General features: G+C 43.2%; 1 protein-coding gene and 1 non-coding gene across 2 annotated transcripts; both read right to left on the bottom strand.

Moving 5' to 3' along the window:
* Positions 1–11,397: 11,397 nt before the first annotated feature.
* On the bottom strand, positions 11,398–16,343 carry LOC105089357 (cytochrome b-c1 complex subunit Rieske, mitochondrial). Its single transcript, XM_031458527.2, has 2 exons — positions 16,082–16,343; positions 11,398–12,288 (listed from the first exon to the last, which is right to left on the bottom strand). The coding sequence occupies exons 1-2, from the start codon at positions 16,293–16,295 to the stop codon at positions 11,678–11,680; spliced, it is 825 nt and encodes a 274-aa protein (XP_031314387.1). The 5' UTR covers positions 16,296–16,343; the 3' UTR covers positions 11,398–11,677.
* Positions 16,344–32,710: 16,367 nt separating this feature from the next.
* On the bottom strand, positions 32,711–32,783 carry TRNAT-AGU (transfer RNA threonine (anticodon AGU)). Its single transcript has one exon. It is a non-coding gene; the product is annotated as a tRNA-Thr (tRNA).
* Between the last annotated feature and the right edge of the window lie 39,306 nt (positions 32,784–72,089).

Below are 72,089 nucleotides of genomic sequence, written 5' to 3' on the forward strand. Positions count from 1 at the left end.
CACAGCAGGTGCTTCCACACCCTCCTCTTTGCTCATGTAAACATGCCAAAGCAACAATACACATATAGAGGGTGTTTTTTGTTTGTTTTTACCAAAGAAAACCACGTTATACACTTTACTTTGCAACGTTCTTTTTCACTTAGCAAAACGTCATAGACATCTCTATGTGTCTATAGATAAGGATATAACTCACTTTTCCCCAATCTCTTTCTGCACATATATGGACAGATTTATGCATATACACTTACATATTCATATATATGTATGAATGTACATACATGTATATAATTTTACAAAATAGGCTAAAGTTTGTGCTGGGCAGGGGCAGACAGCAGGCAGTTAGTGGCATTTTCTTGCTTCTTCCTTGTTAGCTTGTTTCTACACAACCCCTGCCCCCAGCCTGCCCTTCCCACATCCACTTTGCCAACTAGGAATGTCGCTGGCCAGCTGGTTCTACCAGAATCAAGTCATTAGCCACTGCTAATGGGCAAAGTTCAGGGTGAGGCACTCTGTGCTCTAGGAAAACTGGCAGAACAGGCCCTCAGAGAGTTAGATGTTTTCAGGAGAAATGTTTTATGAACCTGAAGTCTTGCATCTATCCTCCCATACTTAGGAAAGCACTAAAATCATTAACGGAGATATCTGTTCCTTGTGACTAGCAGTAACGTTCCACCAAAATGTGAACTTGCTTGCATGTACCCCTTGGCCAAAATCACATGTGTACTGACCTCCCCGCCCCACCTCTTCAGAGCAGCGCCTCGGGGCTGTCTGAGCGCTGTCTCCCATACTAGAGACCCCAGTAAGTCCTCAAATAAAACTGAAACTCAGCTCCCACGTCATGCATTTTTTCTAGTCAACCAGCTCAATCCCAGATAATCCATGTTAACAACACCTGCTATTCTTCCACACTTTTCCCACACTCATAAAGATCACACACAGGAACTTTTCTACATTATTTTACTGGTTTTGTCATTGTCACTTTGTTTCTAGTTTGGGCCCCCTATAGAGTCACTAAAACAAATATTCTTATATCTTCATTTTTCCATTTGTGGTTTTATTTATACGGTGAGTGTCTCAAAAGAGTAACTGCTACACAAGTGGGTATGTGCATTTTCATTTTCGGAAAGCAGTCTGGAGAAATATATTAAAAGATCTATTTCTACCAGCAGTGTGTAAGAGTACCTTTTTCTCACCCTTATTCAGCAGCAAAAGATATTCTTTTTCTTTAAAGCTTGGCCCATTGATGGCTGTAAAACGCATTACCACTGTGCTTAATCTGACAACTACAAGATTTCATACCTTCTCATCTATTAGTCGCTCTGATTTACTTTTTCTCTATTTGCTTATATATTTTTTCCCCCTTTCTTGGGTTTGTCCTCTTCTTGTCAGTTTATAAAGTCTCTCTATATTATAGCCATTAACTAATTCTTTGATTTTCATTAGCATTTTCAAAAAAGCTGTTATTTGTCATTTGATTTGGCTCATATCTTTTGTTAGTCAAGATTTTGGTTTTGTATACAAACAGGTCTATCTCTTCTGCTATAGGTTTTAAGTGTCCTGTCATGATTAGGAAGGCCTTTCCATCCTCAAGTTATATACAGTTTCTGAGATTTTTTTTTTAATTATATTATAGTCAATTTACAATGTTGTGTTAGTTTCTGGTGTACAGCATAGTGATTCATTTCCACATATATATGTATATATTCATTTCTTTTCATATTCTTTTTCATTATAGGCCATTACAAGCCATTGAATATAGTTCCCTGTGCTAGGCAGTAGGACCTTGTTGTTTATCTATTTTATATATGGTAGCTACTTTCTGCAAATCACAATCTCCCAATCTATCCCTCCTCATCCCCTTCCTACCCCCACCCCCTGCCAGGAACCATAAGTTCAGTTCCTGGGATTTTCTTAAATTTTCTTGTTTTACATACATTTTGATCTCTCTAAAATATATTTTTATACATAATAAGAGCTAAGCTCCAACTCTGTTTTCTTCAAGATGGATAGTAGGTTTTGCCAGCACCACTTATTAAACAAGCTATTCTTTCGCCCCGAATTGAATCCTGTTTTTTTTTATATTAAATTCTCATATACCCTGAGATCTAGTTCTTAATGGTCTATTTTGTCCCACTGATCTGTCTGTTCCCATGTCAATGTCATATTAATTTAACCAAGATGATTTTATAGTAGGTTCTCTTATCTGAAGTGAATCTTCATTCTTCTTTTTTATACTTTTCTTGGCTATTCCTGGGTATTTCTTCTTCTATAAAAATTGTATGACCATTTTATCCTAAATAAAACAAAGTAAACAGACAGAAAAAGGGGAAAAAAGAAAAAATGCTCTAGCGATCCTAATTGGAAGTTCATTAAATCTACACGTTAATTTGGAGAGAACTTACCTTTTAATGAAACTTTATCCCATTCAAGAGCCTGCTATCTTCCCACTTACTTAGATCTTGATTTAGAATGTTTTCTGTAGTCTTGTACCTTGCTTATGAAATAAATTCATGTTTTATGTTTTTTTAGTCACAGTTACACATTTAACAAGTATTTCTTTAACATCTACTATATAGCAAGCACTGTTCTAGGTACTGAGAATACTGACTTAAACAAAAAGACTTTTCTCACCCAAGAGTAGCTTACATATTAAAAAGGTAGTGCTTTTCGCCATTTTCATTTTTAGGAGCTTATTTCTGATGTAGTGATAAGCTTGTCTCACATCTCAGTGCTTTACCAAATTCTTCATTCTGGTGTTTTAATTAGGGTCTCTAGGTTTTCCAGAAATGTTGTATTATCAAGAAAAAATATAGTTTTATCTCTTCTTTTCCAGAAAGTGTACTGGTTATTTCCTTTTCTTGTCCTATTACATTTTCTAGAACCTCCAAAACAGTGTTAAACAATGCTAGTGATGTGGGGATCATTAGCAAGTCATAATCTTCAGTCATCTTAATGTTTCACAATTTAGAATATTTGCTATTAGTTCTTTTTTAAAAATTTTTTATTTTATTTTGTTTTTTAGTTTTAAATCTCATTTTAACATTTTTTATTGATTTATAATCATTTTACAATGTTGTGTCAAATTCCAGTGTAGAGCACAATTTTTCAGTTATACATGTTCATTGTCACAATTTTTTCTCTGTGAGCTACCATAAGATCTTGTGTATATTTCCCTGTGCTATACACTATAATCTTGTTTATCTATTTTGAAATCCCAGTCTATCTCTTCCCCCCACTCCCCCCACCCCCTTGGCAACCACAAGTTTGTATTCTATGTCTGTGAGTCTATTTCTGTTTTGTATTTATGCTTTGTTTGTTCGTTTGTTTTTAGATTCCACATATGAGCGATCTCATATGGTATTTTTTTCTCTTTCTGGCTTACTTCACTTAGAATGACATTCTCCAGGAGCATCCATGTTGCTGCAAATGGCGTTATGTTGTCGTTTTTTACGGCTGAGTAGTTAGAATATTTGCTATTAGTTCTGTTAAATAACCTTCCTCATATTTCAAGAGTCTCCTTCCCTATTTTATCTAAGATTGATATTAGAAATGCCTTTTCCAAATCTATTGATAGCTTTATATGTTTTTTTCTTCTTTGTTGTTTTAATAAACAGTGTTGATACCAAACCACCTTACACTTCTAGCATAAACGTTAACATGGACAAAGCTTACGGTTCTTTTGTCACATTGTTTGATTTGAGGGCAGGGGGTGCTGGGCACAGTGTATTTCATTGATCATACGTGACAAGGGAGGGCTCTTTAAGCCCCTTCTCCTTTTCAGAGGGTTTAGAATGGAAACTGTGTTGAGCACGGGAGATTCTCAGTGTGTCGGGGGATTGAGTTGGGGCAAGCACCCCTCAACTGAGCGCCTCTCTCTTCCTCTTATGCTCTCACTGTGGCTGGTAGTCCAGGGCTCTTACTCCTTGGAGGCCATGTGGAGCATTAAGGGCCACCACCCTATTGCTGTAGTCAAAACATTGTCATATCAGGAAATGAGCTTGATAAAGTCATCACTGAAGGCATTTGCCAGCCCCAGTGTTCATGGTGGAAAAGCGGGTTTCAGTGTTAAAGTTGTAGGAGACAACCTGCTCATGGGTGTAGCTCAAGATGCCTTTTAAGGGGCCTTCCGATGTCCACTTCACCACCTTCTTGGGACACCATGTTTAACAGCTTTTTCTAGATGGCACGATCAACACATTGGGGGAGGAAGCACGGAGGGCCATGCTAGTGAGCTTCCCATTCAGCTCTGGGATGACCTTGCCTACAGCCTTGGAGAAGGGCCTTCCATTGATGACTAGCTTCCCATTCTCAGCCTTTGGCTGTACTATTGAACTTGTATGGGCAAAATTACACTGAAACATGTAGACCATGTAGTTGATGTCAGTGAAGGGGTCACTGACAGCAACTATATCCACTCTGACAGAGTTAAAAGCACCCCTGGTGACCAGGTGTCCAACACAACCAAATCTATTCACTCCAACCTTCACCCTCATGTCTCAGGGATGATGTGACGTCTGTCCAAGGGGAGGAGCAGAGAGCCTAGATTTCTGTTTCTGGTATTTTCTTTAGAAATTTTCACGTATTCAGTAAATGAGACAGATACATTCTTTTGTTTTTGTATATTTCATATCAGGTTTTAATATTAAATTTATGCTGAATTCATAAAATGAATTGTAGGGCCTTCATCTCCCACCTCACCCCACACCACCATAGTATAGAACTTTGCTAACCCCCAGTATGCTTCGTGGACTAACAGCACGGACATCACCCGGTTTTCAAGCTCGTTTCCTGGAACTTGTTAGAAATGAAGAATCTTGGGCCCTAACCCAGACCTACAGAATCAGAATATGCATAATGGACAAGATCCTCAGGTGAACTGTGTGCACAGTAAGACTGGAGAAGCTCTGGTCTAGAATAGTGAAACAGCATTAGAATTATCTTTTAAGTATCATATAGAACTCATATGAAGCTAACCAGTCATGGTAACTTTTTATACTTACTTTGATCTTTGCTAGTTGATATATTCAAGGTTTCTACTTTTGGGTAAATTTTGACATTTTATATTTTGTTAGTAAATCTTCTGTATCCCCAAAGCTTTAAAACTTTTATTACTAATCTCTTCCATCAAGTGATGATGGCCAGCTCTTTCCTCATCTTACATTTTTGCTGTCTCATTTTTTTCCTTTATCAAACTTAACAAAAGCTTTATCTAGTTTCTTGGTCTTTTCAAATAACCAGCTTTTGGATTTAATTAGTAATAATCCTTCAATGTTAAATGAAAGAAAACCCCTACAATGTGAACCATTACTGTGGATAAGTTCACTTTGCTCTCTGTTAGTATCAAAACCATGTACACATGCAAATCTGAACTTCCAGGTTAATACCATTCTTCAACTGATGAAACACAATCTGAATAGGGGCATACTTCCAGCTAAATTATCTTTCTACATACCTAATCATATTCTAAATGTCACCTATGGCCTCACTGGTATACCTCACTGAATAATGCTTTGAGTATTTGTATATGCTTTACATTTATATGCCTTTCACACCTTTTATCTCATTTGAGACTTATATTTAAAAGGGTCTAATAGATAATCCTTGACTAAGGGGAATATGGACCCTTACCGGATTTTCATCTACTGAGATCAGCTGGGGTCTTCAGAATGCACTGTCCCTCCTAAAGGCCAAACAGGGGCCATGAGGGACTATGACTTGTGGGGAGAACCAAGAAGGTAAGTATTCCCTCAGATACAGGAAGAGGCATGAGTTGAAATTTTAGCCACGCACAGAAAAAGAAAATAGCAGATTTCAGACACATCCTAGACTGGACAATTACGTGAAATGCATTAACTTCCCCCTCACCATCCTTCATTAAGGAGTCAAGGTTTTGTTTGCCCTGTTAAAAATGTATGAAAAACCTATCACTTAAAAACTTTCACTTCTTACCTTCGCAAATATTCTATTCAGATAAGGATTTCAAAAGTCAGATGACTGTGAGCTTTTGCACTGCAATTGGCCCAAGTTTAGGACAATAGGTGCAAAAATATCAAGTGTAGTTTATTGAATTTGGGATTCTCAGTTCACTGATACACCAGTCTTGTGTTGATCATTATGGTGGAATTATTACAGAAATGTTGAAGCCCTTCACAAAATTAATTTTAATTCTGTACTCCAACCAGAGACTTCCAATCTATAATAAATTTTTTATAAGCATTCACATAAGCAAGTACTTGAATAGTCTTTCTTTTCTGCTGTACTTAAGTCTCCTCTAAGTATGCATTCCCGGTAGTACTATGCTTAGGACATTTTTAACCCCAATAAGTAGCTTTGACTATTAAAAAAGAGAAAATAATCCGCAATCCTTCCTGCTTTGAAGAATCGATCAATTCACCTGCTTAATATTTTTCCCCTGTAGGCAAAATGTTCCCTTCCTAAATCCCAGGATGGAAAGTATATAAGAGATGAAATGGTAAAAGTAATGAAGTGATGCCAATTGTACTTAAAAGTGCTGAAAATAAAATACTAAAGGACAGTCTTTTTGACACTGAAATCTTACATGGCCAGAAGAATGTTCATTATGAAGTAAATGGAAATAAAGTAAAATAATACCAGGTTTTCTCTAAGATCTTAGATTCATTATTTATTCTTTTCAATTTTTCTTCTGGGAATAAAGTCTAAATTTAAATCCAAAATATCCTGTACTACAATAATAGTTCATTCCTCCTCTGACCTAAAGTCCTAGAAAGATAAAATACAGACATTACATGATTGTTCTATTTTTTAAAACGTTAGAGCTGATATTTACAAAGTACCCCCTGGAAATTTTTCCTTTCAAATAATGTCACTCAGAAATTCGTATTTTTTTCTCCTATTCAGAATTCAACTCCATAGCTAAGTACTTGCCATGGCCCCAGCCCCCTCAGTCTAGTGATGGGGACACAGACTAAGAGAATGAACTGTATAATAGAGGAAAATATAAATATCTAAATGGATATGCCCTGGTTATTTTGGGCAAACTTGCTGAAAAAGTCAAAGTGATTTAGGTGCAGGGTAGCACACTAGATCTCAAAGAGGACAGCCTAGTTAATAAAAGGGGGAAAAGGGGAATGAAGCCAAGGGGGACAGTGTAGGAAGAGATTAAGAGAAAGGAGAATATAGGTAACAAGCAAGTTGTGTCACTAGAGCAAAGGGTTTACTGATGGGATGCAGGTTAAGTAGGACCTTGTAGAAGTTCCATGCTAAGGAGTTTTAAAGGCATCTCTTGACCTACAGAATGTATTCATTCCTAAAGAAACCCCATGGGGGAATTATTTTTCAGATGAGGAGAAGCACAGAAAGTGTAAATAATCTAAATCAGATCACATGTCTAGGAAATAGCAGAGCCGAGATTGGAACCCAGGAACCAAGCCCATACTCTTAGGGCAACTATATGGAGGATTGGTTTTAAGGGACAGGATTGGCAGAAAGAAGAAAGACCAGTATGGTATCTTCCTGCACTAAACCAGGCAATTGACAAGGCACTGGTATAGTGCTTTAATTGAGGCTTTTTAAAATTTTATATATATATATACACACACACACACATATATATAGTTATCAGGAATACAGGTTCTGAACTCAAGACTCCCTGGTTTAAAATAGTTTTGGCTCCACCAAGCTACCAGCTATCTCAATTTTTCTACAAACTAGGAATAGTAACATTATCTAACAGGATTTTTTGAGTTTTAAATGAGATCACATATATATACTTAGCCTAGTGGTTAGGAGCCAGTGCTCAGAAAGTTTGCCATTATCAGACAGCTACAGGTCGCAGAGACAGTAATGACCCGTTTTATTAAGGAGACACAATTAGCAGGTTTGGGGATTGATATGGGCCCAGGGAGAGGGGGTAATGGGAAAGGGGGCAGAAGACTAAAGAGTTTTAGCTTGCCAACTGCAATGAAGATGGCTTTGGGGAAAGAGAGGACTTCCTTTCCTTGTGGGCATTTTGAGTTTAAGGTGTTAATGCAATATCTATACACAGAGGCTAAGTGCACAGATGCTAAGTACACAGTTGAGCGAGAGTATGAAGTTTAGGGAAGTGATCCGGGGGAGTTATAGCAAAGTGATGAAAGCGGGTTAGAACAGTGGGCCAAGGATATCATTCTGAAAAATATGGACATTTATTTTGGGTTAATGTACAAAATGCAGTGATATTTAAATGACATGAAAACAGAAAATGACAGTTTCAGCACTGTGGAAACGAAGAATTACTTCTGACATTCAGGTAACAGTATGTTTCCATTGTTTAGAAAAATTTGGGTACATTCTGATCCCAAGCCATAGGACAAATGCTCTCAACACACTCCAACTAAGTCAGAGACAGATTTTCCAAAGGTATGCTCAGAAAGACCATGATAAATTTGGTGTTATCTCTAACAAAGAAAATTTCTTTAAAAGGCTATTTTCTAAAACCACTCTTATAAAGCATAATGAGGCATGGATCCTTAAGACTGTCTCAATCTTCATTCCCAGTAAAAAGCAGCACATTTAATGATCTGATGTCAGGGTGCCAACTGGTCAGGTTTCTATTATTTGTCTGAATTCATTTCTCCATAATACTTAGGATTTTGTTTCAGCAAAATAATGAAAACGCTAACACCGGTCTGCTCTACCCATCCATCTAGCAAAGCAGTATCAAGTAATTTTGCTTATCCAGTCACTTTGTGGAACAAAGCCTTCTTTTAAAAACTAAATGGGATACTGGGATTTGAGTTAAACATCATCAGTCAAAATACCATGAAAGACATAGGCAGTCCACCAAACACAGCAATTCCAGCACAGAGCGCCTGCGACACATCTGGGGACCAGCAAGCTTCCTATTTTTATCCTCCACTACCACGTAGCCTCTAATGCAGTAGTGAGTGCTTTGACATTTCAAATACGAAATCATAAAACTATTTTGAGGTATCACTTCAAGGTGGGAGGAAAACGGTATTTCTCTACAGGGAAGTGGTGCTGTTGACATTTTCGGCAGCACAATTTTTAGTGTGTAGACCTGTCTCCCTCAACTGAACATATTGCATCCTGCTCCCTCACCCTGCCACCAGTCCCCAGTACCAGTAGCACCCTCCAATCATTGTGACAAACAGCCACAAACACCCCACAGACTCGCAGTGCTGCCCCCGGTTGAGCACTACTATGAAAGGTTGGCTCCGTAGATCAGAACAATGCTACCTGAGTTTGGATCTCTTTATTGTAAAACCAAGTACCGCAAACACAACAAATACTAATCTAAGAAAACCAGTTCCTATTATTAATGGAGTGGGACTGAGAGGCTCAATCCCCTCAGTAAAATCTTAGTAGGAAGGACTCTTAGAAATCTAGCCCAACCACCCTAGTTTTACAGATGGTAAAACAACTGTCTTGAGATTAAGTGCCAGGCCCAGGGTTCCACGGTTAGGCAATGGCAGAGCCAGAAAACCCTAAATTCTAATCTAGTACTTTCATTACACACCTCCACATGCAACCCACAGCTGCCAAACTCAAGCAGCTAGCAACTGTGCATATATTGGAAGCTCAGCAGCTTCAATTATGTACAAAAGAACAAAACTACTTTTTGATGTAGGATGACAAGAGACCCAAACTTGCTGGGTTCTCAGAATTCATGCAATAACGCTTCAAAGTCTCCACTCCAGGTTTAATTCACCTTCAAAAAGTTGCATTTTTATCACACCACTAGGTAATAATTTTACAAATGTAAAATATATACCAGCAAAGTTCCTTATATTAGTGTATCCTGAAGAAGTTATGAATAGCTCCTGGTGCCATTTTTAAAAGAAAGTAGCCACTTAGAATTCAACCTCAAAATGTCAGCTACTTAATAGCTATTCAAGTTGTGGGCAACTGGCACCATTAACAAGTAGCATGAGTAGAGATAAAAGTGTTAAGATGATTTTAAAGTGTAAGATGATTTTCATGAGTACTAGAAAAACAGAATCTTCACCACAATGATAAACAAGCAAAATGTCCAACTTCTCTTGGCTTCACAATATAATCACGGGGGGAAAACTTCACGTAAGATGCTCCAAATATTAATACCAAATACTACATACATATATTGCTCATACACAATGAAACAATTTCCCTACTTTTAAATTAAACAACACTAACTTTTCCTTGGTAATCTATATATGCTCAAAAGATCAGAAAGTCCTCCATTTAAAGTGGAGCACAGATCAAAAAGTAGTAAATTAGCCATGTTTGGCATGTTTGGTCTCAGATTTCTACCTAAATATTTGAACCTAAATGTCATTTTATGGAGACAGAACAAAATACTATTGTTAGGTGTCCCATTTATCATACCTGCTAACTTTCTTCCTAGAATAGTAAAAACGAACCAAAGACTAGTATCAAAAGCCTAGAAACTTTGGTATTTTCTTTTTTGATATACTTAGCTACTGATTTCAAGAATGGAAGACTGGAAGGTCAGTTCTCTTTGGCAGACCTAATCATTTAGTCTTTGTTTACTATTTTACAAATGCATGTGTGATCTCACAAGGAGGACACAGTGGAGTACATTATTAACTCACCCCTAAAACAGCATTTAGGGCAAGACAAACCAATTAAGGTAGCTTTGATTCTCAACAAAGCACAGAGCCCACTCCTAGGTCCCAGGAAGAATATCACCTTATTTCACCTGTGTAACTAGAAGCAAGAGGCAGAAAGGTGTTAATTCTGGTATGTCTCTCTAAACCCAATCTCACTTCACAGTGAGAAGTGGTGACTACAAGTCTAAGTGGAAGAAACACCTCAAATGTAATCATCAAAGAAACAAAACCAGCAGGATCATTTTCACAGGAAAACAGTATTAAGTCTCAGGTGCACTATCCTCTGCCTCTTGACAGAGTGGATGCAGGAGCTTTGGGGGGGGCACGAATACCCACACCAGATGAAGGAAATAACAAGAGAGGCACTTCCATCTTGGAAAGCCTCCCTCGGGAAATATCCCACACCAAATGCCTCTTAAAACTAAAGAATTCTAATTATTAGCTTATTCCCATTGACTAGTAAAATTTCCTGGCTTGCCATACAGGCAGGAAATCAGCTACAGCTGAGAACGAACTCTCAGAGCAGCTAACACCTCATTCAGGACTCTTTCCCATAGATCATTCCAACACCATCATACAGTTGGCGTGGGGTGTGGGGTGTGGGGGTGTCCCCCCACACAGCCAGGTATGCAAAAGAACAGAAAGGAAACTTGGATACTACTGTTTCTACCAATGCCAAAAATGTCTCCCAGGTCCTGAAGATGACTAGCTAATTCTACCTCATCTTAAACATGAGCTCTGTAGAATCTGCGTTCCTGACATAAAGGGAAATAAATGAGAAAGTCAATTACAGATTTCACAAATATCTTGTACACCAGTCTGTAATTTTAATCAGAATTAACTATCAAAGACATTGCACCTTTAAAGTCTCTGACTGAGCATAACAATGTTCAACAGTGGCTTTATTAGGTGAATGCTTGAAAGTATTGAACATTAAACTCAATTTACTTCACATGTTTGCAAATACATTATTGGCAATTCTTAAATATTTCAAATCAACTACAAGTACAGAAGGCTTGTTCTCAAATAACTCTTCTGAGGTGACATGAAGACTGAAAAGAAGCCAATGACTCGAGTCCAGGTCTCTAACCAACAATCACCATATCATCACTGGTGAACTCATATGTGGGAACTTCAAGGTTGAGAGGTGCAGGCCCCTTCCTGATCCTGCCAGATGCATCATAGTGTGACCCATGGCAAGGGCAGTAATAACCACCAAAATCTCCTGCATTTGCAATGGGTACACAACCAAGATGAGTGCAAACACCTATCAAGATAACCCATTCAGGTTTCTTCACTCGTTCTAAATCATGCTGTGGGTCCCTCAACTGGGACACTTCAACTGCGGCTTCCTGGTCAATTTCCTTCTTGGTTCTATGGCGCACAAACAGGGGTTTGCCTCTCCATTTGAAAGCCATGTTCTTGCCCTCTGGAATATCGGATAACTTGATTTCGATTTTCGACATGGCCAATACATCAGCAGAAGCACTCATGCTGGAAACGAACTGGGAGACGACATTCTTGGCAGCGTATGCAACACCCACAGTAGTAGTTGCAGTTATCAAATAGGAGAAACCTTTTCTAGCCTCACTGCTCTCTTTAGAAGACTTCGTACTATCTAACACTTCAGCACGACGGTAGTCAGAGAAGTCAGGCACTCTGATGTCCGTATGGGAAAAACGAACAGAAGCAGGGACTGCAAGATAAACAGAAGGTTAAAACACACAATTAGATGAGTACCCTGAAAGGGGCATACATCCAGAAATAGGACTTGATGAATTCACAAGCAGAAATCAAATTATAAAAACGTGAAATATGGAACTCACTGGTCTCAGAAATGGTCAAGTTGGCAGTGCCAGCAAAATCAAGTCAACCACTACCTATCATAATGGTATGAAATCATAAGATAATATGTACAAACTGAATTCCTCCTGATTGAACACTGCTGATTCAGGACTCATCACAGTTCAGTGCATCAAGTTTAAAAAGTTAAATAGCACTGTAAACAGCAATATTTTAAGTCCCCCCAAACTCAACCTAAGACAACCTGTGCAATTATGCCAAGTATCTCCCATATTCTGTGGATTAGAAGAGACCCTAAACCTCATCTAGTCCACCTGTTCAACTGATGTGTGACCATCTAACTAAACCAAATATCTAACTTTATTTCCATCTACCTGCTCTCTGAAAGAACTACTAAAAATTCATAAAACACAAATTACAAAACATTCTGTAAACAGGATAACATAGTTGTAGAAAACTTAAGAGATTTGGACTTTGGGGTATAAATTCAAGTAAAACCACTAATGGGCAGAAAAGGACACCTTTACCAGAATACATAGCTATCAAAATCAAGTAAATCTCCACAAAACCCAATTATTTCAATACAGTATGGGGAAAAAGCAAATTGTTCAGTGAAGGGCAACAGCATCTCTAAGAGTTGAGGCATTATCTTTTTTTACTGCCATGGATCTCTCAACTGGACGGTACTACAGCAGGCCATAAATACGCCAGATTCATTTATGTCAAATGAATATTTAATAAGCAAATAACTACTGTTTATACAGTATTCTGGATATAAGCAGTTATTTTAAACAAAAGGTATGTTCTTCTATCTCATAACCATTTTTAAATGCCTGACAAAAAATTATGCTATTGGTATCACATTTATGTATGTTTCAGGAAACAAATCTCTGTACACTGTATATTCATTTTAGGAAATCTGCCAAAGGTTTCCTTTTAAGAAAAGTGGACATTAAAAATACCCCACATTCAGAAAATGTAGTTTTCAAAAGAAAAATGTACTTATAAAATATATTTTCATATAAGTTGTAATTCTACTTGACCTATTGGCTGTCTCATCCTAACATACAGTCAAACATTACAGGAAGGAATACATTTCACATGGTTCTCAAGGTTAGTAACTTGATGGAAGCCATAAGTATTCATAAACAACGGTAAAACTATCAAAATTGCTCTACAGTTTTCTGACTAACCAACATTTTTTGGAGGGGACCAGGACACAGATAGTGACCATCTGAGATTCACAACTATGGCAAAGTGACATTATTATCACACACTACTCTACTTCTACTCAATGCTAATCTATCAGGGTAGATGGGGATTTGGGATCAAATATGAATTACTTTCCCTTAGCACTGTCTGGGATTATACAGGAAAGATGTATCATACCTACAAGATGAAGGAACTTCTACATTAAAAACCGTTATCTACAACCCTTAACCATATTACAGTACACAGGAAATGTACAGGAACACTAAACAGAATGTATTTGACATTATCACCAGAGATGCGCTGGCAAAAGAAATCCAGTTGTCTACTCCCATTCTATCTAGCAGGTTACACTTTATATTGAGCTACACCATCAAGAACACTGGGAAATTAAAGTGCCATATTGCAAAAATCATTCTTTAAATAATTTACATGAACTGTATCAGGTGTGACTTTCAGTAGCAAAGATTTAGGTCCAAAGCAAAATCAGGTACTTATAGAAATATCATTTAGAAACAGAAACTTTAACACATTATAACAAAACAGGATTCTTCATTTCGTTTTGTTTTGTTTAAGGTGAGCTCTAATGTGTCACAATTCAGGGATCTTTTCCTGATCCAACTGCCCCTTCCCACACCCACTACTAACCATCTTTCCAAAAACCATCGATACAGGAGATTTTAATGAATTTAAGCAACAAGCTGAAGGCATGGTGACAGAAAAGAGGTTTCCTTTATGTTTCTAAATTATTTACCAGTTCTTGGAAAAGTTCAAGTAAGCCTCTGACTTTTAGAAGAAACTTGTTAAGAGTCTGACAAATTCCAAGATACTTTTCACCTCTGTTATCTAAATGTTCTCCTCCCTTTTGTTTTTCACCTCCAGGTCCAAAGAATTGGCTTGAGCAGTTTCTCCAAAACCCACAGGTGCCCCATTAAAAAACTGCCACTTTACTCATTCACAATTATTTTGCACCAACTATACGCAAAATCTGAGGTTGTGCGAGATAGAAAAGTAAAGGAGATATTTTCTACACCTTGGAACTCAAGGTCAGAGGAATCACCAGTAAATGCAATAGAGTGTTAAGTGTTATGTGCTATAAAACATAAAGGAATCAGCAAATACAAAATTTTATTGACCTGATCGTGAATTGAGATTGAAAGGATAGGTTAAGACTTGTAAATGTGGAAAACTGAGTGGGAGGATCATTTAAAAAGTAGAGAATAGGGGGAATGAAGGCAAAATAAAAAGGGTAGGCTAGGGGCAACGTGGTCAGCAGGGAAGGCAAAGGTTACCAATTCAACTGTCAGTAAGGCCAAGCAGGAGGCAACAATGAATCAAGTAGGCCTGATGAAGACTGTGATGAACTGGAAAAGCACCTGCTCCAACTAAGTGGGGCAGCCAATGCACAGCACACTAGACTTCTCTCAGGTGGATACTAAAGCCCAGTGTTGCCAACTATAAACATTCCAAGAGACACCAGAAACCCCTCGTTTTTTAAAACTATGCAAGTTAGGCAGACTACAGGCACTTGGCCCACAGGTTGCCAATTCAGGATCTCCAAACAGAGCATAAAAAGAAAGGAAACAAAGCATCAAAGATATACTAGGATCTGCTGACAGAGGGTGTAAAATACACTCGAGAGAGAGTTTATGGCTGTCAGTCTTCAAATCCATGCACTATCACATACACAATGCATAACCTTGTGCAAGTCACTTCACCTCTTGTTATGTTTTCTCATCTGTAAAATGGAAGTATCATCATTCTCTAGGGCCTATTGCTCGTTTAGAGGCTGAAATTCATTACCATGTGAAAGCCCTTTGGCCCAATGCCTGAAAACACTGCTGTTACTCTACACTATAAATGACCTTGGGGCCTGTAGTTTCTTTTTTTCTTTTTTGGATTCAGGGTGATGAAAGTGAAGGACATTAAAGGATCGGCAGTAGTGACGGGGACAACTTTACAAATATTAAAAGCAGTTCCATTTTTTTTTTTTTAGAATTTATAAAGTGCCCCCAAAACGTGTTAATGGCTTAACGTAGAATTTGTCCATCTGAACCTTACGATATAACCTACGAATTTGGTATCATCATTAATTCATTTCATCTATGAGGGAAAACGTTTAGAAATTTGCCCAAAGGCAAACGACCTGTAAGCAGCAAAATCTCTAAGACTTTGCTAGAAATCGGACCCCAAAGTTCTTGAACTTAGCCGTTGAAGTACAAAATCTGCTCTGGCGGCCACTTGAGATCACATAATGCGGCGGCGCCCGAGCACAGGTGAGGACACCGAGGCCCGGGCAGGTACAAAAGCCTGCCCAAGGTCGACCCAGCCCGGCAGGCAACCCAATCCCTAAACAGGGCTCCGCTCCATTCCCGCAGACCCCCGCCCTCCTGGGCTGCTTCCTGGGCCCAGGGCCGGAAGGAGCAAGAAAAGAGGGACCCCCTCAGCCCCAGGTCGCGCCCCTCAGCCCCGCTCACCATTGAGGCCCACAGAGGCGACCAATGGGCGGCCCGCGGCCTGGCCACTCAGCGACTCCCGGCACAGGAAGGGCCGCTTCGCGTCCAGCACTGGAGACTCCGGGGTGGCGGGCACCGCGGCCTGCACCAGGGGCCGCAGGGCGCCCGCCACCCCGCGGGACGTAGCCGACAGGACGGGCGCAAACGGGCCCGAGCGAGCGGCGACCGACAACATGGCGACAGCAGCTCCAAAACCCAAGCCGGTCACAGGGACGACCTTCCGCCCGCGGCGCAGGCGCGAAGAGGCGCCGGAGGCGCGGGGCGCGTGACGTCAGCGCGCCGGCCGAAGAGGCGCCTCCCCTCCTCCGCTGCGTCAGAGGCGGGGCGAGGCCGGGCCGGCGGGAGAAGGTGAGGCTCCGCGCGTTAGCTCCGGATGTGCAGTGGCCTGTGCAGCGGGATCTGCCCCGAGAAGAGGGGCAAAGGCGGGCCTCTGGGAATGTACGTGGGCCGATTTTGCATCCGTTGGGGCAAAAACCTCATCTGTGGGGACCTAGGGATGAGAATAAATTATCATAATAGTTTAGGGATAATAATAGTTCCTAACATGTGCAAATATGTTTATGTTTATATAATTTGGTCGGGTGTGATATAAAACGCAGAGCAGAACCTAACATAGTAATTGCTATGTGTTTACTATAAAGATTACTATCATTATCTAACTAAAAACTTGAAAACAATTTTAAATGTCCAGAGACTTATGTGCAAATAATGGTAATGAAGACGGCTTATGTTTATTCAGCATTCACTTTACTATGTATTAGATTTTGTGCTTTACCTTCATTCTTTCATTTATAGTCAAGGTCCTTAGAGCTACTGTTTTAGCAATGAGGAAACAGAGGTTTAGAGGGATTATGTGCCCGGGACAGGATAGCCAGCAAGCTGTGACGTGGGGGAGTCTGTCTTCTGAGTGTGTGCTCTTAACCATTGCCACAGTTTCCACAAGTGAGATTTTAGGGGATGAGGAATAGGTCCCTAAATCAGTTTCTATCACATGCTGAGCAAAGTTTTACTTCTCTTTAAATCCTTCTGATTACACCAAAGAGAAAGTCCCAGATTAGTCTTAGTATATCTTTGATTCGTCTCAAGACTTGCTCATCTCCCCTTCAACAGAATAGGCCTTGAATTCAAAGCCCTTAGCAGGGCAGGTAGTTGAATCTAGAGAGGAGGTAAGAATAGTTTATTTTCATATTTATTTTCTAACCATACTGATTTTCCAGTGACGGTTGATAAAGTTTATTTTACACTTATTTAGGTAAAAACTGAGTTAATTTAAATATTAAGTAAATATTAATACAAGCAGCACACAGAGTTGGCAGAATTGGGATGGTGGTGCGTGTATGAACCAATGAGGTTTCTCTACTCTGTGCTGTGATGGGCTTTGTGACCTAGGCAAGTTTCCTAACCCTTCTGTGCCACAGTTTCCTCACTTGTAAAACAGGGGTGGTAATGATGCCATCTGGGAGGAGTAAATGCACTAGTAAGTGAGAAGTGCCCGCGAGAGGCCTGGTGCATACTAAGCACCAGGTGAGAGTTTGCTGGTATTGTTTTAATCTGACATGTCACCTGCCTCCTCTGAGAAGCCTTCCTTTGATTTCTGCTGACTCATTTATGTTCCTCTCCAGGTCCACAGCATACTGACTACTTCCTCCTGGGCCCTCCTCTGGGACTAGGTCTCGGCCTTTCTTATTGCCCCAAGGACTGGGCTGTACTTTCAAGGTTAGAACTGGCCTCCTCAGGGACCACCCTGACTCAGTTAGCCTCGGGGCAGGCATTGGGTTCACCACAGCACCAACCCTAGTGATAAAAGCAGACCTTTCCAGAGCAGCTACCACACACCATGCCTAGTTGGAGTGCTTTACAGAAAATAGCACCCTTAACATCACAGCAGTCCTCTGAGATGAGGGTAAGAGTAAGTGAAGGATAAATAAGGAAGGAAGGAGCCTTCACAAGATGAGCAGAGTGGGAATTGTTATCTCTAGACAATCACAGTTCAATCCCAGTTCTGCCATTCACAAGCTAAGATGATTTATATATAACCTCTGTGTGTGCCTCAGTTCTTCTGTAAAATGAGAAGAATAATAGTATCTGCCTCCAAAGGGTTATTTTAAGGATTAAGTGGATTAAAACATATAAAGTGAATAGAACTGTGCCTGGCAAGTGTGCGAATGTTTATAATAACGATAAAAATAACTCTTTAAATTTTCTAGATGCAGAAAGTAAATTTTGAGATTCACATAAGACAAATGACGTACCCAAAGACACATTGGGGTTTTTTTTCAGTTTTAATGAGGTATAATTGACACATAAGGAGTGTAAGTTTAAGGAGTAAAACCTGTTGATTTGATACACTTATATATTGCAACATGATTACCACCATAGCTAGCTAATATCTAAATCACCTCGTATAATTATTACCATATCTTTTTTGTGGTGAGAACACTTAAGATCTACTCTCTTAGCAACTTTCAAGTATATAATACACTATTACTAATTATAATCGTCATGCTGTACAAGAGATCCCCAGAACTAGAAGTCTCTACCCTTGACCAACATCTCCCCGTTCCCTCCAGTCTCCAGCCCCTGGTAGCCACCACTCTACTCTTGGTTTCTGTGAGTTCTGCTTTTTCAGATTCCACATAAAGTGAGATCATACAGTGTTTGTCTTTCTCTATCTGAATGAGCACCATGCCTTCAAGTTTCATCCATGCTGTCCCAGACGGTGGGATTTCCTTCTTTCTCAGGGCTGAATAATATTCCATTGGATGTATGTACCACATCTTCCTTATCAGTTCACCCTTTGATGGACACTTAGGTTGTTTCTATGTCTTGGCTAGTATGAATAATGCTGTAATGGACATGGGAGTGCCCATGTGCCTTTGAGATATTGTTTTCATTTCTGTTTGATATATACCCAGACATGGGATTGCTGGGTCATATGATAGTTCTATTTGTTATTTTTTGAGGAATCTCCATACATACTGTTTTCCATAGTGACTGTACTAATTTACATTCCCATCAACAGTGCACAGATTTCCCTTTTCTCCACATCCTCGCCAACACTTACCTCTTGTCTTTTTAACGATAGCCATTCTAACAAGTGTGAGGTGACACTTGTAGTTTTGATTTGCATTTCCCTGATTAATGATGTTGAGCATGTTTTCATATTGACCATTTGTGTGTCTTCTTTGAAAAAATGTCTATTCAGAAACTCTGCTCATTTTTAATTGGATTGTTTATTTTAGTGCTATTGAGTTATATGAGTTTTTTGTATATTTTGAATATTAATTCCTTATCAGATATATGATTTCCAAATATCTTCTCTCATTCCGATGGTTGCCTTTTCATTTTGTTGATGGTTTCTTTGCTGTGCAAAACTTTTTAGTTTGACATAGTTATTAATTTTGCTTTTGTTGCTTGTGCTTTCAGTGTTGTATCCAAAAAATTGTTGCCAAGAGCAGTAACAAGGAGCTTCTCCCCTATTTTTTTTGTGTTTTTTTTTTTCCACAGGTTTTGTTTCTATGTTTAAGTTTTTAACTCATTTTGAGTTAACTTTTGTGAGTGGTCTAAGATAGGAGTCCAATTTCGTTTTACTGGTTATCCAGTTATCCAGTGGTTATCCAGTTTTCCCAACAGCATATACTGAAGACACTACCCTTTCCTCCATTTAGTATTCTCAGCTCCCTTGTCAAGTATTAGTTGACTGCATGTGCAAAGGTTTATTTCTGGGTTCTCAATTCATTTCAGTCTTCTTAAATTTGCCAAGATTTGTTTTATGATCTTTTATATAATGTAAGCTGAAGAATGGTCCACGTGTGCTGCTGCTGTTGGATGGAACGTTCTATATATGTCTGTTAGGTTCATTTGGTCTAAAGTTTGGTTCAAGTCGAACATCTCCGTGTTGTCTTCCTCTCTGGATCATCTGTATATTGTTGAAAGTGAGGTATTGAATTCCTCTACTATTATTGTATTTATTGTCTTCTCTCCTTTCAGAGCTGTTAGTTTTGCTTCCTATATTTCATTGCACTGATGTTGAGAGTGCATATATATTTATAATTGTCAGATATTCTTGATGAATTGACCCCTTTATTATTATATAATAACCTTTTTTGTCTCATTACTATTTTTGGCTTAAAGTCTATTTTGTTGGTATTGAGTTTAGCTACCCCTTCTTTCTTTGGGTTCCCATTTGCATGGAATATCTTTTTCCATCCCTTCACTTGGGCCTGTGTGTGCCTTTTAGCTGAAGTGAGCTTCTGGTAGGCAGCATGTATTTGGACCATGTTTTTGTTGTTTTTAATCTATCTAGCCACTCTATGTCTTTTGATTGAGGAATTCAATCCATTTACATTTTGTGTAATTATTAATAAGTAAAAACTTACTAATGTCGTTTTATTGTTTTTTAGCTATTTTGTCATTCCCTTGTTCCTTTCTTCTCTCTTGCTGCTTTCCTTTTTGAACTGATGATTTTCCATAGTGTTATGTTTTTACTTTTTTAAAAAATTGAAATGTAATCAATTTACAATGTTCTGTTCATTTCTGGTGTACAGCATGGTGATTCAATCTCATATATATATATATATCTTGTCTTCCTAAAACACTATGCTCATTGTACCTTAAAGAAATATTGCCTTACATACATTCCTTTTTCTCCTTCTTTCCTAAATAGTTGCCTTTCAGTGCTGTAACCATTAAATCCTACAGCATAACCAATAACTTGCATATGAAGTAAAAAGGAATGCTATGAAAGGAGAGTGCTCTTGTCTTGTACAGTCGATTCTGTTATTAAAGATCTATGCATCTTTACAATCCTCTACTTAAACTGGTATTTTCAAACAATACGAAGCTATTTTTTTTTTTAACATTTTAGTATCTGGTCTTTACGTGGAAGACTAAATTCATGCTTATAGCTAAATGCAGTCTTTGCAAACTAAATTTAAGATGCCACATTTTAGAAATTTACATATCAATGTTTCTACAGTATTGTTTGCTAATTTTCAAATAAAGTTCTGATCAGTTGGTGGGGGAAGTGCAAAGAAATGCAACAGATTTCTGTATGTTAATCTTGTATCCTGCTACCTTGCTGAATTTGTTTATCAGCTCTATTAGTTTTTGTGTGAAGCCTTTAGGATTTTCTATATATAATATCATGTCATCTGCATATAGTGATAATTTTACCTCTTTTCTTCCAGTTTGGATCCCTTTTATTTCTTTTTATTATCTGATTGCTATGGCTAGTGTAGTGTTATGTTTTGATTCCCTTCTTTTTATCTTTTGTGAACCTGCTGTGGTTTTTGCTTTGTAGTTACTATGAGGCATATATTATATTATATTATATTATATTATATTATATACTTATTTGTTTATAAAATAGTTTTATGCTTGTAACAATTTAACTTTAATCACATACAAAAACTCTACCTTTTTACTTTTCCCTTTTATGATTTTGATGCCACAATTTATATCTTTTTAAATGTGTGTCCATTAACAGATTATTGGAGCTATAACTGCTTTTAATACTTTTGTCTTTTAACTTCTGTAGTAAAGTAGTTAACACACTACCATATTACAGTTGAGAGTATTCTGAATCTGACTATAATCTGACTATAATCTGACTATATACTTAACCTTTACCAGTGTGTTAGACATTTTCATATTACAAGTTAGCATCCTTTCATTTCAGCTTGAAGGACTCCTTCCAGCATTTCTTGTAAGGCATGTCTGGTAGGGATGAATTCCCTTATGTTTTGTTTATCAGGGATAGTCATCATCTCATCTTCATTTCTGAAGGACAGTTTTGCTGGATATGGTATTCTTGGTTGGCAGAGAGTTTCAGCACGTTGAATATATCATCACATTCTCTCCTGGCAGAAAGGTCTGTGCTGAGAAATCCGCTGATAGCCTAATGGGGGTTCCCATGTATAAGGTTTTGTTTTTGTTTTTGTTTTTGTTTTTGTTTTTGTTTTTGTTTCTCTTGCTGCTTTTGAAATTCTCTTTGTCTTTGATCTGAGACAGTTTTATTATTAAGTGTCTTGGAGAAGATTGTTTTGGATGGTTTGAGGGGTAGTCTATTAGCTTCATGAACTGGATGTCTGAATCTCTCCCCAGATTTGGGAAGTTCTCAGCCATTATTTCCTTAAGTAAACTTTCTACCCCTTTCTCCCTCTCATCTCCTTCTGGGATTCCAATGATGCATACATTGTTTCTTTTTATGGCATTCAGTAGTTCTGTGGGCTTCCTTCATTCTTTTTAATTTGTGCTCCTTTGATTGGATAATTTCAGTTGATCTGTCTTGCAGCTCATTGATAACAGCATGTCTGCTGTTGAAACTCTATTCAGCTCTTCAGTTCAGTCATTTTATACTTTAGCTGCAAAATTTTTGTTGGGTTCCTTTTTATGTTTTCTCTGTGTTTGTTGAACTTCTCATTTTATTCTTGTTTTCCTGGTATTATTAAATAGCTTATTTATCTTCTCTTGTAGTTCTCTGGGCATCTGTAGAAAAATCATTTTGAGTATTTTGTTGGGCAGTTCCTGGGTCTCCATTTCTTTGGGGCCAGTTACTGAAGGTTCCTTTGTGGAGTTATGTTTCCCTGATTCTTGGTGATCCCTGTTGGCCTTTTATAGGTGTCTATGCGTTTGTAGAAGCAGCCTCCTCTTCCAGACTTTACAGATTTGATTTCAATAAAGGAGGACTGTTTTATCTGAGTGGGGTATGCTGGATCATGCTGTGCCCTGGGTCTGATGCTGTAGGGCACCAGGTGTGGGGCATGTGACAGCACTGGGTCTGGAGGTGCGTGTTGTCTCTTTGGCTCAGGAGTCCAGAAGCATCAACAACTGTGTGGTCCTTGGTGAGCACTGTGAGGGTCACGGTGGCTGCAAGTGCTGATGAAGTTCTCATCAGTGGCTCCTCCAGGTATAGCAGGTAGGCACCATGGCAGGCAGCAGTGGTGCCCAAAGCCCAGAATCCAGTGTGCACACACTGGTCTGCAGTGGCCAGCTGTAGGTGCCTAAGTAGTGGCCGGGGCCACTTGCAGAAACACACATAGTGATGGGGCCCAAGGCAGGCAGCAAGGGCCAGGGCCAACTGTGGGCTCATTGGCAGGTGCCAGGGCCCTGGCTGTTGGCACCCTCTCCTGTGGCTGCACTGTCTCCCCCTAGGCATGCACACTGCTGAGAGGCCAGTGATGGCATCAGACCACTAGTGTGCAGTGCACACCTGGAGGGGCTGTCGCCTAGCACATGCATGGTGGTGGATGTCAGCCACAGGGCTGGCATCTTGCCCTTGCACAGCCTCAGAGGCCTGAGCTGGCTGCCAATCCAGTTCCTGGGCTCCAAAGGGGGTGAGGCGGGTGAGGGTGGGAGGGACTCAGGCAGCTGGCATCATCAAAGGCAAATCCCTGTGAGGCAAAAGCTGATGAAATCCTCAGGGGGCCCACGGCAGCTGTGCTGGCCATTCACTTCTTCAGTGGTGAAATCCACCGGGGTTGTCTGTGGAGCAGGTCACTGTGGGCCAGGACCACTCCTGCTGCATGGCTGATGTTGGTAGCCCCAACTTTTCTCTGTGTGTCTCCACTTGGCCAGTCAGTGTGGGGAAACTGAAGCGGGACATTTTTGCAGTGCCCCGAGAGCCTGGGGGAGCCAGTGCTTCCCTGTGCTCTTCCTTTCCTAGCAAGGAGAACTCTTGTCTAGCTGGGACGTTCCCTCGTGGCACTGAGCAGTGCTGGCTTGAGACGAAGCTTGCTTTCTTCTCGGGTTTTTGGTTCCACTGTCTTGCTAAAGTTTCTTAAGTGGACTCCAGCGCTCCCCCAGAACCGTGTTTGTTCGCAGATCACTGTCTAATTGCTGATCTTTGTGGGGCGGACAGAGACTGGCTTCCCCTGTGTTGCCATTTTGATGACACCACTTCTCCGAAGACACATCACTGATAAGTAAAAGCCATTTGTCCTGGATTCCAGGCCAGTGTTGCAGCAGGGAGAAGGGTAACTGAGGCTGGCTGTTTGTCCTCTCTTGGAGGATGGAGCCTAGAATCCAGGAGTGGCAGGCATATTGGAAGTCGACTCTATGGAGACCAGTCTGAGAACTACTTGGTAGCTGGTTTTTTTTTTTTTTTTTTTTTTAAACTAAAGAGGCTATGATCTTTCACGTGCTGCATGTTGAGAGGCACTTGGTTTGCATACCAGTTCTGCCCGCTTATTTCTGTGTGACGTTGGGCAACCCTGAGCTTCAAATTCCTCATCTATAAAACAGGGATAAAAATAAGATCGCTGTGAGGATGAAAAGAAACAATGCACATAAAGTACTTAATGTTTGGTACACAACAAGCACATAATAATTTTTTTTTCTTTGGAAATTGGGAGAGGTGGAGGAATAGCTGTGGGCTTGGGAACATAAATGTTTGGTGAGCTTCTCAATTCCCAGGAACTCTGAAAAGCAAAGTGTATATAAGAATAAGGCAGGAGGAGGCATGACACAAAGCCTTCCTTTTAACAAATGGATAGTTTGTTTAAATCAGAGGTCAGAGTTCAGAGGTCGTAGACTGGAGACTCACTCTCTCCCCGACTCAGTTCTGCCCAGAGACCTATTGGTATGGCATTCTCAGTAATAGAAAAGTGAGAATTATTTGCTAGCATTTACAAATTGTGAGTATTTCCACATGCATGCTGTTGTAGACAGACTGGCGGCCCCCTAAAGATGCCCATGGAACTGCGAATATGTTACCTTACATGGCAGAGGGACTTGGCAGGTGTCACTAATGATCTTGAGGTGGGAAAATTATCCTGGATTCCCTGGGTAGGCCCAGTGTAGTCACAGGGTTCTTACCAGAGAAAAGCAGGAGGTCAGAGAGGGCAGAAGATGTTATGCTGCTGACTTTGAGGATGCAGGAATGGGACCTGGAGCCAAGGAATGCAGGCAACCTCTAGAAGCTGGAAAAGACAAGGAAACAGGTTCTTCCCTAAAGTCTCCTTCTGGTAACACAGGCCTGCTGACCCACTTTAGACTTTTGACCTCCAGAATTGTAAAATAATGAATTTGGGTTGTTTTAAGCCACTAAATTTGTGGTAATGGAAAACCAGTACACACACACATACACAAATGTTTGTCTCCTAACAACTGGAAGATCTAACCACATGAGGCCTGGATCCTCACGTGGAAAAAGACTGGGAAAGTCCTCGCTTGCTGATCTGGGTTCTTTCCCATCCTGCCCGCTTAATTCAGTTACATTGCACAGCTATCTGCTGAGGCCTCGGGGTGTGGGACGCCAGGTTCACACAGTTCCATGAACAAACCTGAGCCTTTGCCAATAGCAGTGGGATGCCAGCAAGCAGAGGGATCTCCCAGTCCCAAGTCTGCGAGTCTTATACTGAGATACTTCCTGTCCCCTGCAGTTTTGATGCTTCCATGTGGGCAAGGGGTGTGTGATTGGAGCCAGAGAGGGGAGTGTGTTCTAAGGTGACTGTACTAGGATTCTCCAAAGATGGTCCTCCAACGTATTTATAACACGGCAGTTCTGCATATGATCCTGGATAATGTGCAAAGCTAGTGAGAAGCCTTTGGCCCTGCCTCCGGGGACATGCCTCCTCAGCCCCTTTCATCTCACCTTCTGCCCAACCGTAAGGCAATCAGCCTCCCTGCTTAAGGGCCCCACGTCTGTCTCCTGTTTCCACACCATTACCCTGGGAAATGCCTGGCTTCCCGTGTCCAGCTCCAGTTGCTGTGAATTTCAGCCTCTCCTCTCAGCCCACATGCCTCGCTTGAGCAGTGAGACATGAAGACTGACAGCCACCTGAGAACTGCACAGCCTGTCCCGGAGTTAAGCCATTTAAAATGCATTTCTGTTCCATAAAATCCGTTTCCGTAATTCTGTGCCCCTACTTCTTTGAAAGATGGTAACCCTAGGGAGGAGAAGAAATTAGCCAGGGAGGAGAAGTTCAGACGTGGTAATGTTAATCGCTCGTTCCTTTAACACATTAGTCACATTCATTAAGTATGATTAATTTTCAGACTTGGTTGAAAACCATATCAGTTTCCCTATCAGCCACACATCCATCTCTTGCCAAACAAGCTACTACAGTGGCACCAAATAGTACCCCCCTTTTTTACACCCTGATTGTATTACATGTGCCCTGAAAAATTGTCAGGTTAACTGAACTCATTTGTGTAGAATATTTGCCAAGAGCCTGGGCTCCAGAATCAGGCTGCCAAGGTTTGGTCCCAATTCTTCTACTTGCTGCCTGAGTCACTTGGGCAAGTTTCTGAACCTCTCTGAGCCTCAGTTTCCTCATCTGAGAATGTAAGTAAGAATATCTATCCCAGAGGTTTGTTGTCAAGATGAAATAAGGCTTGGGGATTGCTCAGTGTGTTGATATTGTTATTAAGGACCTTTGGAGTATTATTCACTCATCGATACAAAAGATTTTATCCAGTGATTTCATATGCCAGACAGTGTTGTGTGCCCACTGCTGGCAGTGCAGCAGTGAACAAAATAAATAAATGTGTCTGGCCTTTGGGACCTCACATTCTAGTAGGGGGAGATAGATGACAAATACACACACATGACATGCCAGATGGTGATGTGTTCTATGGGGAACAGAAAGCGGGACAAGGGGAAGGGAGTACCGAGACGGTGGGAGAAGGTCAAAGGGATCTCAGAGATCACCTAGTTCAACATATTGAGGGAGATATGTACCTTGGGAAAAATATGCTTAAGGTATCCACCGAATGAGTGTTGAGAACCTACTAGGTGCCAGGCCCTGACCTGGACGGGCTCCCAGCTTTCAGGGGGAGGCAGCCAAGCTGTGAGCCCGGGTGTGTGACACACAATGAGAAGGTGACCGTAGATAGCCAGACCAAGACCACGTGGTAAAGGAGCAGAGGCTTCGCAGTGCAGTGTGATGAAGCGGGAGGGCTCAGAGAAAGCTGCCCTGAGAAAGCGTGTGTAAGCCTGGCCACGAAGATGCGGGGGGACATCAGCAGCAGAAGAGCAGGTGTATCAGGTCCTGCCTGTATCCCCTCCTTGGACTCCAAGTGCCAGCCCCTGAATCTGTCTGCCTGAAGTCTCGTCCCTGCCCACACTGTGAGCCAGAAGTGCAAGAGAATAACCAGCCCAGCCCACTCCCAGCTGTGGCTGACAGCCCCTCACTTTGCATGGGTCCCTCTGAGAGTGTGTCCTACGCTGCCCCCCAGCCTGCCCCCGTGGGCTGCAGCCGCAGTATCCTGCGATGATACCTGTGTGATAACACGGCCCTCACTGGCTGCCTTCCCCTCGCCTCACTTCCTCCTTCCTCTGCTGGTGTTCCCTCCACCTCCCAGACAAACAGCCTGTTCTCTGCTTGCTGTCTCGGGCTCTGCTTCTGTGGGAAGTTGGGCACACAGAGGGGACCTCACGTGCCCAGAGTCGGGATAGGAGGCGGGTGGTTTCAAGTGGGCAGAATAGAAACTCAGTGGGAGGAGAGGGTCTTGGATGTGGGGACTGGGACCTTTATGTGTTTTCTGTTGTGTAACAAATACCACAAACTTAGCTGCTCAAAAAGTGCCTGTTTTATATTCTCTCAGTTTCTGTGGGGCGGGGGTCTGGGCGCTGCTAAGTTGAGACCTCTGCTCCAGTTCCCACCGGCTGTGATCAAGGCATCCACCAAGGCCGTGATCTCACGTGAGGTCCGGAGCCCTCTTCTAGGCTCTCAGGGTGTTGGCAGAAGCTAGTTCCTTGTAGTTGTGGGACTGAGACCATCAGCAATTAGAGGCCACCGCAGTTCCCTGCCATGTGGCCTGCTCCACAACACAGCAGTTATTCCTTCAGGAGGGGACTCTCCCTCCTTGCATCTCTCTGAAGTCTTCTGTCTCTGAACTCTAAACCGTCTTTGACATGAGTTCAACTGATTAGGTCAGGCCCACCCGCACTCAAAGGGAGGGCATTGTACGGGGCATTTACATCAGCGGTGGGAATCCTGGGGGCCATCTAAGAATTCTGCCTACCCCAGCACCTCATTGTGAAGAGCCTTGCACACTGCATTGAGAAGCCTGGGCTTTCTTTCTCCAGGAATGGGAGCCACGAGAACCAGTGAGCTAGGAAGCAGTGTGGAGACAGTGATGCCCCATTGCCCAGCTGCTTGCTTTGAGCTCTGCAATGACTCCAGGAGAATACAGTGTGGAAGGCGAGCACTTGACATATGGTTCACTTTGTCTTCCAAACAGCCATCATTCTTGCTTCATATTAGGGCTTCCTCCCCACTCCTGAAAGATTGGAGAGAACCCTGGTAGAGACAGGTCTGGGATAAGCAGTTCTGATGGAGAATTGCGCATTTTCTGGAGGGAAGGGAGTATTTAGAGACATGAGGGTAAGTTGAAGAGGTGTGCCTCTGAAAACCCTTGGGCAACCTGTGGAGGGCAAAGAGGATGCTCTTGTAGAGAGTATCCCTCCTCCCACTCCTCCTCCCTCTGCCCCAGTGGTATCACAGCTCTGTACTTTTGGTCATCTTGCCCCCAAGGATGAAGTTCTGAACCCACCCAGCTTAGACTCAACTCAAAACCTCTGTGAAGCTTTACCCATTACTCAGGAGAAGCTGTTTCCTGGATCCCATGTTTGCAGAAAGACTCAGCAGAGGCCCCTTCGTCCTGCAGAGGACTCAGTTCCTTGAGTCTCCAAGACATCCCTGGGAGTCCCTGAGGACTTGAAAATGAACTAGAAAGGCAGGAAGGAGGCTTACGCCCACACAGGATCCCTGCAGAATCTGCACACAGTTTGTCATTATTTCTCTTTCATACTGATGCTCAGAAAACATGAGAAGTTAAATCCAACCACCTAGTTTGTCCAGCATTGCCACTGGAATAATAAATTTATAGGTTAAATAAGAATTTTGGGGGGTACTCATTTCAAAATTGGTGGACACAGGGAAGCAGTTTGTAAAGTGCTTGGTATTTAATTTATATTCCAAAGTAATCATGAAGGCAGCACCCATCTGTAATTCCAAAGGTCCTTTTATCTCTGAGTCTTAAAAGCACTTTCCCAGGCATACTAGGAATAAAAATAAGTTGCAAAACCTCCATGAAAAAAATTAAGGTTAAAACACAATTTTGAAGCACCACTTGAGTTTGTCCATTTACCTGTTTTATAAATACACTCACCTATTTTTCTTACTGTTAGAAGAAGCAGATAGCTAGATATGAGCAGAGAAATGGGGACACAGGACAAATGGCAGAAACGGGGCAAAAAAGGAGAGGCATGAGCCAAATGCAGGAAACTCTGCATCATGTAAACAACACGGGTCCCTGGGCAGAGACAGAAAAGCAGGAACCTCTGGGCTGATAAGCGATCACACATTTGGGGGTGACAAGTGGCCTGAAGGCATACAAAGAAAGGTGCTAAAAGGCAACAATGTAACCTTTTGCTCATCATGCCCTCATTACGATAAAATTAGCCTTGCAGATTAGAAGTACCCGTCATGCACCAATGCCAGGACACTTCTGATCCAGACTAAGGACAAAAATCCCTTCTCCCTTTGGGAAGGTGGAGTTGGGATGAAAATCAAGGAATATGACCCAAAACCCTTTCCTCCCCAATGATATTCTACTCATTCATTTTTACACTCAGTGTAACCAGCTTGCCAAAGACACCCATGGCAGCCACTCACCTGAGCCTGCCTGCTCTTCCCTGGAAAGTGTACTGTCCATCCCTTAATCAATCCCTACTTTACTTTCTTAACCCCCGTGTCTTGTCTCTGAAATCTTTCTGTGACAAGATAAGAACCTAATCACTGGCAACATCACAATTCTTTTTCACAAAAGAAAGAACCACACAACAGAATGAAATGGCAAACCTCCGGCATCTTGAGAAAAGCCCAAGATGAATTATACCTGCCTTCTGTGTCTAGGGGATGGTAATTAAACCAGATAGCCCATAACAAGGTGTGCTGATTAATAGATTATTTGATTACCAAGTATAACTATACCTGCATCGATACAATCGCCTAAATGTTCTAAGTTAGAAATTGTGCAATAAAATATAACTGAAAGGTAATAAAGATTGGTAGTTTTAATTGCAAAGAATGATTAATTGATCATTCAGATTGTATTGATCTACAGCTTATTCAATTCTTTGCAATTTGATTTGTCAAATTTGAGTCCAAATAACTGATAATCTGTCCTATTAATGGTAGAGCTAGAAGGGACAGGAATGATGGAGGATGAAAGGCTGGGACCACGGACCTGGTGGCTCTGCATGGAAGGGCTGAGCTCTTCTAATGCCCCTGCACTGGGCCTCTGTGGGTGAGCACCTGGCCCACCACTTGTCCTCTCACTCGTCCCTCTCCTTGCACAAGCTCCACGTGCCCCAGGAATCCCTGGTGACACGAGAAGGCAGACCTGGGGACATGTCCAACCTCCACCTCTCATTCCATGTCTTTGTCTCCTTGCCTCAGTTTTCCCACAGCAAAATTGAGGTAAGAGGAGTGAGTATATCACGCCAAGAGGGGACCACCATTCACTCAGCACAGCCTCTCAAAGTGCTGGTTGTACACTGATTAGCATTTTACCACCACCATTCCTACCACGAGCCTCCGTCCCCTGGATGCCTGGAGGAGGCATTCTCGATGCCCCCATTGGTGCTGAAAACCTGGTCTCTGAACCCCAATAGCCAAATTGAGACTCGAAGGCAGGGTTTTGGGAGAATTAGAAAAAGACAGTTTTATTGCTTTGCTGAGCAAAGGGGAGTCATAACAGGTTCATGCCTTAGAGACTATGAATCCATCTTGGGGTTGGGGTCCTGAGGTTTTATAGAAAAACCAGATGGAAAAGAAAGGTGACAGCAATCAGGGTGTTTTCTGGAGTTCTGTATTCTTCTTAATCTTGATGAATCCACCTGGCGTCACAGAGAAATTCCGGAGGGTCTGCTCATTTCTCTGAGGCTGTCAGCCCATGATCACCTTCCTGGAACACAGCTTCTGTGTTAAAGGACGAGCTATTCTAGGTAAAGCATGCATAGGGAGTGGAAAGCGTAATGGAAGGGTCGGGGGCTGTCTAGTTGAGCAGGTGAAGCAGAGAGAGGGAGTTTCTCAGGGAAAAGAGAAAAACAAGTTGCAAGAATTTTAAGTCAGAATGAATTAGCAAGTAGCTTTAGCATCAGGCAAGCCGCCTTTTTAAGTTAGCTTCCTACTCTATCACCATCAGTCTCCAAGACACCAGCCTACATTCTCCTCTGCATCACTTCCACTAAATAAACTTCTTCCGGTGTGGAAGAAGTCCTGAACCCTTTTGTTTCCCCCACAGAAGTGTTGCTCCATCCACAGCTGCAGAAGAATGACCGAACTCCTCCTTTTCAATCTATAACGGCACTTTGTGAACACAGATGGAGCCCAAGACATTTGTGCCGGTGGAAGGGAAGTCAGCAAATGCTGATTTTCTTGAGCTCCAGAGACAGAGGAGTGTAGCCAGTGATTACGCTGACTGGAGACAGAAACTGGCACGTGGGGGAAGCGGGAGCCCCGAGGTGCCCTGGGGTGGGGACAACAGGGAAGGAAAGGAGGGCACGACAGACCACGTGGGCCCTCTGGTGAGAGGATAAGGCAGGCCCTGAGGATGGAGCCTCTGATCCCTGATGGTGGAGTGAACATGCTGGTACCCAAGCACTGGACAGAAGCCTCTGCTGAGGGAGCACTGGTTTCCCTTCCAGCTCCTGAAGCAAGAAGTGTCCCTGGTTTGCCCTGCAAGAGACAGGTGCACTCACAGACCTCTTCCCGGGAGTAGGGTGTGAACACCTGAAGGTTCTAGAGGTCAAGTCTTATGTTCCCTGCACCCAGGCCCCAGCTGAGACTCTCCATCTCCTTTCCTTGGAACATGGCGAGGTCACATACTCTGCCAGACACTAACCTCTTCCCAGCACTTTTGTGAAAAGAAAACGCAGATCCTAAGAGAACCTGGTGACACCAGAAGACAGAGACCACAGGAGCTCTGGGCTTTAGTCAGGTAGATGGTGCTGGAGACAGCAGATCTGGCCTTAGAGCTCAGCCCACCGAGGGAGTGAGGGCAGCTCCCTTGCCCCCTGGGAGACCTGTCCAAGGACCCTTATATCCTTCGTGGATGGGGTTCTGCAGAAGCCCTCATAGCCCAAAGCTTTTGACACATTCACTCCCGTTTGCAGGAACATGTCCAGGCAAGTGCATGCAGATGAGAGTGTCAAGGTATTTTTGTCACAGTGTTGTTTGTAACAGTGAAAAATTATCCTCAGACTTAATGCAGAATTGGTTAGAGTGGGGCACATTTATAAAATGACTTAAAAGTTACATTGTAGATCCATGTTTAATGAGATGGTAAATGATATTCAGTGTGTTAAGTGAAAAAAGCAGCATATAAATCAGGACGTTTTTGTTAAATATGTGTGTAGAGGATGTGTGTCTATAAATGTCCGTTTTTATAAATAAAAAAGGTCTAGCAAGGTGCACATCAAATGTCAATGATCATCTTTGGATGGTGGCATAATTTTTATATTTTTATATTTTATATAATATATAATCATATAATTATAATATACATAATATACTGTATATTTTAATATCATATTTATTTGGGGGGGTAACCAGGTTTACTTATTAATTTTTTTAGAGGAGGTACTGGGGATTGAACCCAGGACCTCCTGCATACTAAGCATGTGCTCTACCACTGAGCTATACCCTCCCCCTCACATCTTACATATTTTAACTTGCTCTTATTTTCTTATTATCTGACTTTTTTACATTGAGTTTATATTATTTTTATTTTAAAAAAAACTAACTCCATTTGGAAGTGATAAAAAAGCAAATCTCACTTGCTCTGTCTTGACTGCATGAGGACAAGAGGACAGGGAGGAATCCTGTGCACAGGGCCGAGGGCTCAGAGAGGGAAGCGGTTTAGAAGTCTTGCCCGGCTGCTTCACCTGCGCCTCCAGGCCCCGCCCACTGCTCTGACTCCGCCTCTCCCGCTGCCGCCTGCCCCCAGTGATGCTCCTGCTTCCGTGGGCACCTTGCTGTCCTCTGACATGCCAGCGCCACTGCAGCCTCCGAGCCTTTGCTCCAGCCGCCCCGCTGCCTGATACACTTCACTCCCCACGTCTTCACACAGTGGGGCTCCTTTCTGTCACATTGTTCTCAGGTTCAGTATCATGCCCTTGAAGTCTTCCGTTAATGCCCAGTTTAAACTGGCCCTCTCCGCCTCCACACCCCGTGTCATTCTCAGTCTCTCCATCCATTTTATTTCCTTGATGTACTCATCACCATTTGAAATGACCATGCTTTTCTTTTCCTTCTCATTTATAGTTTATTTATTTTCACTACTGTGGACCACGAATGGTGTCTGCTATGACCAGATTAGGACCTTTAAAGACACTAAATATGGATTCCTGCCTGCCCTCCCTCATGAAATCCAAAATAAAAACAATACCTCATGTTAAGAGAAAAAAAAAAATACTATATATATCACTCCTATGTGGAATCTAAAAAAAAAAAAAGAAGACAAATGAACTTAAATATAAAACCGAAACAGACTCACAGGCATGGAATACAAACTTGTGGTTGCCAGGAGGGAGAGGGGTGGGAAGGGATAGACTGGGAGTTCGAGATTTGTAGATACTGACAGGTATATATAGAATAGACAAACAACTTTATAGTGCATAGCACAGGGAAATATATTCAAGATCTTGTGGTAGCTCACGGTGAAAAAGAATATGAAAATGAATATATGTATATTTATGTATGACTGAGAAATGTACACCAGAGATTGACTATAACTCAATAAAATTTTTTTAAAAATTTTAAAAAAACAATACATCATTTTAGCAAAAGAGAATGTGACAATGAATGTATCTATCTTCATGTATAACTGAAAAATTGTGCTCTACACTGGAATTTGACATAACATTGTAAAATGACTATCACTTAATAAAAAAAGTTTAAAAAACAAAACAAACAAACAAAAAAACAATACTTCATTTTACTATAAGGAACTCCAATGGTTCCTCAGTTTTACCATATCTTGTCTGATCACCACGGTGTCCCCACAAGAATATATGGCTTGTCACACTATGTTCAGTGAATACACATTGAATGAATGACTGCATGTCTCCTGAGCCTTGGAGAAGAAGAGAGAAGACAGAAGAGGGCTACCTCAGAGAGGAAAGGGTCCCAGACTACTGGGCAGGTAAAAATACTAGCAGGCATGTGGCAGTAAGAAGAAACCCTCAGTCCCCAACAGAGCGGGAATCACCCCGAAGTGGACCCCTGGAACAGCCACATCAGGAAGCACCCATCCCACCCAGGCACTAAAAGCTATTTTCTAAACCTGGGAGAATCTTAACTTGTCAACCTATTAGGTAAAACTATTTTTAAAGATGGAACAGAAAGAAGTAATCCTTTCCCACTGATACCATAACACTAACTTACGGCACAGTGTGATTTATTTTTTATGACCGAGTTATAAATTGTTGAAAATAAAAGTTTCGAATGGAAATGTTGACATAATAATCTTATCTACGGCAACATGAATAACCAACCACAACCATTATTATGGAGTCTTCCGTTCATGTTTGCTGTTTTTGAAAGTTCAACTTGCTCAACGTGTTCATCTTTAAACGTGAGTTAAAAAGTAATTTGCATGAACACAAATAACACTGTATCAGTTCAGTGGCATTATGAATTAATCAGCTGCAATCCACAACCGTGCTTTCCATCTCTTTTATCTATAGCTTATTCTTGCTATGTTACCCCTTTTCGGATATTAAGTGCTAAACATGCTTGCTTCTTAAAAAGGTTAATTATCCAAGACAGGTACCTTATCTAAAGGCCATATATTCTATTTCTCTAGCATCTTGGATTTAGGTATTTACAAACAGTGGGAAGTTAATCAGTCCAATTTTCTTCCCTTCTATGCCTCAGCAGGGTCCTTCTCTTATTTCTGTTAGTGCTCAGTGGGTCTCTGTTTCTGATTCTGGTGAGTAAACATCTTCAGCCTGGGACCACCCAACTCTCATCACCTTGACTGGGAGTGAGCATGGGACAATCAGGGGAGCCAGAGAGGCCAAATCCAGCCCCAGCCCTGCTACACCTGCGGCAGCGCATGGGCTCTGGGTTCCTTTGGCCCAGAAAGTGTTGGAAAAGTGGAATTGTTGGCCAACGTTTTAAAATTTGGAGGTTTCACACACACACACACACACACACACGATCAGATATTGGTATATCTTGAGAAACCAGGAAGCTGAGCAGTGGTACCAGCATTCCTAAGAGGCCCCTCCTCAGACAAACCTGAACTCTAGGGCTTCCCCACAGTCCCCACCAGTACCTGTTGACCTCTGGAAACAAACAGCTTGAGTGCTGGTTGTCATTTGTCACCTGATATGGGGCCCATTTGAAATGCTTGTGTTACCTGCCTGTCTCCTCTAACTGGAAGGAACATTTTATGAGAGGGCAAGGTGACACCTCCATGGGACCAGGGAATGAATCCACTCACTGTAAAGTCCAGGGAGGCCGGCTTCCAGTGATTAATCCAACCACCCAAAGACAATTCACAAAAGGAAGAGCATTTCAGAGTGGTAGCAATTGAAAAATAAATAGGGAGATGGGAGGGAGAGGCCTGGTGGTGGGAGTGAGGTCTGCTCACATCAGATGATCAGCAAGGGCTTCTCTGTGATGGTGGCATGTGAGCACAGACCAGATGAGGTGGCGCAGGAAGAGGCAGGGCAGGGGGGCAGGGTATGTTCAAAGGTCTTGAAGTGGGAATAATGCTGGCCTATCATAGGGTCTACAGGGTGGTGGGCTTTAGCGACCTTGCACAAAATGAGAACAGAAAAGTGAACAAGGCCTGATCAGGCAAGGGCATCGTCAGCCTCAATTCGCCCAAGAGCAGAGCCTAAACAGACATTTATGGGCAGGTACTTGATCTGGGAGTAAGACCCCCAGGGATCTGGAATGAGGGAGAAGGGAGTGAAACGGGAAGAAGAAAAGTCAATACAAAGATGCATTTTTGAGTGGATCCCTGTTGTGGGGATCAGGAGCCTTATCAAATGGCAATGTAGAGGACAGCAGAGGAAAGCATTTACTCAGCGGCTTCCATTCCCCATGGGTCAAGCGTAGCGCCCCCAGGCAGTAACTTCTCAGAACTTCTGGGTTTAATATGCATAGCTGTCACGCATATTCCTGGGTGTCTAACGTCTCAGAATTAGAGAAATCCTGGTGCCCCAACAAGAGATACAGCTGGTGAGTGAGGTGTTGTCAGAATGCATCCACGTGATGCTGGTGAGAGCTGGTGTGAAATTCTGCTCTACCTCAACTGCTGAAACAAGGGATGCGGCTGAGAGGATGTGAAATGGTGCTAAAAGAGGCTCACCGTGGTAACAGCATGATGGAAACCCCCTCATCTTCCCAACACCAAATCCACCAGCCTCCTCTTTCTGCCTCATCAGTTTCTCCCTCTGCCTTTGGCCATAGTACCCGCATTCATGGATGACCCAGCAAGCCAACTGATGAGGCAGAAAGAGGAGGTAAGAGGGAATGGGACCCTTTGACTGCACAGAGATACATCAACTTTACTAACAGGAGAGAAAGTGGAGTATGAGTACAGATAAAAGGAGATATACGCGCACATATACCTACTGGGCTTTGTTGTAAAAAGTAGTCTGAGGTCAATAATGTTTGAAAAATCCTATCTAAGAGGCTCGAATGTTGCCTGCAGTCTCCTTTATCTTGCTGAGGCCCCCAGCTGCCCACATGAGAAAAGCAGACTAAGTGGAACTGATGTGATGGGATCCCTTAAAAATCAGGCAGAGCCAAGGGGAGGCCCCAATGTGAGCACTGTCAACGGCAAATGCCAGAATGGTAAAGGCCACTCATTCTCAGCCAAGGAAAGGTAGCCAGTCAGGTCTCTTGGAGCAGATGCCAACAGAATCTGCCTAGTGTGATAGAAAAGGGCCCGCCTGTGTGGAGGACCTGCAGGGAGCCAGGCCCTGTGCATCTGCACCTCTCGGTAACTTGTGCTACGAGAGATATCTCCATACATGTGTCACTCATTAGGGATGCCTCAGGGCCAGCACGTAGTACCTGGTCCATCTACACGAGTTGAAAGTTTCCGGTCCTTGTGACAACTCTATAAGATAGGTATTGTGAACTCTGCTTCAGGGGTGCAAAACCAAGTCACAGAGTAGTTCAGTGAACATGAGAGGTTAGTGGCAGAACTAGGTTTCAAACCCAGGTGAATCCAACACCAAGCCTGGGCTCTCTCTGCCATCACACAGCTCTCACCACACCAGAAGTGGGGGCAGGTATCAGACCTGGTTCTGCTTACAAAAAGTAACATTTATAGAAGAAGTGAGAGGTGAAGGATGCTGTGAATGTAGTTCTGGGTTGGTTTTTCTCCCAAACATCAATTTCATGAGGACGATCACAGTGTCTGTCTTCCCTGACTCCCTAGCTTCTCAGACAGTGCCTGGCACACAGTAGCTCCATAAGCAGCCAAGGGATGGATGGGTAGCTAGATACATGGATAGATGCATGAATGGATGGATGCATGCATGCATGGATGGACAAGAAGCCTATGTTGTAGGCCTGGACCTGCCAATGGCCCACCAAGCAAGCCACATCCCAACTACTGGCTGCAATCCCACACATGCAGCCTGAAGGTCCAGGTCAGACTGTGCATTCTGGGCTCCAGCTCCTCTCAAGCCAGTTTGACAGCTTCCCTAAGATGACACTGGGGATTCCCAGGTAACACTGCCTGGCTGGTTCTTCCTTTTTCTCCCTGCATTCCTACCCTGAGTTCTAGCGAAGCACAAATGCCCAGGCTGCCCAGTTGTGCCCCTGGGCATTCCAAGCAGGCCCCTCTAGGAAGTCAGGCAAACTATGAGTGTGTCTGACCCCGTGCTGGGTCGTAGCTGCAGCTTTGAATTAACATTTCAAAGCAAAACAAAACAGAGTCTGAACTGACCTTCGCAAACCGACACTGAGTCCTTCCAATGCAGGCAAAAAGCATAGTGGTTAAATGTACAGGCCCTGTAGCTGGACTTCCTGGGTTCCCCTTCCTGCTGGCAGCTAGACGAGGCCTTCAACCCTCTGAGCTTCTGCTTCTCCTCGAAAAGGGGAGCAACACCTACCTCCCCAGGTTGCTGTGAGATGCTTCTCCTGGCGGAGTGTCATCACCAAGGCCCAGTGTCCTACCTGGGAGCAAGGAGTCAACATGTCACTGTGGGGAGGCCATTCAAAGCTGTCTCAGTGGTAGGGGTCCTCAAGTTCAAGCTCACCACCGTCCCACCGTGGACAGGCAGGGGCATCCTTCCCTTGGGTTCGCACTGTCCTGGAGCTTCGTGGAGGGAGTGAGATCTCACATGAGGGATAACACTTGGGGTCACATGGAGTCCTGGGACGGGTGTGGGTGTCACCCCTGCTGGGTGACCAAAGGGCGAGGAGCTGGACACTGACAACATGAAGTATTCATCTCTGTGCCGTCCTGACTTTTCAAATCAAAGGGCATAGACAGTAAAGCTGGTGCGGTCTCAGAGCAAGTTCTCCGCTGGGTGGTCTGTGGAGAAAGCAGCTGCCTTGCCTTTCTCAGGAACTCACACGAGGTCCCCTGTAGATCTCTGCCGGGTCAGAGCGCCTGGCTTTTCCCAGTAAGTGCCCTTCTTAGACAGTCTGCCCGGGAGCCTGCACGCTCCACTCCCTCTGGTAATCTCCATCCTCTCCCATTATCCATTGTCCTTTTTGTCTTAGAAGAACTTTTCTTCCTCTCTGCTTTCCTGAGAGACACTTTGGTCCTTCCTTCTACCATTGCTTCAAATCCTGTTCTCCTCTTTCCTTTCACAATGACCCTTAATGCCTCGTTATGCTTGAGTTATTAGCAACGGGGGGGAAAAAAAACAGCACCCTAGAAAGCAAAAGTAGCCAGCTTACTATACTCACCCAGGACATGGGAGAACATTTTACATTGCAAACACCTGGTCCAACAAGGAAAGGGAAGAAAATGACATTTGCATGGGACTCACTATTTGCCAAGCGCTGGTCTGAGAGCTACACATCCATTAACTCACCGAATCTATTTAACAGCTCCCTGCAGTACAAAGAAACAAGGTACAGAGAGGTTAAATGACTTTTCCAAGGTCATGGTCGGTGCCAGTTTGAGAGGCAAACCAGAGAGTCTAAGACTAGAATCTTCTCTGCTTCACCCTCCAGGCTACTGCCTCTCAGTCCAAACAAAACATGTTTCTGTATTAAAATACCACGAACATTCACAATACACTGTGTTTCTTTGGTCCATCCCTGCAGTGAATGAGTACCTTCAAGGACAGGGACTGTGATTCATCCCTTCCTACATCCCCAGAGTTTGGCTAGATTCTGTCATGGGGCAGAAACTTTGGAAGTGTTGGCTGAGTAAAGAAAGGCATGAGTAGCTATCCAGACTCTTGGTTAGTGATGCCACAGTGTCCGTTCTAACACGGAGAATGCACATGACTCCACATACATCTTAGTGAGCCTTAGCGAGCACAGCCTCATTCAAGAAGCAGTCTTATGAAGAAGAATCAGGGCCGAGAGTGGGTCATCTTCATCAGTTTTTGAGGACAGCAAAGACTAGCTCCCCAAGACTCCCTATCTGGGGCCAGGATGACCCACTGCATCTGATTAAAAATAGGGTTGCCAGTATCTCAGAGCCTAAATGTCCCCAGTCCTAGGAGATTCTTTCAAGCTCTGAGCCCCCGATCTCCAACTTGGTGTTGGACAAGGCTGCTTTTTGTAATTGAGAGAAACTCTACAAAGCCTTTCCCCAATGTGGCCAGCACTTTTTAATTCAAACCCCACTGGTGCAGAATTCTTGAACTCATGTTCAGCCCACTCATTGTGCCCAGACTGTGTAGTTCATAGACCTAATTATAGCACACATGAAACAAGAATAGAGTAGGAATAAAGCCAGTCTTTCGCTGACACAAGGTGGTACACTGGTTTGTTGGTCTCAAACCTGAATGGACATCAGAATATTCTCAGGAGACTTTTTTTTTAAAATCCAAGAACTACTTTGAGTTATGATGGGGGATTAAAGTAGTCACATGAGCCCTCCCACTGATAATAATAATCAAAACTTGATTCAATAATTTAAACAGTATGGGAAAGCATCCAAGGGAAGACAGAACTAGAGAAACATTTACTCTTAACAAACTGCAGGTGAAAGAGGTAAGGATTTTGAATTTGTGGCTTTGTGATCTGAGGTTGTTCTCTAATCCAGGGGCCATGGTTGCAGAAAATGGCAGCGGAAATTGCAACCTCACCAGATAGAGGTGCTAGAGGTCAGAGTCCAGGCTGAGATAGTTTAAAGAGGAGAAATCTTGAAAGCAAACCATTGCTGACAGCTAAATTACATATACATGAGGGAGACCCAGGCAGCCTGGCAGAGAAGCAGGAGAGATAAGAAAGGAATGTGCTCCTAGAAAAAAAGAGCTACTCGGGGAAAAAATAAAAAATCTGTGAATTTGATGTTTTTTTAAACGAGCGCAGCTCCCAACCACTCACAGCTCAGGCAGCAAGCAGAACAAAGATGAAGCACTACGGGTTTGAAGCATCAGAGGTCAAAACCCAAGGCTAGCAGACTTTGAAAATTGCAGAGAGGGGGAAATCCCTACAAGCAAAGAAACCACAGTGTTGTTTCCATCTCTTAAAATCACTGATTGGCCACCAAATTACACAGGCACAAAGGAGACCAAAGGTACCAGGCTAAGAGGTAGTGTTAAGCAGCAAACAAAGAGCAGAGATCCCAGTTGCTGCTTACTTATACGAAAGTCAAAGCTTGCAGCTTGAGTCCAAGCAAATTAACACCTACCATATATGAAAACAAAAGTCCTTGGCCAAACACAGCAGAATGCACTAAAATGTATTTGCAGTGTCTGGTTTTCATCTAAAAATTACTAGACTGAAAAAAAAAATAGGAGAAAAGGTAGTAAATAGAAATGGATTCTGTGAGAAGACTGTAGCGATCATTTCGCTGTGTATATGTATATTCAACATCATGTTGTACACCTTAGAGATAAACCATCTTTATTTTAAAACAAAGAAAAAAGAAAGTGACTTTGTGTGAACTCAGATGTTTGATTCAGCAGATAGAGACTTCAAAGAGGCTGTTTATTATACATATATGCAAATAGTTTAAAATATGTACAGCACATTAAATAGAAATATGGAATAAATGAATAAACAGAGCACTAATCTTAACGTAGAAATGGAGACAATAATACAGGAAATTCTAGGGCTAAAACAAATAACTAAAATTAAAGATCCACCGAAGAGGCTTAATAGCAAGTTTTAAATGAGAGAAAGTAATCAGTAAACTTGAAGCTAGAGCAATAGAAATTACTCAATCTGAGGTATATAAAGAAAAAAGAGTGCAGAAAATTAAAAGAATAAGAGCCTCTGAGATGTGTGAGAAAAATACCAGTTTGTGGTCCAACATGCATGTTATTTGAATCCTAGAATGGTAAGACTAAAATAAAGGGAAAAAAGGAAATAATCAGAAAAATAATACCCTCCCCCAAAGTCTCAATTTTGGTTGAAAACATTAACTTACAGACCCAAGAACTCAATGAACCCCAAGTATAATAGAACTAAGGAAAATTCTCCTAGACATAGCATATTCAAAGTTATGAAAGGCAAAGAAAGAAATTTTGAAGGCAGTCAGCAGAAATGACAGGTAACATCCGGGGGAAAACAGTAAGAATAACAACTGGTTTCTTATCATAAATAATGGAAGCCGAAGGAAACAGGACCCACAAAACTCAAGTACCAAAAGAGGAGAAGAACTGCCAACCAAAGATTTTACATCTAGAGGAAAAAATTTTTCAAAAATGAAGGTCAAATAAAGACAGTTTTGGAAAACAAAAACTGTGATAATTTGTCACCCACAGAGGAGAACAAACCTGACTCCATATTGGGTCTGTTCCTTTAGTTTTGACCACTGTGCCCTGTTTTCTAGGCTCAGTCTTGCCAGCTCTGCACCTTTTGTGAAAGAATGTTGCCTTTAGCCTGAAATATACAGGAGAGCCTATTCTCAGGGCTCTGACCTTTAAGGATGTTAGTTAGCACTTCTGCACTTATGTAGAGATGTCAAGTTGCAAAATAGAGAATAACCTTTGATTTGTTGGAGGTTTACAGGGACATCATGACCTGGCCCACGTGGATGGCTGTAAGAACAAAGAATTCCTGCAGCAAGAAGTTTGCAACAACCAACCACACACCCTCCCCTATGTTTTTTTTGTATAAAAGGAGCCTGTATTCTGACTGGAGCAGAATGGTTCTCTAAGATATCAGTCAGCCATGCTCTTGGTCTGCCGAGTTTTCGAATAAATTCTCTATTCTTTGCCCCAACACCTCGTCTCCCTATTTATTGGCCTGTTGTGTGGCGAGCAGAACAAGTTTGGACTCGGTAACCATACTAAAGGAAGTTTCTTAAACTGAAGAAATAAATACTTCTGGAAATAGTAGATATGTAGGTAAATATAAAAGATCATATTTTAAAATTATCTTCTTTTAAAAATATATGACTTCTTTTTAAAAATAGGTTATGTTTTAATAACAAAATATTTTAAATGTTTTAATACTACAAGAATGAGTTTATAGTATACAATAAGTATATACAACAAAAACAGCACTAAGAACAGGTTGGCAAAATGAAATATACTGTTTCAAGGCTCCTCTATTTTACCTAAAGTAACCCATTATTAACTAGAAGCAGAATGGGTTATGTTAAAGGTGGATATTGTGACCCTTAAAACCACTAAAAACATAAGGCAAAGATATATAGATAGACAGCCAACAAGGGAATTTAGATGGAACACTTAAATATCTTACTAATGCAAAAGAAGGCAAAAACATAAGAATAGCGGAACAACAACAAGACAAGGTGAATAGAAAACAAATAGAAAAATGGCAAACCTCAATACAACTACATCAATCATTACATTAAATGTAAAAACAATATGTGCTCCAATCAAAAGGCAGAGATTTTAAGACTGGATGAAAAACAAGACTCAAGTACATGCTGTCTACAATAGACACACTTACAATTCAAATACAAAAAATGGATTTTTAGGTGAAAAAAGATGCAAAATGTAAGCATATGAAAGCTGAAGTGCTCATAATAACATTAGTTAAAATAGACCTCAAAACAAGGGGTATTACTAGAGGCAAAAAAGGACTTCCCATTACTCTAAAAGGATCAATAAAATCAGGAAGAAATGAATTTCTAAGTGTGTACGTGCCTAACTACAGATCTTCAAAACATCTGCATTGAAAAATTGACAAAATTAAAAGCAGAAGTAGACAAGGCCAAAATCATAATAGGAAACTCTAACATAATTTTCCCAGGAACTAATAGAATAATTAGACAAGAAACCAGTGAAGATACAGAATAGCTGAAGAACATTATCAAACACTTTTACTTACTTGGCATTTATGGAACACTACACCGAACAACTGCAGAACACACATTCTTTTCAAGTGCAAATAGACGTTCACTGAGTAGACCATATACTGTATCATAAAATGAATTTCAAAAGAACAAAATCTTGCAGAGTACGTTCTCTGACCACAAAGGAAATACATTTGAAATCCTATCTGAATTCAGACAGTAGCAGAAACTTCACACTATCTCACATCCTTGGAAACTTTGGGAGGAATTTTCTCCCCCAGATTTCTAGTAAGCCCTGAACTGGGGCACTTAAAATCATTGTATTTTAAAAGTAACTGTTCTGTTTCTACTCTGATAGCACACAGTCTTTTATTCCCTCTCTTTGAGCTAATGGCCAAAAATGCAACTCGAACAAGGAATTAGCAAAAAAATGGAATGTATCCACTCAAGTAGCAGAAAACCACAGCGTGAGGACGTGGCCTCTTGCCCTTAGGCCCCCAGGCTCTGCTTTCCTCTGGGTGGGGGGCTTCCTCTCTCGCAATGTCTTCTGGTGGCACGATGTCTTCACAACAGGCAGAGACAGAGCTTCTACTTCCCAAGAGACACATCAAGAGTCCTTCCAGCATCACTGTCTCCGACTGGCTAACTGCAGGTCACGTGAGCACCTTGGAATCTAGGTTAACTCAACCACCCCCACTCACTTAAGGGTTTGAGAGTGAGTTTGTGGTTTTTCAGGGGAAAATTGAGGTTAAGAAAAGGGAATATATGCTGGGCGGGCAGTGCCCTCTACTGGGGTTAAAGATAGTAGTGCGGGAGGTGAGGAGGGAAGTGGAAGGTCCTGAGGGAGGTGAAGCAACCCCTCAATCTAGTCAAGCACTCCTGGCCTTCCAGACAGTGGTCACCTCCAGATGGAGTATTATGAGTGAGTGTGTACACAAGAGCACACACACACACACACATACACACACCCCTTTCTCTGTGTTCTTTTCCTTTTGCTCACAATGGATATACAAATTACTTCTGTTTAAATATTTTCTTTAAAAAGCACAAATACTTAAGACAAAAACATTAAGGGGTTGGACTTTTTTCTTTTTTTCGAGATACAGAGTAACACAGTAGAAAAACACTGATTTTGAGGTCAGAAATGTACCGACTGCTGTTCCTGCCAGCCGTGAAACATTTAGCAAGTCTTTAAGCCTTAAAAATGGGCGTAACACTAATTTAGTGACCTTATAAATTGAGGAGGGAAACCTTACCAAAATGTGGAGCACTGGGGATGGTACACATAGAAAGACTTTGTATACTCTCGAATGTTTTTACAAATAGTAAAGAATGCTATTTGTGTTTCAATTCTGGGAGCCACAGGAAAGTAACCTGTGCTTTGTCCCCTCCTCTTCAGGATGGGTGTCCCACACCCTTCCGAGTCTCAGGCTTGCCTCACCAAAGGGGGAAGCCTTTGCCTGTGGTATCTCCAGGCTGTAACTACTAAACAAATAGAAATTAAAAAAAATGTAGCTTGGAACCAAACTGAGGGACAAAGGCAATTAAAAATAAATCAGACATCTTGGAAAAAGTCATTTGCAGTAACAGTTGTGTCCACAGCATGAAATATCGAGGAAATACATTAAAAACAAAAATTAATTTAATAAACATTCAACCTCATTCTTTTTAAAAAGAGAGAATACTATAAAATACTTCATTAGGCAAAGTCTCCAAGGGGAAACATGGACTGTTTTTTAAAGAAAAACTTTGCAAATTAGAAAGATGAAAGGAAAAAAGAGAGAGAGAGAGAGAGAACGTGGCCCTTGTCTGACTGTGCAGACTTACGAGCAGGACTGCACCGCTCAAGTGAGGGGAGAGGAAGGGAAGGGTTCTTGGCACACATTCTGATCCCTGTTCGTTTATACCCCAGAGAGTCCATCATGCTAGATCCACACAAAGCCAGTCAGATAATGCAGTCGCTGTTCACCCAGAGAATCCAGATACATGGACCCCAAATGTGGTTCAAGACCCAGAAATGGCCTCAACTCTGCCTTCTCCCACCCTGTGCTTCAACATATGCTCTGGACAGCTGAGAAGTGCTACTTAAGAAGGTGGTGATCTGGCTCTCCCCAAATGATCCCAGAGCCTAGCTTGGTGCTGGGACGTCAGCTGACACTTCAAAACACCCAACAATTGATGCAGTGGGCATTTAAAGGGTGCCATCCCAGAATTCTTTTTCTGCCCACTTCCTAATACAGCAGCTCATGGCTCCACCCACAATTCCAGATTGAAACCTTGAGTAGGTTAAAGGAATCCAGACATTTCACTCCCCAGTCCTCGTCATCAGTTCAGAGGTAGCATGTGAACCAGCCTTGCCCAATCAAAATAAAACTCAGGACTCTTCTGGAATGTAGAGACAGAAACATTCTCACCACTGGGACTGTGTGATGTACAGGCAAGAAACCCAGAGTCATGGGAGCCACTGAAGCAGCACTAACTCAGGGACAAAATCAACACAGAAGGGTCTAGAGAGAACTGCTGGGAAACAAAGTGGCTTGATCCCTCCATTCCTGAAGCTATGCTTCCTTAGATTTCCAGAGAATTATTCCAGGAAGAATAAATCCTGTTTATTTTATAGGCTGGTTAAAATTTTGCTGTTGTTTGTTGTTTGTGTGTTAAGAGTTCTGACACTGAGGCAGATCAGAGAATGGGAAAGACAAGAGGCAAAAGAAAAAGGAAGGGAGAGGGAAGTTAAGAGAAGAAACAAAGGAGCAAAGAGAAAAGGACAGAAAAAAAAAAAAGAGAGACAGAGAGACAGAAGAAGAGAATTATAGAGCAGTTTGGGGCTATATGGGCTGGTGTGCCCATATCTCTCCTTTTACAGAGAAAATTGAGTCCCCAAAATTTGAAGTCACTCTCCCAAGGGCCACACCACCAGTGTACACTGGCATGAGAACCCAAGGGTCCTGGAGCCCAGCCACTTTCTTTCTCCTCCAAGTCATGAGTATAGAGAAGCAGCTTTTGGAGCTAAAGAATTTCTCACTCATTACAGAAAATTTGGGGTATGCATATAAGTAAGAAAGGAAAAAAGCCATAATTCACCACCCATTACAATTGCTATTACATTTTACCAATTTACATGTCCTTTTTTCCTATATTTAAGGATAATTTTTAGAGTTATAAATACTTTTTACATAATTTTGTTCCCTGATTTTTTTCTCTTAACGTAATTTCATAAGCATTCCCCCATCTGTATATTCTTCAGAAACATTTTTATGACATCATAATATTCAATCAACCAGATATATCCTAATTTACTTAATAATTTTCCTTCCATTTGGCTTGTTGTTTGTTCCTAATTTTTCAACATTTATTTTCAAAACACTTCAAGGAAAACTTCCCTGCATAAAACTTATCTTATTTAAAGTTATTTACTTAGAACATATTCCCTGAAGTGAAATTTTAGGGTCAAAGGGTAGAAACTAGAGTTGCCAAATTTAGTAGATAAAAATGTAGGCTGTTCAGTTAAATCTTAATTTCAAATTATTTGTCATTATCTGAATTTCAAATTTAACTGGGAGTCCTATATTTTATCTGGCAACCTTAGTAGGAATATTTTAAAGGTTTCCATACATATTCCCAATGTCCTTTCTTCTCTAACATGTTTCCTTGGGTTGGAAAAGAGGAAGAATGAGAAGTAGGACCCCATGTGGTCTTCGCAGGACAGACCCCTCCCCTCATGTCCTCTGCCTGCCTCTTGTTTGTAGAAAAGCTGTCGGCTTTCAGGACTCCCCTGAGTCACAAAGGCCTGGCGCAAGAATTAATAACTGAAAAGATGTGAACACTTATGATAAAAATAGCAGTTGAGTCAGGAGAACTGGTAAGAATTCAAACAGTAAATCAGCCATACGGTGGTCACAGAATCTTTAGTTCCTCCCTGAAGGACATAGGTATCAGTGTCTGATGCGGTTTCCTGAGTGGCTTTACAGATGCTAAAACCCCCGCCAAATGGAAGAAGTTAATTAACTATTTGATGACAATGTGCGTGCAGCCCCCAGACCAGCTGGAGCTTGAGGACTGATAATGTTAACCCCTGTGACACCCCCCCACCCTGTTACCTCACCATCAAAGAATCAGAGAATTGGGCACGAGCTGATCACACACCCTGTAAATCCCCTCCCTCATCTTGCCTTTAAAAAGGTTTTCCTGAAACCCATCTGGGAGTTCTGGGCTTTGGAGCAGGAGCTGCCCCATTCTCCTTGCAATAAACCTTTCTCTGCTCCAAACTCTGATGTCTCAGTTTGTTTGGCCTCACTGTGCATCGAGCACACGAACCTGGGTTTGACAACAATTTTATTTTGTGCCATGCACTTGTTAAACACTTTGCACATTAGTACATTTAAGCTTCATGCTGACCTGGAAGGTAAGGAATTACTTTTAGATAAGAATGCTTAGGTAGGCAAAGTTAAGTAAAATGTCCAAGGCTGCACAATTAGAATGTGGAGAACCAGTATTCAGTCCAGGCAGCCTGAAGGCTACAGGGCCCTGGGTTGCCAGGAGGAGAGACCTAAGCTGAGAGAATTTGAAAATCCTGAAGTTGGTGCTTCCTAAGAAGAGCCGGCTTCCGTGTGGTGTCTTGCCTGAGTCGACTTCAAAGTCAAACAAACATCCTTCCCCACCTCCACAGACCCCAAATCCTCACCACGCATTAACATGACATTTTGCAAGAAGATAAGGCAGAGAGTTTACCTTACACGTAGTAGGAACAGTTCCATAAAATTAAATTTGCAACTATTCAATTCTTTCTCAAGGCCCTCTCTAGTGGCCAGCCGGGCCTCCTTCTCTTTCAACAATCTCTTCGTGCTCCAGGCCTCATTCTCATCCCACTTTGGACCTCCTTCTTCTCCCCAGGCCCCTCGCACCCTGCACCCCCAACTGCTTTCTCTTGTGTGGGGAAAGTTTGAAGGCCTTCATCTTCTTCATTGTGTCTTCATACCCATCACTCCACTATGCAAACACCCCCACAACCAAATGCACCCTCCCTGGAAACGAGAGGTTATACTTAATAAATATTTCTCTGTCCAAATATCTCTAATTTTAAAATATCAAACAGTAAGGAATTGTATTCCTTCTTTCTTCCCTCTCTCCCATGATGTCCCCTCCCTTCCTTCTTCCCCAATGTGACACTTACCAAGCAAAGGGTAGCCGTGGACCTGGGGTCAGTCTCTCTGTTGACTACAGGGCCTTCTTTGGCCCAGGGCTGTGGGCACCCAGGCGGGGAGCAGACTCCCCCTGGGTATCCTGGAAAGCTTCATGGCAGAGGTGACACTGAGCTGGGTATTGAAGGACAGGTGGGTTTGCCCACGTGGAGATGGGGTGGAAATCAGAAATGCTCCCCCTCCCCAGTGAGGGCATTTTGAAGACACAGTCCAGGAAAGCGGGTCTGGGCTGGAGTCCAGGGCATATTATTCCCTGTATCCTCCTCCCCACATTTATTAGGAACTCCTTCCTCTTGGTTGATGACAAAAAGATCATGGGAGAAGCTGGCTCTGACCTCTGTCAGTCTGCATTTGGGGAGCAGCTCTGCACCGTCAGTGACACCCATTGCCAGGACTGTTAACAAATGGTTCACAAAATGCATCCAACATTTAAAAACTGCTTATAAAAATGGATCAATCAGTACAAGGCTGAAATAATTAGTTCCCTTTGCTAGGAAAAAATAGTTCTCCTTAATTATTGTACTGATTGTGTGAGAGGCTTTTTTTTTTTTTTAAGACAACAAACAGGCCTCTGAAGGCTCTGTCCTTCTACCTGCCTATAAGGGAAAGAATCTCATTAAAACAAAGAAAAAATATTAATATTTAATGGGGTGATTTTCTTTGCATCCTTTTTACCTCTCAAACCAGTGACAGCTGCAATATTTCCCCCAAAAAGAACATACAAATTCCCATGAGTGTGATGCTTCAGAGCACAGTTTTAATAAACAGCTCTGTTAGCACTTTCTGGGGGCTTCAGAGTGGACACCAGAGCTCCTTCCTCCAATCAGCATAAGCTGCCTGCAAAGGATGCCCCGGCCGCCTGCCTCAAACACCTCAGGCTGGAGATACCAGAGCTGCAGCTTCTGGGGTCAGTCCAATTCTGTCCCTTTGTTGTGGGCGAAGCACAAAGTGATACCTGTTCGTGGTCAGGGGGATCCAAAGAGAGAATGTGAACAAACACCTGCCAGGCTATCTAGCACGCAGGAAACACTTAACAAATATGACTGAATAGCCTCATTACTATAATAGACTGGGATACCAAGGTCCAAGCGTTGGGTAGGGTGATTTTTCAGAAGTCACACACAAGTTGGTAGCAGAGCCAGCGTGTGAGTTCCCTGCTCATCATTCCTCCTCGTATTCTGACTTGCCTCTGTGTCCTGGCCTTCAGTGCTGGCCATGTTCTTTACCACTGGTCGAATGGTCCTCACTGCCTGGACGCCTGGACTTATTACCTGTGGCTGGACAAGTGCCTGTGGCCCACTCCAGACCCAGCTTCATCCTGTTCGTGGGTGGATATGTGTACTTCCATATCCACCAGATAACTTTTGATTCCAATACACAGACATTTTAAACAAACTGACTTAAACAAAAAAGGGATTTTATCATTGAAATGTCCAGAGTTAGGACTTTAGGCAAAGCTGGACCCAGGGGCTAAAGCAACGTCGTCAGAACTTGGCTCTTTTTTTCTGGGCTCCTCTCTCACGCAGACTCGATTCTTATGAAGGAGCAAAACCCCCAAAGGGACCAGCAAGACCTCCCAGGCAGGGCCATTGCCTTCCCATTTTTGCACTTCTGTAAAACAGCTTGCTTCTAGGAAAAAGAAACTTACCCCTAAAATTCCATTGGTTCCCAAAAGCTCACTCCTGATTGGTCCATTTCTAACACCTAATTTGCAAATGGTGCAAACTTAATCAAAACCTAAAACCCTATAAAACCCTGTGTAAACCTACAGACGGGGTCCAGAGCTTGGAGTGTTAACTCCTCTGGACCCGCTGGCGTAATAAACCTGAGTTGTCCAACCCTCCAAGTGCTGCTTGATCTCTTGAGGGGATTCAGGTTTCTGTGACACTCAGATAAGATGCCCTCCAGGGGTTGCAAGACAGTTACTGAGTGAATGAATGAACACAGTCTGAATGACAATCTGAGCAATCTGAATTTTTGTTTATCAGTAGTTAAAGACAACTATTTGCAAATACCTATAGGTTTCACTTAAAAATTTCGCTGGGGTACAAGAATGGCACGAGGAACGCGGGGAAAGTGGGCATTATTTTACAGTCTATTTAGTTCACTCCTCCCGCTGGCACTAATTTAATTCATCCCCACAACTAAAGGAAGGACTGAGCTGAAATATTAACCTCAAAGGCAGCGCTGGAACAGATAATGGAGCTGTGCCTGCAAGCGCAGAGCGGAAAGATAAAAGACAAAGGAACTTGCTGCTTCCAGGGGAAAATTAAAGAGGGTGTGTGGGGGGTAATACAAGCCTTTTTTCTAATGGTTCATTTTCTTTCTCTTTAGTCCAAAGTGATAAAAGCAAGTAAATTTGTGTTTAGAATCACATAGTACAAGGCCATTATATAAAGATACTATCTTCCTGGCGAAACTTCATCAGAAGTTCTTAATGTCGAAAGCATGCAAAGTGGATTTAAAATATCACAGGCAAGCAGCAGAGATTGTCAAAAATGACAGAATATTATTAAACCTGTATATTTAGCCCTTAATTTTCATCTCCACACGAGACCCCAGCATGGCGCTATTTCTGCACAAAGCCACTGACCACGCGGCCAGCTGAATGGTGGGAGGGAAGCCCGCTTGGGCAGAGCCCAGAATGTCTTCCCAGCTCCCTGGCTGCCCTCTTGCTTGAACAGGGTCCAATTTCAGAGTCTAAATAAACAGAGAAAGGCAGCCCATCTGCCTGGATGACATTTAACTGGCATTCCATCCCTGGGTGCAACAAAGATCCTGAGGGAGCTGGTGGGCGGTGATGGCAGAAAATTCCCCAGAGGGAAGGGGCCGGGGGCAGGGCCGGCTGTAGGATTTACACAAGGGATGGGGGCTGTCCTGCCATGGGGTAAGTAGTAGGGGGAAGAACAGCAGGGCCTCTCTTGGCCTGCTTTCTCTCTGAGTGAGTGCTGGCAGCTACCTGCTGTGAGGAGTTCTCTGTGCCTGGCTCCAGACCTGAGCTTTAGACATTCAGTTAATCTTCACAAGAGCCCATGAGGAGGGGCCGATTGTCCTCCCAGTTTTACAGGCCAGGACACTGAGGCTCAGAGGCCAAGCAGCTTGCCCCGGGCCTGCAGGTGGCTCCTGATGGCACCAGGCTGGAGCCCAGCTCTGCCTGACTCTATAGTGAAGCATTCCTCTCCCAGGCCCTGTGCAGGCAGCTCCAGGGGTAAGAAGGGCGGGGTCGATGTAGACACACTGGATGGAACTCTCTTCAAGACAGATGTCAAGGGGACAAGCAGGGTGCAAACAGTGGTTCTGGGTGTGTACGGGGCTCGTTTGCAGACAGCACTCCAGAAAGTGGCACAGGTGGTGACTGTGGTTGCTTACGGGGTTGGAGCTGGAGACGAAGACAAGGAGGGGAAGCAGATCTACATTTCACTGACCCTCTTGTGGTATTTGAATCTATCATCTTGTGAGCATGGATTTAATGTATCTAGGATGTATATTAACCCATGTGAAAAGTAGCTTAGGCAGAAGGGAAAAAAGCAAGTTGTGTGCTTTCTTGAAGTTTCCGTGAGTGTCACCGCCTCACCCAGACCACTCCCTGGCATGCACACACCTTCCTTCCCTCTGTCAGGCTGGTGTCCTCCGGGCCCCTGCCTCATTCCCGAGCCAGGACCTCCTCAGCGCTCTTTTCTTGTCCACTCTGTGTCTGCTCCCCTCCTCCTCTCTCTCTTCCAGTCTAAGTCCTGCTCCCCTTCAGCCTCAGCTCCAGTTCTGCCTCCTTCAGGCAGCCTGCCCTGACCACTCCAAGCCCTCGGTGAAGGTTTCCAGCAAAGAGAACTTCCCTTCCATAGCCCAGACCTAGGGCCTTGCCAGCATCCGTCATCAGGTCAGCTCCTAAGGGCAGGCCAGTTCCATGTCCCTTTCCTCCCCTCTTCAGTGTGGTGGGCGGCAGAGGGAGGGATGGTCAGGAGAAGAGTCTTGGACACCTGCCACCCACAAAACCAAATCCACTGAGCTCAGTGTGTGGCCAGATGCTAGGGAGGGGACTGGGGCCTGTCAGACAGGCAGGGAGAAGGGGAAGGGGCTCCCGTTAATTGCTCGCTTTCCATTCACTGAGGATAAACAACGTAGAGTTGGAGCAGAGGAATCCAGCTTTGTGAGGCATGAACCTAATACAATTTGGGGATCCACTTTAAGCAAAAGACTATGGGGGGAGGGAGAGTGCACATCAGTGGTGGAGTGTGTGCTTAGCATGCGAAGGTGCTGGCTTCAATCCCCAGCACCTCCATTAAAAATAAACAAACCTAATTACCCCCTCCCCCCAAAAACCAACAAAAATTTTATTTAAAACAAGAAAAAATGAAAAAGACTATAAAATCGCAAATAAAAATTCTGAATGAAAATGATCACCTAATTAGAGTGAAAAAATAAATCACAACATATACTAGAGGCTTAGAAATTCAGGTCCTATTTCAGATTTCTTCAGGCAATTTACCAGAAATGCTAACATACACACATTTTCTGATAGCACCCTGGCCGCCCTCCCCACCCAGAGACTCCCAGCGGATGAGGCGGCCTCCATTTCATGGGGCTCCCAATCAATTCACCCCTTTGGAGAAGACCCACATTGTTCAGCTCCTGGTGTGACGAGTGAAAGTATGAAATTAACAGAAACCAGCCACCAACCAAATGGCACCACTTGTGCACCTGTCAAACGTTTCAAGAAGAAACAGTGCCATGCTCCACCTCACCACTCACTCCTCTAGAAAGGAGAAGGGGAAAGAGAACATCCCAGCTGGTTTTCATAAAACCAGCAAGGCCCGATACACCAAACCAGACAAATAGTTCAGGGAAAAGCCGAGATGACTCATGAAACAATTGATGTATACATCACAATGGCTAAAATTAAAAGTAGCAAACTGCTGGCCAGAATGTGGAGTAACTGAAACTCTCATACACTGCTGATGGGAGTGTAAAAGGGAACAATCCCTTTGGAAAACAGTTTGAGAGTCTCTATAAAAGGTAAAGATGTACTTACCAGGTAACCCAATATTTCCATTCTTGAATATTTATCTAATAGAAATAAAAGCATATATCAATACAATACTTGAATGTGAATGTTTGTAGCAGCTTTATTCCTAAGAGCCCCAAACTGGAAACGGTGCAAAGCATCCATCAGTAGGTGAATGGATAAATAAATCGTGGCGTATCTGTGCAATGGGATGCTATTCAGCAATATAAAGGGAAACTCTGGCAACAATGCAGAATAATCTCAAAACCATTGTGCTGAGTGACAAGAACTAGATATAGAGGATATGGACTAACTGATGCCATTTACTTGATTTTCTTGCATGGGAAAAACCAATCAACAGTGACACAAAGCATATCAGTGGTTACTTGGAGCCAGAAGTGGATGGCGGGACCACAAAAAGACATGAGGGAATCTTTTTGAAAAGATATCTCTATTTGGAGGGGGGGTGTATACATTTGCATTAGTATATATTTGTCATAACTTATCAAAATGTACAATAAGGTTTATTTTAAATTTTAAAAATACAATTAATAAATAAAAATACTGAGTTTAAGACTCTCCTTCCAAATATTTTGATTTAATATTTAATGCCTGGGTGGAGCCCAGGCATTGGTATTTTTTTTCTTTTTCAGTTTTATTAGGTAGAATTATTACGGTTTAACTGCACATATACATTATAATGCATGTAAATACAAATATACAATATACTGCACATTCTTTTTAGTTTACATATATGTACTGATCATTGTTTCTAAGGACAGATTGGAGCTTTAGCTTTTTAAACTTACATAGTTATCAAAGGAATAAAGCCAACTACAAAATGAGAATCAACAGAATGCAGTAATCCAATCATAAAGGACAGTCAAATGTGCTTACACATGTTCAAGAAATCAATCATCTAAGTTACAAATAAGTAGTTCATTTGTGTCCTTATTTTTTTTTAGATTCCACTTTTAAGTGATATCATATGGCATTTTTCTTCCTCTTTCCAGCCCACTTCATTTACAGTGATGATCTCTACATCCATCCATGTTGCTGCAAATGGCATTATTTTATTCTTTTTTATGGCTGAATAGTGTTCTGTTGTATACATACCACATCTTCTTTATCCAGTCATCTGTTGATAGACAGTTGTGTTGCTTCCATGTCTTGGCTATTATAAATAATGCTGCTATGAACATTGGAGTGCATGTCCCTTTTTGAATTTTATTTTTCTCTGGATATATGCCCAGGAGTGGGATTGCTGGATCACATGTTAAGTCTATTTTTAGTTTTTTGAGGAACCTCCATACTGTCCTCCATAGTGGCTACGCCAGTCTACACTCCCACCAACAGAGTAGGTTCCCACTTCTCCACACCCTCTCCAGCATCTATCATTTGTAGACTTTTTAATGATGGCCATTCTGACTGGTGTGAGGTGAGATCTCATTGTAGTTTTGATCTGCATTTCTCTGGCAATTAACGATGCTGAGCATTTTTTCATGTGCCTATTGGCCATTTGTATGTCTTCACTGGAGAATTGCTAGTTTAGGTCTTCTGTCCATTTTTGGATTGAGTTGCTTGTTGTTTTGATACTAAGGTGTATGAGCTGCTTATATATTTTGGAAATTAGTCCTTTGTCGATCACCTCATTTGCAAATATTTTCTCCCATTCTTTAGGTTGTCTTTTTGTTTTGTTGATGGTATCCTTAGCTGTGCAAAAGCTTTTAAGTTTAATTAGATCCCATTTGTTTAGTTTTGCTTTTATTTCCTTTACTCTAGAAGCTGGTACAAAAAATATATTGCTGTGATTTATGTCTGAGAGTGTTCTGCCTATGTTTTCCTCTAGGAGTTTTATAGTATCTGACCTTACATTTAGGTCTTTAATCCATTATGAGTTTATTTTTGTATATGGTGTTAGAGAATGTTCCAATTTCAGTCTTTTACAGGTTGCTGTCCAGTTTTCCCAGTACCACTTATTGAAGAGACTGTCTTCTCCATTGTATATTCTTGCCTCCTTTGTTACAGATTAATTGACCATAAATGCATGGATTTATTTCTGCACTCTCTATCCTGTTCCATTGACCTATATGTCTGTTTTGTGTCAGTACCATACTGTTCTAATTACTGTAGCTTTGTAGTATAGTCTGAAGTCAGGGAGTGTGATTCTCCCAACTCCATTCTTCTTTTTCAAGATTGTTTTCGCTATTTGGAATCTTTTGTGTTTCCATACAAGTCTTTAACATTTTTTGTTCCAGCTCTGTGAAGAATGTCATTGGTCATTCGATAGGGACTACATTGAATCTTTAAATTGCCTTGGGCAGTATGACCATTTTAACAATATTGATTCTTCCAATCCAAGCATACAGTATATCTTTCCATTTGTTTATGTCATCTTCAATTTCCTTCATCAATGTCTTATAGATTTGGTGTACATGTCTTTTGCCTTCTTGGGTCAGTTTATTCCTAGGTATTTTATTCTTTTTGGTGCAATGATAAGTGGTATTGTTTCCTTAATTTCCCTTTCTTCTACTTCATTGTTAGTGTATAGAAGTGCAACTAATTTCTATATATTAATTTTGTATCCTGCAACTTTACCAAATTCATTGATGAGTTCTAGTAGTTTTCTTGTCACTTCTTTAGGGTTTTCTATGTATAGCATCACTTCATCTGCAAACAGAGACAGTTTTACTTCTTCATTTCCAATTTGGTTTCCTTTTGTTTCTTTTTCTTCTTAGGACTTCCAAAACTATGGGGGTGTTTTGTTTTGTTTTGTTTTGTGCTCAGTAAACAAATTTATACTGTATAGCACAGGGAAATATATTCAATATCTTATAATAGCTCATGGTGATAAAGCATATGAAAATGAATATATGTATATTCATGTATGACTGAAGAATTGTGCTGTACACCAAAAATTGACACAACATTGTAAACTGACTATAATTCAGTAAAAAAACATATTAAAAAAAAACTATGTTGAATAAAAGTGGTGGGAGTGAGCATCCTTGTCTTGTTCCTGATCTTAGAGGAAATGATTTCAGCTTTTCCCCATTAAGTATGATGTTAGCTATGGGTTTGTCATATATGGCCTTTGTTATGTTGAGATATGTTCCATCTATGCCCAGTTTCTGGAGAGTTTTGATCATAAATGGATGTTGAATTTTATCAAAAGCTTTTTCTGCATCTATTGAGATTATCATGTGGTTTTTATTCTTCAATTTGTTAATGTGGTGCATCACATTGATTGATTTGCAGATATTGAAAAATTCCTGCATCCTTGGGATAAATCCCACTTGGTCATGGTGTGTAATCCTTTTAATATGTTGTTGGAGTCGATTTGCTAGTATTTTGTTGAGGATTTTTGTATCTATATTCATAAGTGATATTGGTCAGTAGTTTTCTTTTTTGTGTGATATCTTTGTCTAACACCTAGCACATAGCGAGTGTTCAGCAGGATTGGATTGAACAAACAGCTTGGCAGAGCTGCTATGAGCCAGTGAAACTAAAGGGATGGAGATTAAGATTCACCATCAACCACTGAAGAAAACTTACAGAAAAGGTTCAATAAATTCTAAAGTGATACTACAAGCAGTAAGAGAAACCGAATGTGTCATTTTCTTTCCTTTCCTATGGTATTTTCATAAGTCTTTGTAAAGAGCAAAAAATGTCATGCACTCCTTTGGGTGTATCTGTCCAGTTCACTGGAACTGCCATCCCCTTTCTCCAGGAACTGTCATAAAAGATTCACAAGGATGAGCCCTTTTTATACCGCCACCCCCTGCCTCTCTGGGCACAGCTGATTGGAGCAGCAGCAGACACCTGACCCTAACTGGACCAGTCAGATTCTCTGTGGGTGGCTAGGCTGCTGCTGAAGGAAGGAGGGCTGAGAAAGCTGGATGTCATATGCCAGCCCAAGGAGAGTAAAGCAAGTGCTGGGAAGAGCAGAGCTGGTCCATAGGACATTCCTGTTCCAGCATCTTCTTAGTCTCAACCACATTCTCACCCTTGAATCCCACAAGACCCACTGGACCTCTTTTTAGAAACCAGTCGTTCTGTTTTGCTTTCTTTGTTTCCTTTTTCACTTGGGCAAGCTTGAATGTTCCTATTACCTGGTGCAAGGAGGACCATAACTAATCAAGCATGTATTACTGTAATGATGAGAAAAATAGTGCTATAATAATTTACCTTACATGCAAGCATTTTCAATGTGAGTGCATATTTACAGCCAACATGTAAAGAGAGGTCCACTTTCAGTTTCTAGTCAGTCATTCTGGACTTTTAGGATTTCCCTCTTGTTGCACTCCATGCCCACCCCACCTCTACTTCTTTACTGGGCTTCCTGATCCAGGAGGCCATCAGGAATTTCTTGATTTTCTAACCAAAGCAGGATTTAAGAGTAGGGATGCTGATGGAGACATGGGTGGCTGTGTCCTGTGTCATCTCAGCCATGCCTCCGGGGACACCAGTGCCTCGTGCCTGCTCAGCACTAATTTGAGCTGTGACACCATTTTCCAAGCCATTGCCATCTCAAGTCACAAGGGAACCTCTCTAGGGGAAAGAGGATGGTTGATATTCAATTTCCCTCCTCCACTTCTCAAGAGCCAAGCTCCCAAGTTCAAAGACATCTATCATGGTGAGTGATAGATTGTATTTCAGAGCAGGTTGGCAGCAGGAGGGAATTGAATTCAGAAACAACCATCTGGCTTTTGCGACTGTGTGCCCTTTGCCCTACTCAGCATCAAGCCAGCTGTCACATAATCCAAGTGGCCACAGCAGCAGAACCGGCCCCCGTGTCCAGTCGAGACAGTCCTCCTCTGAGGTCTGCAGAAGGCATTCAGAAAGCCAGCAGGGACCCCTTCAGACTGAGCTAGAGGGAGTAGGGCTGAGCACAGAGACCTTTTTCAGAACTTACTGGGAAATAGATTGAAACAAACAAAACACCTGTCCCCCAGGAAGGCTCATTCATTCAAAAGTACTTCTTTAAAAAAATTTTCTAATTGAAATATAGTCAATTTACAATGTTGTGTCAGTTTCTGGTGTACAGTATAATGCTTCAGTCATACATATACATACATATATTCATTTTTATTCTTTTTCATTATAGGTTGCTACAAGATACTGAATATAGTTCCCGGTGCTATACAGTATAAACTTGTTGTTTATCTATTTTATATATAGTAATTAGTATCTGCAAATCTCAAACTCCCAATTTATCCCTTCCCAACCCCTTCCCCAACTGGTAACCATAAGTTTGATTTCTATGTCTGTGAGTCTGTTTCTGTTTTGTAAATAAGTTCATTTGTCTTTTTTTTTAGATTCTACATATGAGTGATATCATATGGTATTTTTCTTTCTCTTTCTGACTTACTTCACTTAGAATGACAATCCCCAGGTCCATCCATGTTGCTGCAAATGGCATTATTTTATTCTTTTTAATCACTGAGTAGTATTCCATTGTATAAATATACCTCAACTCCTTTATCCAGTCATCTGTCGATGGACATTAGATTGTTTCCTGTTTTGGCTATTGAAAATAGTACTGTTATGAACAGTGGGGTGCATGTATTTTTTTTGAATTAGAGTTTTCTCTGGATATATGCCCAGGAGTGGGATTGCTGGGTTATATGGTAAATCTATTTTTAGTTTTTTGAGTAATCTCCATACTGTTTTCCATAATGGCTGCACCAAACTACATTCCCACCAACAGAAAAACACCTATTTTTTGATGCCTAGTAGGCACAGGCTCTGGCAAGCTTACTTCCCATTGCAAAATAGGAAGCTCTTGGTCTGTGGAATCACACAGTCTGGGGTCAGATCCCACCTCCATCACCTACTAGCTGTGTAATGTGGGCAAGTCTTATCAGTATGTGCCCTTACGTCAGCACCTTTCTCTCCAAGGCTCTGCTTCCTCACCTGTAAATCGGGGATAATAGTAATACTCATAGAACTGTAGCAACTGAAGTATCTATAAGGTGCCTGTGAGTGGTAAATGCTTACTAATGTTAGCTGTTGCTGTTCTTTTATATATATATTTTTTGCTGTTGTTATTTATTTTTTAATAGACTTTATTCTTTTAGAGCAGTTTCAGGGTCACAACAGATTTGAGCAGAAAATACAGAGTTCTCACATAGCCCTCCCCACCCACACAGAGATACTCCCCTCCCCTCAGCATCCCTCATCAGTGCTGTTGTTATTTTAACTGTGTCCATGCACTCTTTTTTTTTTTTAATTGAAGTAAATCAGTTACAATGTGTCCATTTCTGGTGCACAGCACAATGTCTCAGTCATGCATATCCATACATATATTCGTTTTCATATTCTTTTTCATTAAAGGTTATTACAAAATATTGAATATTTTCCCTGTTCTATACAGAAGAAATTTGTTGGATTTTTTAAAAATCTATATTTATATATAGTGGCTAACATTTGCAAACACAAATGACCATTTTTTAAAACTGATCAAATGGTGTGATAACCTACGCTATTCATTTCAGTAGCCCTTACTAACAATCACGGATTTTGATACAACAACTCACACTGATAAGAATTGTTCCCGTGTGTGTGATCTTCCCTGGACCCCAGGAGCTGAGGCTCCTGAGTCATTCCAGAGCCTCACAAGTGCAGCAGCCTAGCACCATCTGTGTGGCAAAAGCTTGACTCTCAGGCTGTATTTTCCATTTTATGAGCAGATTGGGAGGCAGCCAGTGCAAGCACAGTTTTTAGGACACCTGGGGAGAGATTGTGTCTTCTTACTGCTTAGCACGGAGCGGAAGAGGCAGCCAATCAATGAGCACCAGGCAATGTCAGCAGTTGCTGCTGACAAGCAGTGTCGCTCCCTATTGTGTTTTCAAAAACACCTTCGGGTGGCAAGGCGCTAGAAGACAGGGAGTTATGTCTGCTCGACGGGAGATGCTTACAGGAGCAAAGAATATTTAGAGGGTCTGTTTTGGCCATTCATCACAATGAATCCTGAAAGGAGAAAAACAGAGCAAAAACACCTTGAGAGGCTCCTTACCCTCAAGGGACTCTCATCTAAGTCATCAAAGAATACAATTATTCAAGAAAACGTACAAAACATGTTTTAACTCTGACTGTGTGTGGATAGAGTTGTGTGCGTGCCTAACAGGCAGAGGTAAAGAAAGAGACCAGATCAAAAGCTGTGATCCACACTGAATTCATAACTAACCACATCAGCTCACCTTTATGGAGTGTCGATTGTGCGCCAGACGCTGTCCTAAGTACTTCCGCGTCCGTTACTTTATTTAATTATCGCAACATGATAGTGTATGCAGAGCATTTAACAAAGCCTGGTACCTAGAAAGCGCCCCACAAGAGACCCTGCCTCTGTTGTTCTGCTGTTTTTTATACCACTGTCCCCCTGTTTCCAGATGAGGGAACTGAAGCTCAGGTGAAATGACCTGCCCTTGCTTTTCTTTTCTAATTAAAAAAAAAAAATCTTTTGAGGGGTGGGGTGGAGGTAATTAGGTTTATTTGTTTATTTTTAGAGGAGGTACTGTGTGTGTGTGTGTGTGTGTGTGTGTGTGCGTGTGCGTGTGTGTGTGTGTGTGTTCTAATCTAAGGATAAAAACAATGGGCAATGCCAGATTCTCCAGTACCCCCCAGTGCCAGATACCATAGTAGGCACTGTCACTCACTAAATCCTGTCTCTTCCTCCCAGCTTACAGATCAGGACACAGGCCCATGGAGGTCTAAAATAGCTTTCCCAGGGTCACACAGCGAGGCAGGTGTGGAGCTGAATCCCCAGTCAGTGGACCTGGTTCCAAAGCCCTCGTCCCTCAGTTCATTCCCTGGATTCGTTGGGTTGTTCACCAGTGAAGTAGTAAGAGCGCGGTTCGGAGCCATCAAGGAGCCCATGGAAGCTATGATGTGGAAGTGCTTTGGCAGGAGCAGAGTGCCTTGCAGATGTCAGAGGGGCTGCCCAGGAGAGGCTGCGTCTGACACCTGGACAGTCACAAGGCCCCAGTTCACCAACATCTTCCCTGGAGGGTGTCTAAGTCCCAAAGTCACCTAGGAAAGAGGCTTTTGTTCCAGAACCAGAGAGAAAGAAGGCTTCCTGGGTAAAGATGAGGAAAGCTAGAGGTTCCTGTTCTGCCCTGGATCTCCCCACTCCATGCCATGTGTAACTCCATCTCCAGGCACCTCCCCGGCAGCTGGGCATTCTCATGCCAGCTGGGATGTAGTCCAGCCAGGTGGGGATACGACTGGTCCTCGGGACCTCTTCTGCTTCTACCCACAAGGTTACAGCTGCCAGCAGACAAACCATGACTTTCCCTTCCTTTTGACAAGGCCTGAGGCCCAGCCACTCCATGCTTTACAGCTCCCTCCTGCTGCCAGTGAGAACACGAGCAACCTCAGGGTCGTCCCAAAACCCCAGGATGAAGGAAGGGGCAGCCATCACCTTAAATGTCAACCCCAGTTCCTTGCTGGAAAAGTAACTGCCAGGTAGTGTCCTGCTGGCTGAAAGTGGACTTCCAGTCCCTTTTTCAGCTGCCCCTTGTGTGAAGACTGACCAGTCCTTATGATCTTTTTTTCTAGATGAGGAAACCGAGATAGAGAATTTACCCAAGGCCCACTGCTGGTCAGTGACTGAGTCCCAGTTAACCCTGCTCCAAACCACCCATTCTTTCTGCAGCGCCACCAAACTATTTACACATCTGGTCCTACCCAACCTCCCAGATCTCCCCTTCCATGCCTTTTATTTCAATAAATACGGTATTTGTATTCCCCCGCAAGTTGCACTCTGGAACCACACTCTTTTGATGCACGCTGGAGACACCACTTTCCTTCTGCGACCGTGGCGATGCTGTCACGAGTTATCTCGCTGGTACATGGCATACGGTCAGTCGCCCCCTCCCAGCCTTCTGCAGAGGAATTCCCCGGAGGCCATGGCGGCTGCACTTCCAGACTTCTGAGCCGGAGAATTTCTGCCTTTGTGTCTACGGCTGTATTAATTAATCATTCCTTAAACGCCAGCTGTGTCTACACATATTACTATAACAGTCAATTCCGTTCTTAAAAGAAAGCTAATTTAAACCAAGGATATGATGGATTTTTAAAACTAAATTAGCTAAGTCTTTGTTTTAAAATAGAATCGAGCTTAAGAACAGAGTTCTGGTCAAACCCTGAGTGGGGCCAAATTCTTGAAAATAAAGTATCATTCATTCATTGTGATAACGATCAGGACCTTGCAGGCCGCCCCCATCCCAACACTTGCCTCTTGTGTATAAAATATCTGAGGTCTCCCAGGCCTCCCGAGTCATAAAGGAGCAGGCTTGAGCAGTTAATGATTGGGGCAGTGGAGTCACAGACTCACATAAGCGCATGATGACCAGATGTCTTCCCGAGCCTCCCTGTCAATAATCTCACAAACTGTTACCAAGGCTGTTGCCCCCAGGATCACACCCCTGCCCCTCCCTGGAACAGAAACCAGTTACTCTTATCTAAGTCTCAGGAGGCAGCTGCAAAGGGAAGGAACAAGAACTGGTTAGGACCAACGGGGCGCAAGATGATGGAGGATTTGACTTCCAGTGGACCTTGCACCTCATTACACACTTACTGTAGTGTATCAGCTTGCTAAAGGACACCCCCGCCACTGCCAGGACAGTTGACGATTGCCATGACAACGAGCAGAAAAGCCTCTGCCAGGACTGATTGGCTCCATCATACCCAGAAGGAGGGCATGATGGCAGAAGCCTCCCGCAAACATCCACGGGGCCCAGCCCAGGCTGGAGCTGTCTCAGCCGTCTTGGCTGACGGCTTCCCACTCGACTGCCTTTTCCTTGCCCAAGCGCCTTTCTTGCCTTTTCCTCTTCTGTCCCTCTGCCTCCGCTGCAAATAACTGACAGCAAAGGCCCCGAATGTGGGGAAGAAGGCAAAAACAAACCAACCAAACACCACCACCGAGGGACACACCACACAGGTGAAAGGATGCGCTCTCATTCCCATCTTAGCCCCTAAACAGTAGGAAAAATAAACAAGGACTCGTTTTACAGGGCCTAAGGGAAAGGTCTGTTCAATCAGCAAACCTAGAGAACCTTGGCAGGAGGCAGCACTCATGCCTTGAGTTTATTTACATCAGGCACTGAGGCTATTAATAAACAGGGGGTGCTCTAGGGAGTGGAGAGAGGACCAAGGTCATGATCAACAGGGAAATGACATGGAGGGTTTCTTCCTTGCAGTGAGTGAGATGTTTTCTATTGTAATCCTCCTAAATCCAAAGCGTGTGATGATAGGGACAAGCCAGGCCGATAGTCACTTTCTATAAAGAAAGAGTTTTTTAAAATAGTTCTCCGCTGTCTAAAGGCTGTGACAGATGTAACCAGTTAATAGAATGGCTTGTTTTCAAGGACTAATTAAATGATGAAGCTATCAACGTTATGAATCACTCTCAGCTGCCATTAAGACAGCCCTCTGATGTCCATGCGAGACCCAGCCCCATCCGTCTTCAGGATGCTGAGTGGCCCTGTCCGTGCAGCCAGACTGCTGGCACTTGTGCCTGGACTCTGCTCCTTGCAGGCCATGCAGTTGCAGTCATGTTTCCTAATATCCCTGGCCTCAGTGTTCCCTTCTTTACAATGGGGCTAGGTACTATCTCCTAAGACTAAGGTCAAGCATTCAATGCCATAGGAAGTGTTGGTAAATGCTACTGTCAGCATTATTTAAAAATCAGTCACACAAGCCTGAGATAGATGTGATGTGTCTGTGCAGCCGTCAAGTGCAGTGATTCTGCTACCTTCTGAAGCTTCACTGGAGGAGGCACAGAGCCCCATGGGAGGGAAGAGAGGGTCTCAGCGTCTGGGGGACCCTTCACATCTTGCAGTCTGTGCTCTTGAACATGCCCACACTTTTAGAAGATTCCTGTCCCGGAGGGCCCTGAGAATAGGGGATCCCAGGTCTGTCTGCCCCTCCTTCCTTTTTACCTCTCTCCTCACATAGGTGGGAACATGGTGTTTCTCTCTCTCCTGGGGACCGAATCTCCAAAGGGGCTTCTTTCTTCCCAGATCCTGGAAGGACATGGTGGGTGGGGCTGCTCCCACTTTTGAGCAGGTCCCACATTTTAGCTCCCATTTTTGGGGGGCCTATGTGCAAAGGACAGGGTCCCTCTTGTCATGATGTTTTACATCCTTAATGTGCTTTGAGTGTTCCATTCAGTTCTCACTGAATTCTTGCAGGGCCCCATCCTTGCAGTTTATATTGCAGGCTAGCTTGTCAGCCAAGGGCCTGACTTAGCAGCCCCGTCCCAACTGCACCACTAACACGTCTGGTCAAGGCAAGCCCACAGTCAGTGCCCAAAGAAAGGGTTGAATCAACATACACGCAAAAGAGGCTGAGTTCCCAGGGCTTTGCCTCCAACGTCAGAAATCACATCTCTTCTTTAAAAAGGGGCTCCCCAAAGTCAAACTCTCCATCTCCACAGGGTCTGATTCCATTGCCCTGTTCCCCCACATCACACCTCCCTGGCTGCGCAGCTCCAGGTTGAGAGCACAGAGCATCCTGGAATCAACCCCTAGCAGAGAGTTTGTAACTGCCAGCCAGGCTGGCCACTCCTCCTCCCACCCCACACCCCAGCTGGGCATGGCCTGCACCAGTCAGCAGAGCTTCCTCCTCCACCACCACCAACCTTCAGGACCTGGGATCCTCCCAGAGCTGCTTTGGAAAATCTGGCCACACTGAGTAAATTCCCAGGGAACAACTCGTGCTCATGTTTTAAAAGGAAGATGCCCAGCCCTGTGTTCAGGGCAGAATCCTGTTTACACCTGGGGTGTCACACCTGGGGATGGGAGGTCCACAGAGCAGAAGCTGGTGGTCCTGGAATCCAGGCCTGCTCTGACCTGTGCCCTGTGTGACTCTGGGAAAAATCTGTGCCCTCTCTGGTCCTCTGAACTGTGTTTAATTTCTTCTCAGAGTATTGGGAGGTCACATGGGCCATGGGTTCATGTCACTTGCCAAACACCTTTCTTGGTTAGGGCATGCAAGAGGCAGCAGACAGACACTAAAGCTACAAGACACTGGCTGCCAAATAGTAAACCAGAACATTTGGGATGGAGACAGGACTATGAGCGACATGCAGAGTAGCTGGTGTGCTCAGGGTAGCCATTCGGAAGAGGAGGCATCCAAGTTTCACCAGAACAATGAGAGCAAAGGAGAGTCTGAGCTGTTGTTTTCCAGGCAGAATCCAGGCAGAAGTAACAGTGAGTGCAAAGTCCCGGTGGCAGGAATGGAGACAGAGCAACCTGAGTGGCCAGAGCCCCAAGGACAAGAGGGATGAAGGTGGAAGAAGACAGAACATGTAGGCTCTGTAAACTACAGAAGAAATTTCAAGTTTAGGCTGAGTGTGTCTAGCAGAGGGTTGGAGTCTGCTATAGGATGTAAATGATCTCTCAGCCATAGAGTGAGAAGTGAGGGACAGGATCTGATGGAGTTTGTACAAAGATCTCTCTGTACAGTCAGGCAGTGGTTGTGAGGGTGGCAGGTATGGAAACAGAGGGATCATTCAAGAAATTATTGCAAGAAAGTGACGGAAGCTTGGGTTGCAGGTGGTGGAGAGAGGTGAGCAGCTCCAGAGAGCATGGCTTGTGGGGAGAGGTGGATGGGGGATGGAGGGAGGGGGACAAGGAAGAATCAAGGGGACCAACCCCAAGGTATCCAGCATGAGTGACTGGGCAAACAAGGGGTGTTCCACACCTGGGATTAACCTGCTAGGACACACGTCCGCCACACTGTCACTCCATCTAGTCATCTCTGGATGTAGCCTAGAGGAAAGGCCTTCCCAGGGCGGACCATCCCAGGGAGGATGAACAGCGAGGAGAAGTGGAGCTCACTCTGGTTCCCTGGCAGCCAGCTTTTCTCTGTTTTCAGAAGACAGAATCACCTTCTCTCCCTTCCTTTTTGTCTGGAGGGACACGTCCCTGTGAGGGCCCAGATGCATGGGATTGTGACGTGCCCCTGCTCTCCATGCACTGCTGGAATGCTAAACAGTCTTGATGAAAATGAATTGATGGTCTTGTCAGCAGAGACAATATTTACACAATCTACTGTTACATCATACAGAGAGATGGAAAGTCGCGATGTGGCAGCTCTGAGGGAGCTGTGGGACACCGCGGGGGCCTGGAGGCTGGTAGACGCAGCTCACCCTCTGCTGGGCCCGGCCCAGACTCCCCAGACCTGCAGAGGCAGGACTCACAGTCCAAACAGCCTGTGGGATTTTGTGTTCTGCGGGGTATGGGGAGGAAAGACATTCCAGAGCCCTGCTGACACTGCAAAGACATTTTCCTAAACCATGAGAGAGGAAATCCCGGGGAAGGCCCAGGGAGCCCCGGAACCTGGCCTTCTAGGGAGGGAGCAGCTGGGTCATCCTGGGAACAGGTTCACAGCCTCTCTGGACTCAGCATACCTGAGAAGTAGGGAAGAGCTGCTGTGCGAGGTGGTGAGCTCCCCGCCGCTGGAAGCTGAATGCTCCAGAGACACTTCTGCGGTGCACCTGGAGTTGCTGCCTTCCTCGGACAGCTACGTCTTGGTCACCCCCTTGTGCCTGCCTGGGCTAAGAGCTGTGGTTACCGGGTAACAAGTGCCTCTGCCCTCAATCACGGGAGAGAGAAAGTAACAAGTTAAGTGCCCTGGGAAACCAACAGAGGCTGTCGTGCCAGAGGCCGTGGGGGCAGGGGCAGGCATCCCACAGCAGGGAGCTGAGGCCTGCAGCCCCGGGAGGGCCCGGAGCAAACGCACTCCTGGAGGGGGCGGCTGCTGCAAAGGCCTGCGATGGCACGCATGGCCATGATTTCCAAAGTCCCATGGTCAATGACGGCAGGGTGCTGGGATGACATCTGGGCACCAGGAGAAGCAGGTTGGGATTGAGGGGAGGGGGTGGTCAGAGCTTCCTGAGGTTACTTCCCGGAGCTGGGGTGTGCCCGGGGTGATGTCCTGACCATGCTTTTGGAGGCCGAGGAAAGCCTGACCCCAGCATCCCGTCCTGTGGGAAAGTGCGAGTGCCTTCCTCTCCAAATCCAAAGGAAGTGGTCTGGCCTCATCGCGAGGCCCGTTGCCTGGAAGGAACTTCTCAAACCTCAGTTTGTGGCCGGCTGCGGCGGGGAGCGTGGGAGCGAGGCTGAAGCAGCTGGTAGCCAAGAGGCCAGAGCAGAGCGTGCGGGTTGGGGAGGGGGGTGTCCTTACATTGTCGGTGAGTCAGAGCTGCAGCATCTCCGTGCCTGGCTGGTGGGAGGGTGGCCTTGTCCCTCACCTCCTCCCCGCTGTCACTGCCAGTTCTTACACTGGCCATATGCTGGATTCTTATTTTAGACACTGTGACAATTCTTAAAATAGCCACCAAAGGGAAAAAGGTGAGCCCTCCCCAAAGGCATAGCAGGGAAGTCAAAGCAGAGTGGACCTGCTGCGCCCCTGCTGTGGGGACGCCACTGTGTTTCCCTCATACCTGTAATGTGAGCAGCGTTTTCAGGCTGAAAGTCTAAAAACTGTTTCAGGATTTCATGAAGACCCTGCATGCGAGCACACTGGCAGAAAGTGCCAAAGAAAATCTATAACAAAGTGAAGTATTTTTAAATACCTTAAAATGACAGAGAAAGGATGGAGTTTAACAATTTTGTCAGGAGGAAAACTGTTAGATCAGCAGCCGACATGAAAAAGTTTGGAATGACATGAGTCAAACCATTCGCTCCAAGATCATGTTCATGACGAGCGTGCACAGGAACGGAGGCCACAGGGACTTTTAAACTGTTACAACACGGGTTGGGTTTGAGTCAACAGAAATCTCTTGCTCTCCTTAGGCATCAGTAGCCCCCTCTCCAGGAAGGAGAGTAATTAGAATTCCTAGGCCACGTGCCCAACATCAAGACCCTGGGCAGGAATCCACTGGTTCTGGCGACCCAACCACGTCTACATGGGGACAGACTGCGACACTGGCTTATACTTGTCCTCTGTGGCTTCCCTCCTGACTGAGGATCAGGGCAGATACTAGGCATTAAACCAAGCCAGACTGTACCTTGGCTGCTAAGCCAGCAAGATAGCAGTGGAGAGACCATTTCCCCAGAGCCCAGGGGTGTCATTCAATACGGGGTGCTGTATTCATTCTCTATTGCTGTTCAACAAATTGCCCCAAACTTAGCAGCTCCAAACAACACCTATTTACCGTCTCATAGGATGGGTCAGGAACCTGGGCACAGATTAGCTGCGTCCTCTGCTCAGATCAAGGGACTGGCCAGGCTGTGATCTCCTCTGGGACTTGTCCTCCTCAAGCTCATTCAACCTGTTTTCAGAATTCAGCTTCCTGAGGCTGTAGGACGGAGGTCCCCATTTTCTTGCTAGTTGTCAGCCAGGACCACTCTCAGCTCCTAGGGACAACTTCAGCTCCTGGCTGCAAGGCTCCCATCGTCAGTTCCCAGCTTTGATGAGCAGGAATGTGTCTCATGCTTCAAATCTCTCTGAATTCTCTGACTCCAGCCTCCAGACCCAGTTTTAAAGGGATCACATGATTAGGTCAAGCCTGCTTGAATCATCTCCCTTTTGTTAAATCAAGGCAACTGGTTAGTAACCTTAATCACATCTGTAAAACTCATGAAACATAACTAATGAATTATACCCCCATCACATCACAGGTCTGCTGCACTCAAGGGAAGGAAGTCACACAGGGTGTGTACACCAGGGGACAAGAATCTTGGGGGCCATCCTGAGATTTGGCTACCATAGGCACCCCCTTCAGGATCACAGTCACAGATATAAAGCAGACTCCTTGGCAGCCTCAAATCAGCAAGGTGGCCGTTGACAGGATCCCAGAGACACAGGGATACAAGATACTTCCTCTTGTCACCTCACCAGTGACAGAAATCATTAAAAAAAAACATAATTTCCCTACCCAAGTTGGTGTTTGATGACCTCTCGGTTAAGTAGCTTTTTTCTTCAAGGATCTGGAAGCCTCAGTTCTCCCTGGGTGAATCATTGAGCCTGTGCACTCTGAATCACTGAGATAAGGGCACCAGTAGGTCCCCTACCAGCTGTGCAGCCTTGGACACACTGGTAGCTTATCTGAGACTTAGCTTTTTACTATAAAATGGGGACAAGATTAGCCTCAGTTCATAAATTCATTCTGAAGATCGGATGTATTAATCCATTAGAAACACTTAGCACAGTGCCTGACACACAGCAAGTGCCTGGTACAGGTGATGAGGTGGTCTTATCCATCAAGTTTCTAGGAAGGGGTGTGTGTGTGTGTGTGTGTGTGTGTGTGTGTGTGTGCGTGCACATGTAGTTGGAAGAACACATGGCCCAGACTAAGGAGGTTTAGTACCAGACTCAGCTCAATCAACAAGAAAGTTCCTGCTATAACCAGTAGTAACCTGTAATGAAAAAGAATATGAAAATGAATATATGTACGTATATGGATGACTGAAACATCATGCTGTACACCAGAAATGGATGCAACATTGTAAACTGACTGTACTACAATTTAAAAAAGTAATAATAATAAATTAAAAAGGGGAAAAAAGAAATAACAATAATAAAGTAGTGGAACTGAAATAAAAAGAAACGACAGAGCACTGTTAAATAAATCTGGTTGGTTAAAAAAAAAAAGAAAAGAAAAGAAAGAAAAACCTTATGCGTTTGACCAAAAATAAAGGTGGGGGGGGAAGTGCCTGGTAAATATATTCTCCCATTCCGTAGGTGGCAATCTCCATCCTACTCTCTCTTCAGTAAGTTTGACTATTTTAGATTCCACATATCAGTGAGCTCATGCAGTATTTGCCTGAAGGGAGATTAGAGAGATGTTGGCCAAGGGCTACATATTTGCAGTTATACAAGAAAACCAGCAGTGGAGATCCAGTGTGTAGCAATGTGACTATAGTTAACAGTACTACGTTAAATATTTGAAATTTGTTAATAGGGCAGATCTTAAGTGCTTCCACCCCCTCTCCTCTGCCCACACACATAGACACACACACACACACACACACACACAAAGACGGCACCTGGTACTTGGCATGGTCAAGGCCCTTCCAGTCTCTGGATCTCAGTTTCTCCACACAAACACACACACACACACACACACACACACACACACACACACACACACAAAGACGGCACCTGGTACTTGGCATGGTCAAGGCCCTTCCAGTCTCTGGATCTCAGTTTCTCCATCTGTAAAATGTAGACTGTCTCTAAGAGCAGATGCATTTCTAAAGCTACCTATCCCATGGAGAGAGCTTCTAGAACTTTGCCTTTCATTGCATTCGATCTTTGTTTACACACTTTGCACATCTGTGCCGTATTAGTCAGCCTTCTCCTGAGAAACAGAAGCAATAGGCTGTGTGTATTAAACTAGAGACAGAGAGAACAAGGAATTGGCTCACAATTACAGAAACCGACAAGCCCAGACCCGGAGGAGCCAATGACTTAGCTCCAGGCCACGTCGGAAGGCAGGAGAAGACCAGTGTCCCAGCTCAAGGACAGCCAGCAGAGAACAAGGGTTCTTTCTTACTCAGCCTTTTATTCTACTCAGGCCTTCGGTGGACTGAGTGAGGCCCACCCACACTGGGGAGGGCCATCTACCTACTCAGTCTACCTATTCACATGTTCATCTCACCCAGAAACACCCTCACAGACACACCCGGAATACTGGGGTTTTTTTTGGGGGGGGCAGGTAATTAGGTTTATTTATTTATTTATGTTTAGAGGAGGTACTGGGGATTGAACCCAGGACCTTGTGCACGCTAAGCATGCGCTCTGCCACTTGAGCTACACCCTCCCCTCCAGAATAACGTTTGACTAAATGTCTGGACACCCTGTGGCCTGGTCAAGATGACATAAAATTCACCATCACACATACTTTGTGTACGTTTGGATACATAAAAGGCACAACTTTTCAAAGATTTAAAAACAATAGGAAAATGCCCTTAGTCATACCCATGGAGCCTGCACCTGACGGAGGATAATCCTTAACGTGAAAGGCCACTGTCACAGCCTTGCTGTCACCCTCTCAATACCTTTCCTCTATTCTCTTGAATCGCACAGCTCGCCTGTCTTCCGATCTGAAGCAATCCTCCCTCAGTGAGGTGATCGGAAGTGATCCCAGACTGCAATGCACGGTAGCTTATAACTGTTCAGCCAGAGTTTCTGATTCAGAGCATTTTAATCAATTTTCTTTGCTAAAATCAAGGAGATGTCATCTGTAATAATCCTCGCTGACCTCCCAAAGTCAGGCTGATAAAAATATTAATGTCAGCTCCCTGCTGCCTGGCAGAGAGCAACACCCAGCTTGACCAGCAAACAAATGGCTGGAAGCTGTAGGCTGGAGGCAGACGGTCCCAGGTTAATGAATGGCTTCATCAGTGAAAGCTGCCCTCGGGGC

Source organism: Camelus dromedarius, chromosome 9 (genome assembly GCF_036321535.1).
Source record: "Camelus dromedarius isolate mCamDro1 chromosome 9, mCamDro1.pat, whole genome shotgun sequence".
Taxonomy (NCBI): domain Eukaryota; kingdom Metazoa; phylum Chordata; class Mammalia; order Artiodactyla; family Camelidae; genus Camelus; species Camelus dromedarius.

Coding starts and splice junctions, on each gene's coding strand:
- LOC105089357 (XM_031458527.2), bottom strand. CDS start 16,295: ATGTTGTCGGTCGCCGCTCGCTCGGGCCCGTTTGCGCCCGTCCTGTCG. Junction 12,289..16,081: donor CGCCTCTGTGGGCCTCAATG/GTGAGCGGGGCT, acceptor TTTATCTTGCAG/TCCCTGCTTCTGTTCGTTTT.